This window comes from Micrasema longulum, unplaced genomic scaffold (assembly GCF_059751315.1).
Source record: "Micrasema longulum isolate JH-2025_06_02 unplaced genomic scaffold, ASM5975131v1 h1tg000371l, whole genome shotgun sequence".
In the NCBI taxonomy this organism is placed as follows: domain Eukaryota; kingdom Metazoa; phylum Arthropoda; class Insecta; order Trichoptera; family Brachycentridae; genus Micrasema; species Micrasema longulum.
This window is the reverse complement of record NW_028277572.1, coordinates 313,381-385,469: the sequence shown is the minus strand read 5'-3', so window position 1 is coordinate 385,469 and position 72,089 is coordinate 313,381. Positions and strand designations below refer to the sequence as shown.

The 72,089-nt window shown below is 30.8% G+C and overlaps 3 protein-coding genes across 4 annotated transcripts in view; 2 read left to right on the top strand and 1 right to left on the bottom strand.

Moving 5' to 3' along the window:
* The window catches only part of LOC148282164 (uncharacterized), a 33,418-nt gene extending 7,916 nt beyond the window's left edge, over window positions 1-25,502 (top strand). Inside the window, exons 3-13 of the mRNA XM_088225534.1 lie at window positions 400-652; window positions 2,893-3,003; window positions 4,235-4,371; window positions 6,399-6,509; window positions 11,519-11,581; window positions 12,404-12,519; window positions 13,311-13,470; window positions 14,914-15,166; window positions 18,709-18,819; window positions 22,523-22,659; window positions 24,303-25,502. Of these exons, the coding sequence (XP_088081660.1) occupies window positions 400-652; window positions 2,893-3,003; window positions 4,235-4,371; window positions 6,399-6,509; window positions 11,519-11,581; window positions 12,404-12,519; window positions 13,311-13,470; window positions 14,914-15,166; window positions 18,709-18,819; window positions 22,523-22,659; window positions 24,303-24,414 (1,564 nt within the window). The 3' untranslated portion in view covers window positions 24,415-25,502. The remainder of the gene's footprint in view (window positions 1-399; window positions 653-2,892; window positions 3,004-4,234; window positions 4,372-6,398; window positions 6,510-11,518; window positions 11,582-12,403; window positions 12,520-13,310; window positions 13,471-14,913; window positions 15,167-18,708; window positions 18,820-22,522; window positions 22,660-24,302) is intronic.
* Window positions 25,503-34,328: 8,826 nt separating this feature from the next.
* On the top strand, window positions 34,329-57,196 carry LOC148282163 (alpha-tocopherol transfer protein-like). Of its 2 annotated transcripts, none has more exons than XM_088225567.1 (6): window positions 34,329-34,522; window positions 39,853-40,012; window positions 42,640-42,892; window positions 46,381-46,491; window positions 49,173-49,309; window positions 56,354-57,196. In XM_088225567.1, exons 1-6 carry the CDS (start codon window positions 34,429-34,431, stop codon window positions 56,463-56,465), a joined length of 867 nt encoding a protein of 288 aa, XP_088081693.1. In that variant the 5' UTR covers window positions 34,329-34,428; the 3' UTR covers window positions 56,466-57,196. The 2 variants fall into 2 exon arrangements, with proteins under 2 accessions (XP_088081693.1, XP_088081694.1); XM_088225568.1 differs by lacking the exon at window positions 34,329-34,522 and adding an exon at window positions 35,066-35,080.
* A 5,275-nt stretch (window positions 57,197-62,471) lies between these two features.
* LOC148282162 (alpha-tocopherol transfer protein-like) lies at window positions 62,472-71,580 on the bottom strand. Its single transcript, XM_088225571.1, has 6 exons — window positions 71,467-71,580; window positions 69,255-69,414; window positions 67,626-67,878; window positions 65,767-65,877; window positions 63,328-63,464; window positions 62,472-62,609 (listed from the first exon to the last, which is right to left on the bottom strand). The coding sequence occupies exons 1-6, from the start codon at window positions 71,558-71,560 to the stop codon at window positions 62,495-62,497; spliced, it is 870 nt and encodes a 289-aa protein (XP_088081697.1). The 5' UTR covers window positions 71,561-71,580; the 3' UTR covers window positions 62,472-62,494.
* Window positions 71,581-72,089: the final 509 nt, after the last annotated feature.

Genomic DNA, 72,089 nt, shown 5'->3' with positions numbered 1-72,089 from the left:
CTAAGCTCAGTTTGACGAGAAGGATATTTTAGTCCCAGGTTGGTATGTGGGATCCCTAGCGCCGATGACCTCGTCAACTCAGGTCAAAAATATATTTTATTTTTTTTGCACAACAACAGGCCAGGAGGCCCAATTACAGTTGTGAATTACATCACAGAGTACCCAGGCTTGAGAAAAATCTTTTATTTTTTTGTGTTCTTACCGGGAATCTTCCGTGTGCGAGTCAAGCGTCTTGACCACTACACCACGGAGGCCGCCAAGCGTAAGTTAAAATTGTAAGATTTTCTCGGAACTGAAAGAACTGTTTTAGTAAAAGAAAGTAAAAGAGCTGAAGAAACCTTTACGGATCTGGGTGCGATTCATCGAGAATTAGAAATTTTTTATTGTTTCTATTTTTAGGGATGTTGTTTTACTTCCTGGGGTGACAAAGAACTGTTTCCGGGTTACCTTTATGCGGTACAGACCTCATAATCCGGACGATTTTGTTTTGATGGACGGATTGAAATACGCTTACATGCTTTACGATTTGGCAACGAACTTGGGCCCTAGAAGTATAGGAGACTATCTCATTATAGATGTGGACAAAATCGCGGTGAAAACCATTGGACAATTAAATCTATCATCAATGAAAATGCTTTCAATATATAACCAGGTAAGCACTCTATACAATATCAAAAGATGTCCGAAAAGAAAAAAGATGATGAAAAGTTTAGATTTAATTTGTATAATCTAATCATGAAGTTAAATTTCAAAATAATCCATTATGGTTAAGCTTGTTACGTTAATATTCAAGTCAAGTGTATTTTATGTTAAAATAATTTATGAATACATTTTTCATCTTCGTTTCATAAAATCAAATGTGTAATTTTAACTAAAAAATATTAAGATATTTTTTTAAACTTTAAATGTCTTTTGAACAAGGTTAAATATGAAAAAAACCCTGTCTTAACACGTATTTTAAAAGGGTAATTAATGTATAATTACAATAACTCAGAATACCTTTGGATTATAAAATGTTATAAATATGTAATCGTAAATTTGATAAAAAAATCATAATGATAGATGTTAAAAATGTTCGATAGGAAAAATTCTTGGTTCATTTAAAATAAAAGAAGAGTAATACTTTTAAAATACATACTATCAGATAGTTAAAATGACCAAATCAATATAGTTAAATATATGATAGAATTATATGAGGTCATTATTAAGATCATAAGGTCATTATACAGGCTTTTCTTTAAACCATGTCACATCCGAAACCACGATGAGCAGTATGAGCAAGAAGACATATTGGCACATTAAAATAAATTTATATAACGAATAAAATTTACTAAAAGAAAATATTTAAAAAACAAATAGTTGCTAACTTCTGCATGGAAGTAACGGGGGGGGGTTATTTCCGTCAACCACGCGGCCACGCCCCCCTCGCTTCTCCCCTGCAAGAGTAAGCAACCATTTGTTTTTTAAATATATATATATTTATAAATTTCTTCGCTCTAAATTTTTTTAAATATGTTAATATGTCTATTTGTGATCATTGTGGTTTCGGATGTGACATAAAAGAACAGCCTGTATAATAATACTGTCAGAAAGTTAAAACGACCACATCAATATTTTGTTATAAAAAGTTATGAAAAAATCATTGAGACCTGGTTATCTCATGACATTTTGTTTATTATTTTAATTATTAAAATGGTTACCCTTAAATATTAAGGGAGTTATAAACTTATTGTAAATTGATAAATGTGTTTTAAACAATTTTCCTATGATCAATAACGATAATGTCGCACCTTTAGAACGAAAACGACTTGACTCAAAAAAATATTAAAATGAGTAAAGATCATAAAACGACTTCCATGGACATTATCCATCATTCTGCATTTAATAAACGCAACATTTGGGTGGGAATAGGACAAAACCGTTACATTCGTCTCTTTTTTACTCAAGAGAGTTTAGATTCTGTGTCAGTACGGAAGCGACGCTATTAGTGTTGCGTTTACATTGCTGTGCGAAGGACGCAACGCAGACAAACATATAGTGACCGAAAGCCGGTTGGGTTGATTTTATTCCGATACAAATGTCAAGTTTATTGTATTTTTTAAAATATTAAAATTACCAATTAAGTTTTGCGATCATTTCGTTCCGACTTATTGAAAATCTTAGTGACTTATTTGCGTTTATGTCATTTTTTAAATAAATAAAAACATCTGTTAGGTGACCTGATCTGACCTATTAAAAATTATGTCATTATCTTATTTATCAAAGTGCTTTTGTTTCAATCTAAAAATGACTCATTATTTAAAAATTTCTTGTTTAAACCTTTTTTTTTCATTTCCTTCCCGCACCTAATAGTGCATAGAATACTGCATTGGCACACCAATCGCAGTGTATCTTGATCATTATTGTTACATAAATGTAAAATGATCAGTCTTACACTTCAGGTACCAGTTGAAGGACTATGAAATATTCTGGTGACAAAACACCTTTTTTAAATAAACATTTCGTGTCAACCATGTCGGAAATCTAACCCAAGACCTCTTGCATGGTAGGCAAACGCGCTGACCACTACACCACGAGGCCAATGTTTAAAAATAAGATAATTTATTTTTACTGTGCTTTTTTCATAGATTCATAACTGAATGCCTTCTGTATAATTTTTAACTCAAAATTTGGTGCTTACTTTGAAAATTACAAAACAATCGATGAAAGAATACGAAGGTGTCATAATTTACATTTTCCTTTTGCAATTTCCCAAAAAGTAGACTTTTTGAGTTGAGTCGTTTTCGTCCTAAAGATGCGATGTAACTTTTGAAAATCTCTTAAATTTTTTTAATTTTTATAGCAGCAAGGTTTAAAATATATTATTGAAATATTTGATAAACTATTTTTCAGGAAGGATTCCCACTCAAAGCAAAACAAATGCATTTTCTAAATGTATCGACGATATTTGAAAAAATGTTTCCACTTTTCGAACCAATTTTTCGGAAAACATCTCTTAAAAATGTAAGTAGAAATAATAAGCTATCAAATTTAATTGAATTTTTTTTCAACTCAGAGATTTTATTTGATTTTTAATTTTAACTAAAACTTCTCAGTCACTTGAACATTTTTTTGTAATTTTTGTGATAAATATTTTAAAATATTGTCCTGCATAGTTTCATATTATTTTTTAATCAAAATATATAATAATAAATATAAATACAGGGAATTCTTTAAACCCTGTCACATCCGAAACCACGATGATCAGTATGAGCCAGAAGACATATTGGCACATTAAAATATTTTTTTAGAACGAATAAATTTAAAAAAATATAAATTTAAAAAATAAAAGGTTGCTTACTTCTGCAGGTTCGCGCCCCTTTGCTTCTCTCCTGCAGAAGTAAGAAACCATTTGTTTTTTAAAATATTTTATTTTAAATAAATATTTTAGTTCTGAATATTTTTTTTAATATGCTAATATATTTTCTTGCCCATACTGATCATCGTGGTTTCAGATGTGATAGGGTTTGAAGAACATCTGTATTTTGCAAATTCATAAGAATCCATAAAAATGGTATTTGACCTTTTTAAAAAAAAAAAAAAATTATAATTTGTGTACAGTTTTGATTTCGTGATAAAACAAAATGTATTTTTCGGTACAAGACGATAAACAATGTAAAAATATTTTTTAAGTAAATAATCAAATTAAAAAAAAGTGTTTTAAAGCACTTAAAAAATGTGTACAATAATGGTATTATTCTATATCGGTAAATAAATTATATTTTAATTAAGTACAGGTAAGTAATAACATGTTACAACACAGATGAAGAATATTTTAGAGAAGGTAATATAGAAGTCTAGGCATCTACAGGGCTTATGACCTGTCATTGGCTGGTTTACCATTCTGCTCATATTTCAACATCAATATTCCTTTGAATCTGTTGGTGTTTGTGAAGTTTGTGTACACAATGTGTAAAGTGGCCACTTAAACCGGTCTTGGCCAGCGGCGGCCTCCGTGGTGTAGTGGTCAAGACGCTTGACTCACTCACGGATGGTTCCGGGTTCGATTACCGGGAGAGCACAAAATCTCAATGTGATTTTTCTCAAGCCTGGGTGTTTTGTGATGTAATTCACTACTGTAATTGGGTCGCCTGGCCTGTTATGGTGCAAAAATTTAATAAATAAATATAGTAAACAATTAAAGTTTTTGAAAAGCATCTTGACAAATGAATTTCGTGGTTAATTCGTTTTTCAGATACACCTGCATGCGCCAAAATCCGAAACGTTATTCGATTTTTTTCCGAGGGACATAATTCCTTGTGAATATGATGGTGGGGGAGAATCTATTTTGTCTCTTAAAACGAAGACAATAGAACTACTTAAAGAACACAGGTAAGAAATACGTATTTTACACATATCTTTATAAAACAATCCCAAAATCTATAAACAAATTATTTCAAAATAAAAATAGAAGAATCTGAAGTGGAAGATTCAATTCAATTAATTTATTTTCAATTCATTTATTTAAATATAACATGAACATTACAAACATACATTCAATGCGTACATATTATAAAAAAGAAAAAAATACATGAAAGAGACTTATGTCAAAGTAGTAGGAGAATCCTGCTCCGGAAAACCCCTTCGGATACATGGAGAAGATCAATATCCAGAGCGATGTTGTTCAGCATAGCGGTAGCCCTTCCAACAGGCATAGCCATCGGCAGGTTGGTCCTGTATATCGGAATATGAAACAATCTATGCTGACGCTATCTTAGGTAATTATCAGGAACATACAAACCAATGCGCATCATAAATCTCAGGATTATCGACAATACCACGCAACAATCGATAAAAATGTGTAGTTTAATACACATTCCTTCTAGTCTCTAAACTGTTGTAGCCGAGCATACCCTGGAGAAACTCAGTCGGGTAGAGCCAAGGATAATACCCGTACTCTCTCATGTAGAGATATCTCAGAAACTTCTTTTGGATTTTCTCTATCATAAGAGAGTACTTCAGTTTATGTGGCCCCCAAATCATCGAGCCACTCTCGAGTCTACTTTGCACCAAGGAGTTGTAAAGAGTTCTCAGTATGCAGGTATTTTCAATAACCATGGCAGTACGCCGAACGAATCCTATCATCTTCAATGCATTACCACTGATTGTCTCTATGTGTTAATGAAATGTTAGGGTGCTCACAAATCTAACGCCCAGATCCTTAACATTTGATGTTCGTATCAGATAAGGCTCGTTGAGTTTATATAATATATGTAACTGGATTATTATGTCTCTGTTGTAAAATAGTCTAAGTATAACAATTGTATCAATTGAAGTTTTGTTTTAATGTAATATAATAAAAACAGGTGTAAGTTTTATAATTTTATGAAGTTTTATAATGAAAATGTATTTGTATAAAGTTTATATTTAAAGCACTTACTTTTTGGTTATTCATTATAATAAAATAAATAAAACAACTTTGTTTTTAACAATTATTTTTTTTATTTCCACCGACCGGTTTCAAAGCAAACAAGCTTCTTCGTCAAGGTTTACGTAACTAATGAATGATTCCTTTTTTATTTTTATCATGTTCACTAAATACTACATACACGTGAACCCAATAAATCAAGTCGTTTTTTCCTTACACGGGTGGTAATTTGGTATCATTATTTTCGAAGTTAGACAGGAGAGGACTAAAAGAAATATTATTTATTTGGTTATTAATTATTGTTTTCCTATTATGAATATCTTTTTTAATTTCTATGATTTCTGAGTTGTCTAATTTTTATATTTTATTTTCAACATGAAGTACTTTTAATCCAGTGTCTTTATTGAAGTTATGACTATTTTCTATCAGATGATTTGCGAATTCAGAAAAAATATTATTATTTAAGCATCTTAAGTGTTCTTTTACTCTAATATTATAGTTTCTTTTAGTTTTTCCAATGCAGATTGAATCGCAACCGTTACAATTTAATTGGTATATCCCAGATTTATTATATTTATGGACTTTGTCATCGTGATTTTTTAACAATGTTCCTATATTATTAGTTGTGTAGAAAGCCGGTTTAATGTTTAATTGGGTCCACGTGTAGTATTTCGTAAATATGATAAAAATAAAAAAGGAATCAGTTCATTAGTTACGTAAACCTTAACGAAGAAGCTTGTTTGCTTTGAAACCGGTCGGTGGAAAATAAAAATTAGTGGTTAAAAACAAAGTTGTGATATTTATTTTATTAAAATGTATTTGAATTATATGTATTTAAATTTTTTCCTCAATATTTCTCTTATTATTTATTATCATTTCGCTTATTTCTCCTTAACATCTATTTTCGTAAGGTATAGGGTACTGCTTACCATGTATAGTAATAAAATAAAATAAAAACAACATTTCAGTGTAATTTTAATTTCAATTTCAGGGACTACTTCGTTAATGAAATACCCTGGATTGTGGATGAAGCTAAGCGACCAATACAAAGAACAGACGATCTTCTTAACGAAGGGAGCTTCAAGAATTTGAAATTTGACTAGTAAAATTTATTACATTTATTTTTTATTTAATTTATGTTTTATAGATCATAATTTTAAATGGGATTGTCAAATATTAAAACTTTGTGATCGATCGCGGACTCTTGTGAGTACTTTTTATAAGTTATCTTTTATTTTTCCTAAAAGCACTCTAAAAAATTATTTATTTTCTAAGAAAAATAAATTATAAGATATAGCATTAAGTTGTGGGGACATTCAACTAAAACTAATGCTGTATAAAATAACGCTGTATAAAACAAAATACGCAGCAGCGTTGGGAGGATCTAATGATTATCCCAACGCTCATTTCACTAAATTAGTTTTTTACGCCAAAAAATATATTTAACCACCATTAAAATGATAACGTTCCACTTTTTACAAAGTGCTAAAATTAAGTATTCATTTAAGAAAAACAACCTTCCCCAATATTTTAATTGAAATCTGGGATATTTTTTGTTTCCCCTGAACATTTTTCTGAAAAACACAGCCGAATTCCAAATCGCAACGACGCGCAGTTGGAAAAAAACCAAAGTAATAATATTTATGTAATTAATAAATAAAATCATATTTATGGAAAAAGAAGAAAACAGCGCCTACGTCAGTTATTTTTTTTTACCTTTAATTTAATGATTATTTTTTAAAAGGTTTGTAAGAACCGTTGCGTTTATTCGTGCCTACAGTACAAAACACCCTTTTATTTATTGCGTGATTAATTAAAACATACTAGAACTTGATTGGATGGATTGGTCGGATAAAAAGTTATTTGACTAATCGGTCACTTTGTGTAAAAGTAAAAGCTTTTTCCGATACACTCATATTTTTACAAGATGTAAATATTATACATTTGAATGATATACCTGAGCCTCGATAATGATGAGAAGAAAAAGACGTCATACCTTCACCTTCACCTTGACGGTATAGTTGAAGGTAAATTCCCTCTAGCGATTATAAAGATATACTACCGACCCCCCACCTTCAAGTTTTGGGTAGGTACATCGATATGAAACAAAGGGAAACGTACGTCACGGTAAACATATCTACGCTTTAAAATGACATAGCTTCAGTATGACGTCATAGTTAAGGATAAAGGTCCCCCGGTCGACTACAAAGGTACACTACCGATACCATAAAGTTTTGATGTAAGTTCATCGGTTTATTCCGACGGGTCTGGTACCCCTCGATACGTTTATCTACGCATTAAATTTGTCGAAAATTTTGTTCCACCGAGCAATTTTTCGTTTAATTTTTAATCGTTTTGTAGTTGGCACTTTTTTTCTTAAAAGCCTATTAAAAATATGAAAGAGAAATAAGTAAATATTGAAATAGAATTAAATTCCGACATAACTGTCACTTTAATAAACCGAACGCCTAGATGTAAAAATAATGTCGCTAGGTTATGTCCCATTAACAAATAAGAGTATCGAGGCATTAGACACATATTATATGCGTCAGAAAGTTACCACTCTAAATAAATAATTTAGTTATTTTATTTTTTCCATCTGTTTTACTATCTTTTCGAGTGTATGTATCGAGATGTTATAGGAGTTGGCTTTGTAGTCGGTAGATACATACAGACGATCGTTAAGCGTACCGACTAGGTGATTTCCAAAAGTCATACAAAATTCATGTTTAAGCGAGCATTTTTTGCTTGAATTGGGATTTATTGGAGATTATAATCGCTTTGAAGTGAGCATTTTTTATTACAGAAGCCCATTTAAAATATAAATGAGATTTATTTTAAATGTTAATGACGTAAGGAACGCGGACTAATTGTTTGCGGTCATTCCATTGGCTTGTTTCGATCATATGATGTCGATATGACAAGTAGGTGGAACATACCGAGGTAAGATACAGATAGTACAGAAGTTAAGTATACCGTCTCGATATATATAGATGAAAAAAGTGATCATAATCGAGGCACTGGTTGGCGTGTACTTTGCACAATGTATTATTTAAAATAATTTTAAAAAAACATTATAAGCATGACAAGTTTAAAAATACACCCATGTTTTTATTGCTTTGTACAATAAATTACCATATACATAGTATTACAATTAACGATAGGTATATTGAGGAAAAGGAGGCATATTTGGTAACATTTTTAAACAAATTTCGTTATTTTAAACCCGACTACGACATTTCTTAGGCATCCAGCGGTGCCGTAGAAAATGCTTTTATTTCGCGGATTTTGTATGCAAATACGCGAAATAAAAGCTTTTTCTACGGCCACGAGAGTGTTTGAAATATGACTCCAGATGCTGTCTAGACTTTACTCGTTTGTTCCCTCACTTCAGAATTTAGGACGCTGTGGCTCAAGATTTTACAAACAAAACATTGAAAAAAAAACTTTTTTATCTTACTAACTGAAATAGATATGTTCTCATCATCGGAGCTGCTAATTTGGTTGCATCGTCTGCGTAGCATGTAATGTTAACGACCTTATCTCCCTTACTTCTATGATGTACCACTTCCCTCATTCTTGAAAGCGCTTTATATATTTATTTTGTTTGTGTAAGAAAGTTCTTTATTTTTTCTTTACATTTAAGTCAAGATTGAAATGTCACTATCTAAATATTCAAATTGTTCCTTTATCCTTCTTCTTTCCTTCCCATCCCCTTTCCTCTATTCATTCATAGTATAGTGGTAATTTTTATGTATTTTTATTTTCTTAATCTTTGTTTTTAATTTTTGTATAAAATTGTAAGATCTAAATTGTCTATTTACTTACACAATTTACTTACTATTTACTCTCAAACTGAACGGTTTAGGTAGGTAGGAAGAAATTGTCTTAAATTAATATATAAAAGGTTTTTGGCTCATGTTGTGTTCAGTGGCGTAGTCGAGCCGAAGCGCGCCGGAGCGGCGCTCCGGCACTTTTTATCTGAGCGGAGCGGCGCTCCGGCTCTGGTCAGGAACAAATAATACGTTTCAAAAAAATATCTTCCCTCCTACTTCACCATAGTGGTGACGGAGCGCTCCGGTACTTTTTTATATAGGACTACACCACTGGTTGTGTTATATTTAGGTATGAAAGTGCTTCGGTATTTTTGACATGAGCTTTTTTATTTTAAAAAAAATGTATAATTTAAGACCCGAATTGAATTGTAGCAACTCCTGGTAATGTAATGAGGAAGCTCAGTGGCTTTATAATTTATTATTTTTTTGATAATAATACACTATTAAACTAAGCAAACATTTTTTTAAAACAATTATCGTATTATCAGCGATATGATTTTTTAAGCTTTGTATTTCTGAAATAAATCCTTAAGTTCTCTTTTCCCCGGCCAATTCTGTTGATTGGCCCGTTGACGGCAAGTAAACAGGAAATCCTTCACAACTCTCTTCTGATTGGTTGATTCATATAAATTAGTGAGGTCGTTCAAAGTAGTTAGTTTTTAATAGATTATTTTTTTGTAAATGTTCAAGAAACTTAACCGTACAATGCTCTGATTTTTACCGCGCGCAAGAAAACATTTGTAGTATCCATTTTCCCATAGGGCTGAAGTTCCTCATTCATATGTTTTATACTTTGTAAGATACTTTTTATTATATGATTTATAAATAAAAAATATATTTTATGTAGATCGTTATCAGCTATTAATTTTAATCTTCCTATAACTAATTATATAATTAAAGATTCAAATAACATAATCTGTAGTCTAGAACTAAAACACTGAACACATAAGGACGAATATTTTTTAGGCACCTATGTAAATACATACTTATAATTTGGTGTGTGCCTTGGTAGATTTAAAATATTGGTGTTTTGGTAAACATAGCAAAGTCAGTAGGTATGTGATTTTATACAAATATTTACCAAAATATGTTGAAATGTTTGGCGACAAAGTTTTTTGGTCAAAAAAAACATAAAAATACACGTAAGTTCCGATAAACCGTTTTCCTAGCAGTTTATCATCGTTTGCTAAACATAGTTTTTTTTTATTAATATGTGTTGCTTTCTTAATTTTTTTTCTCTTTTTTACAGGTTATAAAGTATTTTTATAACTAATAATATTATTTTAAGACCATGATTTTTCGTTATTTAAAATAAAATGCAATAAGCCAGTTCCAATTAAGCTATTTTATTTGTAAAATAACAATTTTACTATTTTTTATTTTAAGATTTACTATTATGTCTTATTTTTAAAATCATAAACATTTTTTACTTTGTGGTTATATTACGTTTTATGCTTATTTATAAATTCGTTTAAATCACTTAGATTTACAGTTATACTTAATTAAAATTGCAAGCGCCACTATTTAAATAAAAAGAGAAAGAAAATAAAAATAACAGGCCGATACATTTTACATATGAATAAAAGTGGTCTTCGATTTAAACAATAACAGGTAATAACCAAAAACTCCTCATCATAAATAGTAAATTCATTTACTTTAAGTTATCTTTTTAAAATATTCCGGATGTTTTTCAAATAATTTTGTTTCTCTATTTCATTCTCCTTTCTTCAAAATTTTATAGCATAAATAGTGACGCGAGTGATTCTTAGTTAGTATATATCCCGATGATGAGATGGTAATCTCGAAACTTGTCTACGTATAACTATAAATCAAAGTAATTTATACCATTTTATAATCCTATAAGTTTATTATGTTTAAATATATCTTTAACTAATTTTATATAAAGATATTTAATTTCATTTGAAATGTGATTTTTCTCAAGCCTAGGTGTTATGTATTGTAATTCTAATTCACCACTGTAATTAAGTCTTTAGGCCTGTTGTGGTGCAAAAAGATAAATAAAAAAGTTGGTTTTTATTTTTCATTTCCACGCTTTCCTTAACCCCTAAAACTGATTATTTTTTAATAGTGACCGAATGCTATTTAACTATCTATTCATGTTAGGTTAAGTGTACTTGTAAATTTAAAAATAAAGAAAAAGCATTGAGTTATATTAACATTTAAAAAAAAGTAAATCATGAAAATTAGGGTTCTCAAAGGTATATATTTTATTGTCGTTAATTTTGTACCTGGATACATCTTATATTATAACTAGCGGACCGACAGCCGTTGTCCTGCCCAAACGTTGGCTTGTCTGCTATGAGCTGGTCCACCAAACGTATATTTGATATTCGAATTTCTGATAAACTATTTAGGTATACATTTTTGACATTGAGTTCGACATTTCAATCTTTTCGTTTCGTCATTGGGTGGTTTGCTATTGACCAAAGCAAAATACAAAATTGCAATATCACCAGCAGTATACATAATTTTTCTGTACGTGTGATGAGTTATTAATATTTAAATGCTGAATTTAGGTAGGAACCTAGGTACTTGTTTTAATGATTGAAATCCAAAAAAAAAAAATTTTTTTAGATATGGAATTCTTTTTGCAATAATAATCTGTAAACGGCCCCTTTGATGACCATCAAGAATTGTCATCAAAGGAGCCGTTAACATGTGGACATTACAAAACGACGATCACAGATAATATGTACGTTAGTTTATTTTTAATCCTTGACAAAGGAAGAGTCTTGTTCTGATGTCGGTAGCATATTAAATTTATTTTATCGATTTTGTACAAACTGCGTAGTAAAATGATTTAATATGGAAAATCACATAGTTTGTTCTCTAAATAATATTTTTATTTAACCAATAGCAGGTCCCTGTAAATGCTCAAATGTTGATGTTTTCCTTTTCTAAAATGTAACAGAGCAAGTTAATGTTTTTCTCAGATTGCTGCTCTAAAATTGCCAGGTTCGCATTATTTCAATGTGCCCACCATTCCCCGTAAAAAGAGTTATGTAAAATAGCAAAAAATATTCCAATCGGTGAGCGTACGTTATTTTTAGAAGATTACAATAAACTTAAAAACGATTCAATGTATAACGAAGTTTTGCATCGAGCAAAGCAAGACATTAATTCATTTAACTAACTTATAATTGGTACCTAATTCCGCAGAAATGAGTGAAAAAGAAGAGAAAGTTGTATCAGTTGAAGAAGTGGAAATAATAAAGGAATGGCTTAAGTCGCAACCTCATTTACCAGATCACATGAGTATATCTATTTATTTATTTACTTTATGGTTTATTAGAGACAGTCCTATGTCTTGCAGGAATCCCGCGCGGTGATGTAACATCGTGTTACCGCTAGTAAAAGACGGAATATTCTAAAGTTCAAACATTTGAAAAAAAAACATGGAGACATACTGTTTAATAATTTATTTTCCCCAATTAATACAAATAAACATAATCTAGCCCTGTTATAGCAAAATAAATTGAATATCATAAATACGCCACGCCGCTCATATTACGCGCGTGCGTCAACCATCACTGGTCTCACCGGCTGAAGACTAAATCTGGTTTACACAACACCCGCCACAGAACAGCGTCTCTGTCTTCTTTGTTATGAGTTATATCTTCGTGCTTTATCTCATACAGATGTGTTGCTGAATTAGCGGACATTCATTCTTTGGGTAGCAAGGATAAATATATTTTTGCATTGATATCTAGCATAGTTATACAAATTTTTATTTCCAAATCCGGTGTGAAAATGTCAACTTAAAGATTGCAAAAAATAAGAATTGATCATTTTAAAAAATAAGAGATATATATCAAGTCTTGTATCCTATGTCGACTAGTGTGACATCACAGCCACACAAGAGTTAAAGCAGTTCAGTTTATTTTCTAAAACTTGGCATATTTAAACTTTTGTGATGTTTTTGAATCCTTTATCAGACAGCGGAATTCAAAAAATAATTGTACATACATTATAAAAACGTACGCGTATAGACTTGAATCGACGAACAATTTTATTGAGTGATTTTTTTATCAAGTTTTTTTTTTCAGGTGACAAAATCATAAAATTGTTCATTTATAGATGCAAGCATAGCCTTCAAAAAACCAAAAGCTTTATTGATAAGTTTTGTACTATTAAATCTAATATACGAAGTATTTTCTGGGACAGAGACCCATTTTCCGAAAAATTAAAAATTATTTCTGATATGGTGTAAGTTATAATGTACATTTTTTTACAACACTCAATGCCTTTTACATGTAACATATAAGAACAAAACTAAACAAATATGTATTAGTTGATAAAAATCATAGCATAATTCTTAGTGATATTACTAACATATATATAGGTTGCTGAGGGTTAGAACTCCTACCCCAGTTAGGGGTTGACAAAAGACACGAGGTTGCTGTTCAATGCGTAATGATTCTATGGCGAATAAATAACGAATTTAATTATATAGCGCGAGTGTCACGGCGATGAGGAGTCTAACCGGCTGCACTTGGACTACATGCTGGAACTGAGTGACTGCGTTGAGCTGACTTGTTGGGCTGACTATTCGGGCTGACTGGGCATTATTAGCTTGTATTTTTAAAAAATAAATAAGTAGGTACCTAGGTACTTGTTTGTGATTGAATTCCAAAAATAAAAATTATTAATATCTAAATATTGAATTTAAGTAGGTACTTAGGTACTTGTTTATTGTTGAATTCCAAAACGTAAAATAATTTATTTTCATATAAAGAATTCTTTTTGCAAACGTCAATCTCGGCTCTTCTCACCAACAGGGGTGCACTTTATTCATGAATGCCATTTTCAAAATTGTATTAAATGTCAATTAATAATATTTTAGTATTACAAAAATCCAGTAAAAAGAAATAAATGGGAAGAAATTATAAGGAATGTTGGGAAAGAATCTGATTGGAATCCATAAAAAGCGAATGTTGTTTGTAAACATTCAAAAACAAACTTTTTTAGACACAAAAAAACAACATCCTTCCATTTTTTTGTACATGCATTCTCGTCGAAAGCAACCCTGGTAGGTCGATGAAAAAATGATTTATGCTTCTAACTTTTTTTTTACAGATTTGATAGAATAATAATTTTAAAATCTACAAACACGTGCAAAGCAAAGATCTACATTTCGCTTAAAACTGCACGTAAATCAGTCAAGCCATTTAGGAGGAGTTCAGTGACATCACACGTACAGAAGAATTATATAACGGGTGTTCTTTAAACCCTGTCACATCCGAAACCACGATGATCATTATGAGCAAGAAGACATATTAGCACATTAAAATAAATTTTTAGAAAAAATAAAATTTACAAAAATAAAATATTTAAAAAAACAAATAGTTGCTTACTTCTGCAGAGGCGAAACGAGGGGGGGGGGATCTTATATACCGTCAACCACGCGGCGGGGCCCCTCCTCGCTTCTCCTCTGCAGAAGTACGCAACCATAAGTTTTTTGAATTATTTTATTTAAAAAAAATTTGTTCGTTCCAAATGTTTTTTAAAATGTGCTAATATGTATTCTTGCCCATACTGATCATCGTGGTTTCGGATGTGACAGGGTTTAAAGAACATCCTGTATATATATTAAGATTAGCGATTTTTCACAATGCTCCCTTTCCAACATGGATGTTTTTATATTTTTAGAGATCTGGTCAATCTCCCTGGAAAAACCAAAGATAATTATCGGGTTTTGTTTTTGAGATATAAACCACATAATCCAGATGACCTGGACATTCATGACGTGATTAAGTATGCGTACATGTTGATGGATTTGATGTTGGAATTGGAACCGAGGAGTTTAGGAGTTGTGGTAATCATCGATTGTCACCACTCGACATTGAAAATGCTTGGACAGCTGCCATTATCAACTTTGAAAATGATATCAGTGCTCAATCAGGTAATTCATATTTTATCTCAGTATTCGGACGGGTTAAAAATACAGTTCTGTCTGCGAAGTAGAACAAATATCCAGGACTAGGGAATTTGTCTCAACAGGAAAATACCTGAAAAAGGGAATCAAATGGAGATAAGTCCGCCTCGTAGCGTAGTGGTCTACGCGCTCGCCTACCATGTTTGAGGTCCCATCCCAATTTCGATTCCTTGTAGGGTCGACGTGAAATATTTGTTATATTTATTTATTTATTTTCGTTTCCATGAACCTTTTACATAATTACAATAAAACCAGTGAAAAAATACAACAAAAAATAGCATAGTATTAAAAAAAGAACAAAAACATCGAGAAAAGTATACAATGGTAAACAGTATTTTTTTATTTTTTTTACCTTTTATGAAATTTATTAATAAAAAATATATATAAAAAAACAGATATATTGTATAAACTCAGAACCAAAAACAGATTTCCACAAATTCTACACATTGGTAAAGAAAATATAATACAAATATATAGTTTATGCATGTAAAAATTATGCTGTAACTTATACGTTCAATTAATTAAAACTTAAGTACCTAAAATTATCTAACGACCTTCTGTCCATTTAATCTTCAAATAAGTTTGAAAATGCCCTAACAAGGCGAAACGATTGCCAATTTTTTTGTTTTTTGTTTAAAAATAAAGTAAATGATTTTAAGTAGACTCAAATCAGTGTTTGATTTTAATTTTATTTCAACAGAGAGGGAAAAAGTTTTCGAGAAGGGAATATGGAAGTCTAGGCATTTACAGGGCTTATGATCTGTCATTGGCTGGTTTAAGTGGCCACTTTACACACTGTGTAACATTCACCATTCTGCCCATGTTTGAACATCCACATTTCCTCAACTCTTCCATCTGTTGACTTTTGTGAAGTGAAAGAGCTGAAACCTTTATCACGTGGGTGAGATTCATCCGGCTGAACCCTGTAAATGCCTAGACTTCCATATTCCCTTCTCAAAAACTTTTTCCCTCTCTGTTGAAATAAATTTAAATATAAACAACTCCCTAGGGAGGAAATCCAGCCAGTCTGCAAGCATTTGGACATAATCAAACATTGTTTAATTTTAATATAAAAATTACCTCGAATATGTCCAAATACGTACAGCATACTTATTTTCTCAAACTGAATGGTTTGTGTAGGTAGGAATGAATTACTTTAAGGCAATTTCTCCGCTTTTATATATATATATATTTAAAGTGTCAAATAAATGAATAATTTAATGCAACTGGTACAAAGAAGTCGGCAATCGCATTACTAATAAAGAGTACTCATTGATATACAATTTGAATCTCATAAATAAACTAATTAATACGAAGCGTTTACACTAAATTTCAAGATTATTCGAGAAATTGTTTTGGGAAGGACAAAGAGATAAGAACAAAGCGTCCCTTAAATACCGGTACTGTATTCTGAGAAGCAATCTAAATACTGAGAACCGATCTTCTATTTATAAGACCATTGTCCCGTCTAATTTATTTATTTATTCTACCTACGCTCAGTGGGCTTTTAAATGACATAGAACAAACGTTAATATCTAAAAAACAACATGTAAGTTATTAATTTAAAAATACTTGGTACATTTCCACTTATTTATTTGACCAATTAGCGCTTCCACCCTTTAATGGGCATTTATATATAAAAAAGAAATATTACATCTGGAACAAATATAAATGTTTACCTTTATAAAAGAAAGGTATATTAAAGAAAATCGGGTTGTGGTCCTGTGGCCAGTGTCTCGGACTCACGGACCAAAGGTCCGTGGTTCGAATCCTACTCTACCCCAACTTGATTCTCATTTTCTAATAGTGAGTTATTTACAACTCGTTAAAAATGGCCCTCAAAATTAAATATTTGGGTAAATCCTGAGAACGCAAATATTTCTTTCGAATTAAAAAAAATAATAAATAAAATAGCAGTTTTAAAAAAGAGGAAGGGACGAAAAAGAAAAAAGAGAAGAAAAAGAAAGCGCTTTAAAAGGTAAATCAAAAAGTTTACTTCATGGTTTATATAAATATATAAATATAATTACTTAACAATAATAAATTTAAAAAATAATTATACACGCAAGAGTAAAAAGTTAAAACAAAAGTGAAGAACTAATCGTTATTTGAATTTTTAATTGTTAATTCTTTTTCCAAACACAGGGATTGATCATCAGCGGCGTGGTATAAAATATAAAAATATAAATCATCACTGTATTGATTGATTTGTAAGTCGCTGTATGCGAATAATTAGTACCATGATGATGACTGTAAAATCAAAAATTAAGTCTTGTTGGTCTATGTGGAATACGAAAGTTTATAAAAGTTTACAGTTCGGGGCAATCTATTTTATAATTTAATAATTTATAAATAAACAATTGTATTATATATTTTTATACAATATATATTTAATATATCACTGTCCCTGAACTGATTTCTTAATTTTTTTTTATTCATTCAGAAAAACCACAGCAATACAAAAAAATATATACAACATGATAAAAAAAACATAAAATAAAGCCAATTAAGTTTTCCACATAAATACAATTATAAAAGTCCAGTGCAAGTGTGCGAGTTTTTGTGTGTGGGAATGCGTGGGTTAGAAAGTGGAGCGTGGTTTTGATAGGTATGTGAATATGTGAGGGTGTGTTTATGGGCGTGAGAGTAGGTTCATGGACAGGGTGAGTGTGTGTTTGATACGAATGAATAGAAACATCTTAAATTTATAGTGTAAAAACAGATTTTTTATAAAGAAACAGATTTTTTTAAATAATAGTTTTTGAATTCTTATTTTAAATTCTTATTTGATCATCTTACCCTCATGTAACATTTTATATATCAATATTTTTTATTTACAAAGAATTTTAATTTTTAAAATGCCTAGATTTCAACATTCCCAAATAATTCCTCATATTAGTAATTAAAATTTCTAGTTTTTTTGTTTTATTTATCAAACATGCTAATGAAAATATTATAACATATTTCGTATAACATATTCTGTATGTATATGAATCAAAATGTGTATCCGAATAAGTTTATATTTTGTTTGTCTGTGCTCTATATTAATTTGTTAACTATTATAATATATAAAAATGTAATTGCCTAGCTTGGGACGGGGTATGTACCCTTGTTAGCTGGGCAAAGTGAATATGGAATTGTATTTCGATAAAGAGTGTGAATAAATAAATAATATTACTTGTTTACTTTTAAAAAATATGATGTCATTTGTTTTATTCAACCGTTTTTTTTCCATTGCATTTTCTACATCTGATAGTATTATTAGATTTCCCAAATTGACAAAAATGATAACTACTGTACAAAAATGCAAAATTGTGATGACTGTAATCTGCTAAATGTTACCGTTATACCTCGATTCCAATTATAATATTTTACGTTAATCGTTTTTAATTACAGATTCACGATGCTAATGCCAATGTTTTTATAACAAATGTAAACAACCTCTAAATTTTATGATTTTTAGCTAATAAGGATAACTTTTAAACTAAATTTCGTTCTATTCTTTTCAGCAAGGATATCCACTCAAACCAAAACAGATGCACTTTATTAACATTACACCTTTTTATGAAAAAATGTTTCTTCTCTTCAGGCCTGGGTTAATGGAAAAATCTCTTAAAAACGTAAGTAAACATGCATTTGAGAAGTTTAATAGCTGAGATGATTAAAGCAGAGTGGATGTGATATTTTGCGGTAAGAAATCGATGCATACATCGTCATAACAGAGATTTATTTATTTATTTGGTTTACAAACAATGAAAAATAATACTTAATACACATAAATATTGAAATAATAAAAAAATTAGACACTACTTATTTTTCATCAATTATATTTAAACACTAACTAAATACATATTTATATAAAATGAGCAAAATAAATTATTAAATTAAATATAAATTATTGTAAAAATTGAAAAAAAAAACAAAAATTGTATGAATTAATAATAAAATAAACATAAATAAAATACGTATTTAAATAAAATTAACCATAAAAATGATCAAAATTAAATTTTTAAAAAATAATAATTTATCAATATAAAACTAATAAAAAAAATATAAAATACTAATAAAAACAATAAACAAAATGTGCATCGAAACAAAATCAGCAATGTAATAGATCAAAATTAAATGTATAAAATTAATACGCATTTTGTACACACTTCTTAAACCTAAACAATACAGCGTCAAAATGACGAACTCTACGTTTTCAGTGGTGTTGTATAATCTGTACATTCTTAACACTGGATTGAAGAAGGACACATTATTCTTAAATTAATCTATGTGGAATGTTTTTGGGTTCCTTTTTTTTATTATATTTTTTTTTTTAGTTCTATGATTAACATAGTATAATATATATTTACAACACAATATTTACATCTATACTTATTCTAACATTATTTATCACTATTATACACCTAATATTCTAATTTATAATATTCACTGTTTTATATGTACATTTTCATTCATTATATTCAATATTTACACTATATAGTCAAAGATTGCTTAGTAAGCTAGACATACCTTCACTTAATCCTCTTATTGTCAATGGTACCAATATTCCGTACAGGAAATCCGTAAAAAAATCTAGGAGTACTAATGGATGAACATCTCTGCTGGCGAGCTCATACTAATGAATTAAGCCGCAAAATATTTTTCAGTCTACACTCACTTAGAAGGTTGCAAAAATTCTTACCCATTAGTACTAAATGCACTCTTGTACAAGCATTACTACTACCCATTCTAGATTACGCTGATGTTTCCATGACTGATTTAAGCTGTGAGCAACTCGATAAACTTGAACGACTTCAGAATACATGCATAAGGTACATTTTTGGTCTTAGGAAATATGACCACATTTCTGATTATCGTAGGCAACTGAAATGGCTCAAAATTAGACAGCGGAGAGACTATCACTCCCTCTCACTTCTGTTCAATGTACTTCATAGTCCTAACGCTCCTATATACCTGTGTGAAAAATTTCAACGCATATCAGTTCATGGTTTACCTCTTCGTTCTCATTCTCAAGGCACTCTTTTAATACCCATACACAATTCCTCTTTCTTCTCTAACTCATATAGTGTCCATGCGGCTCGACTGTGGAATCATCTCCCATCCACCATCAAAGATGTTACTACATTATCTCTGTTTAAATCACGTCTGAAGAAACATCTCCTTTCTCTTCCTTAATCTCCCCTCCTTTCCTTTTTCCTCTTTCCTCTTTTTTCCTTTTTCCCATTGAGTAATAGTTTCGATTTAAGGTAATTTGTAAACAAATACGTTTATTTCTATTTTTATATATCTTTAAATTTTTATTCTTTTTTTTTCCCTATTGAATATGTTCTGTAACTTGAATAATAAAAATAAAACTTTTATTTTATTGGTTGGTTGGAAGAAATTGCCATTTGGCAATAAGCCCGCCAATGTACAAATAACATTATGTACAAAAAGTTAAATAAATAAATAAATAAAAATATATTACCTTATATTTTTCACATATATACTTTTAACATTTAATTTTAAATATATTTACATTTATTTAATTTTTTATGCTTTCTGGCATTTCCTCAAATAATTGTATTCCCTTGTACATAAGGCAGTTCTGGGACATAGCATTTGATTTCTTTTCCAGTCTTATATTTTTAGATCCTCTTGTTGCATAGTTATGAAAGAACTCATTATTTTTTAGTTTATTTTGAAAATATCTCGGAACTATTCCTTTAATAATTTTGTTTATTTCATTAGCAACATTGAATTTGATTCTTTGATCAATTGTCATGATATCTAGAAGTTGAATCATTTTCTTAACTTTTGTTCGTCTCCCACATCTTAATATTATCCTCATCGCTTTGTTTTGTATTATTTGGAGTCTCTTTAGATCTCCTTCATTACTTAAATATAAAATACTGGAGCAATAATCAATGTGGGGAACGATAATACTTTTTAATATCAGCAGAGAGGTTTTAATGTCTAATTTATTCCTTATCCTTCCTAACATCCCTGTTAGGTACCTTCTTTGCGATTTTCATATTAGTATAGTCTGCATTTTTTGAAAAAGATAATTTAGAGTTAATCCAAACTCCTAGATATTTTATGTTTTCAACATTCTCAAGAACTTCTCCATCTAATTCAATACTGTGATCACTGTGAAATCAGCGTTTCTTACCTATTATTATACATTTTGTATTTCCTACATTTAGTTTTAGCTTATTTGCTTTAAGCCATTTGGAGACGGTTTTTAATTCTGCATTTATTTTCCTTATTGCTGAATCATATTCGTTATCAGCTGCATAAATCAAAGTATTATCTGCAAAAAGTCGAACTTGGCAATCAGACAATGTTAAAGTCATATCATTTATGTACAAAATAAATAATAGTTGTCCCAGAAAAGATCCTTGTGGAACTCTCAAATCATTTTTTTGTTGATCCGACGTGTAATTATTAACCTTTGTCATTTGCATGCGATTGTTGAGGTGATTTTCAAACCATTTTATTTCCGTGTTTTGAATACTAATATTTTTAATTTTTTTACTGATTATATTTCTGTCAATGGTTTCGAACACTCTTTTAAAACCTAAAAACACTGCAATTACATATTTATTTTTATCGATGTTCTCTTTCCAGTCATCTATAACTTAAGGTATGACCATAAAAAAAAACTTTTATAGTACTTAAACAGCTTGAACTTTCCAATTTACCATTTACAATCTTATATAAACATAAGAAGTCGTTTACCTTTCTTCTAGTTTCTAAAGTTTTGAAGTCTCTTTTCGTAACTATTTAGTTTAGAACTCAATTGACATTTCTGTGATAAAAGTCTAAGAATTTTTTTTATACAGATTCAACAACACATATATATTTTTTGTAATGTGGATTCCAAATGGTTGATCCGTATTCTATTTTACTTTTTACTAGAGAGTTGTATAATTTTATAGAAGATTAATGGTTTTAAAATGGTATCGTGGTCCTATGGATGAATCCCAACATTTTTAATGATTAGTTTTTTATATCAGTTATGTGACTCAAACACAAATTTTGAATCTAAGGTAATTTCCAAATCACGTATTGCCTCCGATGACATGCGAGTGATGATACTCAATAAAGAAGTTTAGGACAGGAGAATGTTATCTAAAATAATAATGTATTAAAAAAGGGTCATACTCGTATATTATAATATGGTGTAGTCATGTAGAACGGTTTGATAATGGAAGGATGAAAAAAAAGATACCGGCATTTAAAAACATAAATATCTTCTCGCTGAAAGATGCCTCTAGACTCTAGATGTATTTTAATTTTTTTATCTCAATTTTTATTCTAAATTATTTTCAGATCCATTTGCACACGGAGGGTTCTGAAACAGTTTTTGATTATGTTCCAAAGGAGATGATACCGTGTGAGTATGGGGGCACAGGAGAATCTATTGTATCTCTAGGGATGAAAAGCACGCAATTACTTCAAGATAACAGGTAATTTATGCTTCTTCTAGTACATAACTTTTTTCTCTTCTCTGTATTAATTTAATCTCTTTCTCGTCATCACCATTCCCTTTCTGCACATAATGGTGCATATCAATCGCAGTGTATCTTGATCATTTTTATTACATGAAGATGATTAGTCTTACGCTTCAGGTACTAGTCCAGGAACTTTGAAATATTCTAGTGTGAAAACGCCCTTTTGAATAAATATTTTATATCAATCATACCGGGAATCGAACCCATGCATAACAACCACCGACTGTATACATTAAAAAACATTAATCTATTATCCCTAATAGTAGAGTAAAATGTACTATGTATGTTTTCCAATATTAGTTTAATGTAGCATCTATCTACGAGTATATGGTATATAGGTGAACCCGTTCCAAGGTAGATGCAAGTTGTATATGTATGGTGTGGTATTGGTAGAGTAATAGATCCGCTTATAAATTCGCACTATTCAAAAAAATAGTAATATACTAGGCAACGCCTGAAAACAATTTTCCAATTTTTAAACTTCTTCTTGGACCAGTTGGTTTCGTTGGCATCTTCTTGGACCAGTCAGGCGTTGCCTAGTATGTGAAATAATTCAGTCGGATGAATCTCTTCACAACAATAAAGGTTTCAGCTATTTAAATTCACTAAAATTTATTTATTTATTTTTATTCTTCCTTTTTTATTTTTTCTTTTTTCTCTGCTGCCATTGGCATGTTTTTATACTTTTAAACTACTTTTAATTACTTATATTATATATGTTAATAAAATCAATATATTGCTGCTCTTACTATAATGTGTCATTAATTTTGAAGATGTTTTTTAAATTGACCTAAATTTATTTTCTTATATTTCACTTAAAGATTCTTCTCATCGTTTCTTTGAATCCCTTAAAATAAATATGTGTTTATGTTTTTCCTTTTTTAAAAAAAATGTTATTACTATTTTATTTTATTTTTACACCTGAGAATGTTTTTCATTCTTTATTTCCATTCTTAATTTTTAATTACTCTTACAAATTTTCTTCATTTTTAATATAATTTCCATTTGTAAATACTCACTACAAACTACAAACCTTAAAATATCTTTTTTTCACTTAAATTTTAATTTTTAAACAACTTTCATTTATGTTTTCTTTTTCCTTCTCTTTTTTATGCTTTCATAATTAACCTTACATATAATTGCTTTTTAATATGGAAACTTCACTGGTCCACTAGAATTAAGTCTAATTGTGTAAAATATTAAACTTTGTAACTGTACTGTATGTTTCCTGACTAAAAAGAAAATTAAAAAAAAATAAAAATAAAATCAACAAATGGAAGAATTGAAGAAATATGGATGGTCAAACATGGGCAAAACAGTGAATGTTACACAGTGTGTAAAGTGGCCACTTAAACCAGCCAATGACAGGTCATAAACCCTGTAAATGCCCAGACTTCCATATTCCCTTATTTAAGGTATTCTCCATCCCTGTTGTAATCTTAATGACTCCCTAGGGGGTGAAATCTAGTCGTTTGTCGACAAACATTTTGACAAACTCAAATATTGTAACAGGCAAAAGGCATTAATCTATTCATGTATAGGTCTTTGATTACTTATGTAGGTATATTTTTTAATGTGTATGTATCGTTTTATTCCAGAGAGTTCTTCGTTAATGAGAAACCTTGGATTGTGGATGAAACTATGCGTCCAATACAAAATGCCGACGATATCCTTAACCAAGGGTCATTTAAGACGTTGATGATTGATTAAAGATTTTTTTTTTAAATGCGTGCAGAAATTATAATTTTTCGTTATTTAAAATAAAGGTTCTAATTAATCCATTATATTTGTAAAATAACAATTATACTTTTTTAATTTTAAGATTTACTATTATGTTTTATATTTAAAATCATAAACATTTTTCACTTTGTGGTTATATTACGTTTTATGCTTATTTATAAATTCGTTTAAATCACTTTGATTTACTAACAGTTATACTTAATTAAAATTGTAAGCGTCACTATTTAATGAAAAAGGGAGAGAAAATAAAAATAACAGGTCGATACGTTTTACATATTAATAAAAGTGGTCTTCGATTTGAACAATAACAGGTAATAACCAAACACTTCCCATCATAAATAATAAGTTCATTTACTTTAAGTTATCTTTTTAAAATATTCCCGATATTATTCAAATAATCTTGTTTCTCTATTTAATTCTCCTTTTTTCAAAATTTTATACCATAAATAGTGACGCGAGTGATTCTTAGTTGGTATACTGGGTGTTCTTTAAACTCTGTCACATCCGAAACCACAATGATCAGTATGGGCAAGAAGACATATTGGCATATTAAAAAAAAATTTAGAACGAAGAAAATTTGTAAAAATAAAATATTAAAAAGAACAAATGGTTGCTAACTTCTGCAGGGGAAAAGCGAGGAAGGCGCGGTCGCGGGGTAAACGGTGTGTCAGACTCTCCCCTCCCCCCTACCCTCTCCTAGTTTCTCTCATGCAGAAGTTAGCAATCATTTGTTTATTTAAATATTTTATTTTATCAAACTTTATTCCTTCTAAAAAATTATTTTAATGTGCCAATATGTCTTCTTGCTCATACTGATCATCGTGATTTCGGATGTGACAGGATTTAAATAACACCCTGTATATCCTGATGATGAGATAGTAATCTCGAAACTTGTCTACGTATAACTATATTAATAGTATTATCAAAGTAATTTATGCCATTTTATAATCCAATAAGTTTATTATGTTTAAATATATATTTAACTAATGTTATATAAAGTTATATCATTTCATTTGAAATGTGATTTTTCTCAAGCCTAGGTGTTATGTATTGTAATTCTAATTCACCATTGTAATTGGGTCTTTAGGCCTGTTGTGGTGCAAAAAGATAAATAAAAAAGTTGGTTTTTATTTTGCATTTGCTCCACGCTTTCCTTAATTTCTTCAGGTACAGGTACAGGTTAGTTGCTAAAAACTGGACAAAACACTAAACTGCCATCTGATTTACATGACCTATTCATAATGGAGAGTAAATTTAATCAATTTAGACATGGCCTAACCTAATACGTCATAGAGTATTGAAATAAACACAAGTTTACCTATGGACTTGATATTATTATATTTGCCGATGAAATAAAAAGTTGAAAAAAAAAACAGTGACGCGTACAATGTTATTAAGATGGCAGGTGAAAAAAATGCATATGTTGTTTTATTATATCGCTAGCCTAAAGAAACAGTGAGATCAGAATATGTTCTTCTGAGATAATCGGACTTTGAGATGTGCAAAGGGTCTGATTGAATTAAATTATTAGAAATTAATTATGCATACTATATTTTCACATAGATCAACTATCTAAATGAATTTTTTTTACTATTTGAAAATATTTATTTATTCAATATATTAACATTTCTGTACGTGTATCTCAAAATTTTAAATCTATCTCACTGTTGGTTTAGGCTAGTGATATATGTAATGTGATTCAATCTATATGTTAGCGATTCTAACTATTTTCATTAAAAATATTGAATGTGTTCTTATATGGAACACTTCATAAAATGTGGTAAGCTAGCTTGTTCAAAACATGGGTACTGGGTTTATGACTAATTATATTCATTTTCTGGAAGATGGAGGTCAGTGCTTTATAAGCTGTAGTCCTTAAAATATTGCTTGATTAGAATGACAGCTGTCAAACTAATTTCATTAGTGATAGGAAATTACTGATCACTGACCAAATCGATTTTATCAGTTATTTCATGCAATCATGAAACTCTGTTTCCGAAAATTGATATAAAAACCCAAAAACATGCCTAATTTAGAGTGTTTATTATTATTATTATGGATAACTTATATAGCGCCATTTTCGTAATAAAATACCCCAAGGGCGCTTTACATAGTGATTCTTTTAAATTTGTAATTTAATTCAAATAATTCATTTTGTTGTCACATGCTACGGATTTATTCAAATGATTTAGAGAACAAGTAGGTTTTAAGTTTTTTCCGAAAAATTGCTTCACTTTCACAGCCTCGTACCTCTGCTGGGAGAGCATTCCATGCCATAGGGCCTGCGACCGCAAATGCGCGTTCACTAAATTTAGTGGGCTGTTTGCGTAGAGGTATAATAACTTTTCTTCTCGCCGTAGACGTAGCTGATCTAAGCGTGAGACGCCTGTCAGCTAGTTCATCTGGAATGCATAGTTCCCTTAGATATTCCGGAGCAGAGTTGTGCAGTGACTTATACATAAGCCAACAGAGTTTGTATTCGACCCTCTGTGATAAACGTAGCCAGTGTAGTTCCCGAAGTAGTGGACTGATATGACTGAACTTAGATTCCGAAAATAAGTCTCGCTGCGGCATTCAATACAGATTGTAGGCGAGTCATTTTGTTCATTGGTAGACCTGCATAGATACCATTACAATAATCGACTCTAGACACTACAAACGCATTTATTAATTGTCGGGCGGCATCAATCGGCAAATTTTTGCGTATGCATTTAATTTGTCTCAGCTGGTAGAAGCATGAACTAATCGTTCTGCTGATTAGAGCGTCAAGAGAAAGCTCAGAATTAAGTAAAACTCCCAGTAGTTTAACGGTGGGTAAAGCGGTACTCCCTACATTGGGTAGGGCCGTATCCTGGATCAAATTCTGCGTATTACAATTATTCACCAAAAAATAAGACATGTATACTTTTTTCATGAACAACATCAAATGAATTATTTTTTTATACGATCAATTTACATTGATCAATTTGTCCATCTCTAACGTTTTTGCAAAATGAGGTAACCTTGTAAGAACGTCGTTAATAATTAGGTTTATTTTAGTTTTCTTTTAGTTTTAAAGCTGATTTTATAAGTTAATGTTGATTTATGTTTCAAGCATTGCATTCGAAAAAATAATTAACACGCCAGATACAAATGATTTTTCATGTGTTAATATAAATAACTCCTTTGACGTTACTACAAAGTTATGTCGTCACTTTTTCTGACAACTGTCATTCTAATCATGTAATATTTTAAGGACTATTCAATGAGGCCAAGAGCCCTGTGTTGAGTTGGGATATAACATAATGGAAAGTGGAAGCATGCATATGGAAAGTCGTAATCGACGGTTTTTTCTTTGTTTTATTTATTTAGGTACACGGTGAGATAATAGTATTAATTATTCTAGTCTGCCTACTACCATAAAGGAAATTTGAACCGTTACTTGGTTCATCGACAGGCACTACGTACGTACATTTTTAGTTGAGATTTGTAATAACATATTTAAATTTAAAATCATTTATATATTGTATACATAAAAAAATCTATTACAAAACTAAAATTTGTGTAAAAAAAAAATCAACCAAACTAAAAGAATTTATTATATAAATAAAAGACGAGTGATACTTTGATACTTTAATCCACAGACTTGAAATATCCAGTGACCGGTTTCTTCGCTTTCGCGACATCTTCGAGACTGGTATCTTTATTAAAGCGAATGAAAGCGATGAAATCGGTCACTGGATATTCCAAATTTGTGGATCAAAGTTTCACTCGTCTTTTATTTATATATGAACTTCCATCAAGAATTTTCACTTACTAACTTAAACTAAAAGAACATTCGAACGCACTGCACATTTTCGAAAAAACATCACGCTAAAAAAAATAACCAAAGTACCTATCATCATCTTTCCCTTTTCCGCACCCCATGGTGCATAGGGTACTGGATTGGTAAACAAAATGTAGCGTATTTTAATCATCTTTTACAGTCATGAAGGTAAGGTACGCTTTAGGTCCCAGTCTAGAAACAATAAAAGTTTTGAGTGTACACAGCCTTTAAGTTCAATATTTCAGGAGCGGGGGGGATAGAAAGGGGAGAGGCTAAGTGGTTGAACGTTACACGATTAGTTAATTTTCAAATAAAAAATTGAGCTACATTGAAATATAAATTTGATTATTTATCAGAGAAATATTATTTTATAAACCTTTTTTAATGTGAAACACTTCCATGTTGTTTAATTTGTCATCTTTTTATTTTTTTATGTAAAATTTCAACTACTTTATCCAGATTAAAATCGTGATTCGAATTTAGGAGATGATTGGGAAACTCTAAAAAAATATTATTATTTTAACATATTGTGTTCTTTAATGCCAATATTAAAGCTATGTAAATATATTACAATAAGAATGAAGAACATTTAAGAGAAGTTAATATAAAAGTTTAGGCATCTACAGGGCTTATGACCTGTCAATGGCTGGTATATGTGGCTACTTTACACACTGTGTAACATTTACCATTCTACCCATATTTTAACATGCATGTTTCTTCAATTCTTTCATCTGTTGATGTTTGTGAAGTTAGCCATTGACAGGTCATAAGCCCTGTAGATGCCTAGACTTTTATATTACCTTCTCTTAAATGTTCTTTATGTCTGTTGTAATATGTTAATGTTAACAGCTCCCCAGGAAGTTGAATCCAGTCCTTGTCTACAAAATTTGGACAAACTCAAAATATTGTTGTTAAAGCTATGTGACGTTCTCCCAATATACCTTGATAGACACGTATTGCAGTGTACATGGTACACCCCTGAGTTGTTCAATATATCATTTTTATCTTTGCAATTTATTACTCATTTTACAATATTATTTTTTGTATAAAGGCTGGTTCAATATTTTTTATTTGATACCCTTTAAAATAAAAAACATAAACAAAAATCGGTCAGTAAATTTTAAAAACTCCTGTAAATACCAACAAAAAAAAAACGATAATATTTGTAAATGGAGACGAATTATATATGTAAATAATATTTTAATTCAAATTTCATAATTTTTGTTTAAAAAATTACTAATGTTTATGTTTTGTAAATTTATTCATTTTATTTTAACTTGCTAGAATTCCACACGTCCATGCACTTTGTAGCTGCATGACGATTGGAAATCTAGCTTCCATATGTAAATGTTCTATGAAATACCTAAATTTTGTAAATGGGGACGTGTTGGAATCTAACTCATTTTTTTTATTTTTTATTTCATTAATACACTAAATTTCTTTTTCAAATTAAAAACTGGATGAATAGGGTCTAGATTTCTTACCGTCTATGCGCTATGTAGCTGCAAGACGCGCTGTAATCAAGCTTTTATCTGTTACAATTAAAATTGACCTTAGTTGGTAACGAGGAACTTGAATCCCAACCTTCCATGCGCTTTGTAGCTGCAAGACGTGCTGGGATATTCATCTATTGTACAGCGCCTTTGAGGTGATTTTCACAAATAGGGCGCTATATAAATTATCCCACTATATATATATTTATGTATTAATCATATAATATCATTAATGCTATACGTGATGTCCTCTCTGTTGCTTGTTCATGTTCCCAACCGTGTCACCAGAAGTCAAAATCTGCTATTCATCAAATATTCTAAAAACAACTTTTATTTTATGCCCCAATGTCCAGAATGTGCAGATTAGTCTATTTGTCACACAACTTGGAATTCTTTAGGATAGATCTTCCGGCTTTTCGTAGATCTCTTCGCCATTAACACAGCGTGGGAGGAAAATGGGTTGCCATGGGTTAGCTCAAAGTCTTAAATTTTGATCGTGTTCTTAAATCTATTATTTCCCATTATTATATTGCTCTTGTTTGTCTTTGCTACATAGTTTTATGTTTTTTTGTTGTTCAGTTTCTTCATGTAACTGTTGCAATTAGCTTAGGCTGTATACAAAATAAAAAAATAAAACATAATTTTATGTCTTACCACCTCATCAGCTTAACTTCATATTTAAACACCTTAGAAGAACAAGTAAAGTCATATTTTTTAACCTAAAATTTGTATGAAACTACGACACACGTTATTATGTTTGGTTTAATAATAAACGAAATGTCAAGCTTAGCATTTTTGAAAATATCACTTGTTTGATGTCAATAAATATCTCAAAACACGCACAAATCACTATAATCAACAAATCTTATCATATTTATAATATTACTAACGCATCACTCACAGCAGAAAAAACATTTTAAATAAACTACTCCACTTGTAATTAAATATGGATCTTTTTTTGTCATGATACTCTACTGTTAGATCAAAAGTTCCCACATTTATTAAATAATAAATAAATTTAACTTTACTGAAACGTAATATTTTAGGTGATATCATTTGACAGATATGATTCGGGAAATAACTGACATGACAGCTGTAATGAACGATACAATGAAGAACTTTAGCCTTATGGGAAATTAGATGCAAACAATGATTTCTTGCGCGGGGAAAAAATGGAGCATTTAATTATAAAGCAAAGTTTCTTGAAAATGTACGAAAATAATAATAAACAATATTTTTATAAAAATGCACTACTTTGAATGACGTCACTGATTCATACAAATCAACCTATGATATGAGAGCTTTGGAAGATTTCCAGTCTACTTGCCGTTTCTGGTCTGGACCAATGGGAAGAACTGAATGAGAATAAGCAGAAATAAACCTCTGACGTCACACGCGGAGTTATTTCAGAAATACAAAAGTCAAGAAAATCGTAGCACTGATAATACGATATAAGTATAAAAATTGAACAAAAAAAAATTGTTTGGCTTAGTTTAATAGTCTATTAACAAAATAAAAAAACACTGAACTTTCCCATTAAGCGAAAATTACAGATAAAAAGGTGCTCGAAAATTATTTACACTTAGCACCGTTGCAAAGTCAAAAGGACAATAAACAATGTTTAGTGGGTAGGATAAAATTTGAAAACATGGAGTCAAATGACGTACTGTTTAATGTTCCTTAATGATTGCGCAATCCAGTTCATTAACATCGTGTTGGTGTTGTTAGTTTATCTTAATTACTAAATATTGTTCCTCTGTAATTGATAATTTGATATTGTTCCTTTACTGAAACAAAACGAAACATTTGTATGAAAATTTGTAATAAAATCTAGCAATAAAACAGTGAAACTATTAGTAAAACTAAAATGTGTGTTTCGGTGAGTTAATTTCATGGTATTTATTTTTTCAGTATTTAATTTGTTAGTGATACGAGTAACAATATAAATGACAAATAATCATGCAAATGAAAAAAAAAATCCCTTTGACTTGATTGTTTTTAACACTTTGAGTACCGGCCGAATACACATAGAATTTACCCTGTGCCCGGCCCATTTTTTTGAAATTTCATGCTTTATGAAGGGTTTCTTAAACGTGTCATAATTATGAAAAAACTAGGTGAATTCAATTGTAACTTCTCACATTTATTTGAATGAATTTAATAAGTCATTTTTGTATGATAGTTAAGCCAAAATTGGCCTTTATGGAGAGACACATTGCAATGTTCGCACATGTACCTACAGGGTCTCACTCCTTTTTTTATGCTTTGAACCCCGGAGCCGTGTAAATACGTGATAATAATAACCACGCGTTGTGTCCCAGTCCCGTGTTTTCACGTAGTTTACCGGGATACAAAGTGTTAATACTATAAATGAACATTCTGAAAATTTTGGTATATTAAGCTCCAGTGTTTTTGTCGTTTATTTTTACCATGTGTGGCTGTGATGTCACACTAGTCGACTTAATATATATCTCCCTTTTTTAAATGATGAACTCGAATTGGCGTAAGTATAGCCTGTGAGCTCGCCAATACATGACAGATGACATTAAACATAACCATAGAAAAACATAGCAGTTGAGCTCTCAGAAGTAAAGCAACGTGAATGCAGCAATGCTTGAACTACATGTCAATAATATTCTAATAATAAATAATATTATTTGGCCATACGGAACTTTAAAGCACACCTTGGTTTAATTACTAATAGTATTTTATCGGTTAGGTAGGTGTATTAAAAAAAAATGTTGCGTACCTGAAAAAAGCACAACTAATTATGTTTTTGTAAATGATGTCAGTAGCGACACTCAGAGAGTGGCTTTGTGACGTTTTGACATTTTTTATAAGAAATTCATGGCGTAGCCGAAATACTATTATAAAAACGAGGATGTTTTGTTGATTGACGTTAGCAGGCGCTACCCAGGGGCGACTTTGTGACGTGAGAAATTATTTAAAAAAGGAGATTCATGGCGTAGCCGAAATATTGTAATTAAAACGAGGATGTTTTTGTTGATTGACGTTAGCAGGCGCTACCCAGGGGCGACTTTGTGACGTGAGAAATTATTTTTAAAAAAGAGATTCATGGCGTAGCCGAAATATTGTAATTAAAACGAGGATGTTTTTGTTGATTGACGTTAGCAGGCGCTACCCAGGGGCGACTTCATGACGTGATGAAATTATTAATTTAAATATTTTTTTTCATTTTACATAGCGTAGCCGAGATAAGAAATTGCGTGGTGTTTCGAAATTCAACCGTGTAGGTAGCCGCCTAGTTACAATATTATTTTTGTATTTGTATAATTCCTGTTTTATAATGTTTATGTATTTATCGCTATAAGAATTAAACTAAAGATAGTTTTTACTTTTAATCGCTATTCGTTTTTTAAATTATGTTTGTAACACTCAATAATATTTATTTTTCAAGTATTCAATGTTATTTTTGCATTTTAATTAATATTGTTAATATAAAGCGTATTTTTATTTTTCGAATTTACTAGACTGTTTTTATGACAAAAAATAAAAATGCATATTTCTCTGTGTATTCTTCTGTTATAAACAATCTATTAAAATAATACACATCAAATTTCCATTGTCTGTTGATTTGATTTGCAATCTTTTTTTGTTTTCGATGGTTAAAACTCTAGGAAATTCAAAGACAATAATTTTTTTACTGTCATATATTGGCGAGCTCACACGCTATACATAGCCCCTCGAATTTTTTACAATCTTCTAATGGACATTTTCACACCGAATTTGGAAAGTAAATTTGTATAACTATGCTGCATGTTAATACAAAAAATATTTATCCTTGCCACGCGAAGAACGAATGTCCGCTAGTTCAGCAACACATATGAATAAGAGAGAGCACGAATATAGAACTCATAACAAGGAAGACAGAAACGCTGTTCTGTGGTGGGTGTTGTGTAACACAGATTTAGTCTTCAGTCGGTTGAGACAGTGATGATTGACGTACGCGCGTAATATGAGCGGCGTATTTATGATTTTTAATTAATTTTGTTATAACAGGTCTAGATTATATGTTTATTTGCATAAATTATGGAAAAGAAATGATTAAACCGAAGGTTTCCTTGTTTTTTTTTGCGAAAGCCTGAAATTTAGAATATTCCGTCTTTTACTAGTGGTAACACGATGTTACATCACCGCGCGCAAAGGGATTATTTACCACAGTATTTTAAGAGTTAAATACATGAACCAAAAGTCCCGCAAATTAGATTTTTATTCTTCTTTTTACTCTCTTGTTAACTTCGTTATTTGTTATTGAGTCGGTTTTCGCCATGTATCTTTCAAATGTAAAAATTTTTAAAAAATGTTGAGCGTATAAAGTGAACACCCTTTGCACGTCCTCATTATTATAAAATTTCAACTCGCAACTTGCAACAACTGATGATCTTGATATTATTTGTATCTGCTTTAAAATTTTAATACGGACGACGTCAAATCACAGGTTTTGGATAGAAAAATATCAAACGTCATAAAAATCCTATAAGAATATTTTGCATATTCAAATTTTATTTCTAGATTCGTTTTAAATGAATTCTTTTCAGTTTAGTAACACCATCGGACGACGAAGGTCCTGCATTTAAAAATCTGTTTGTGCGCTTCGTCACGTAATCATTTATCTTAAAATACTCTTTGATTTTAACGTAATTTGATTTCCGATGATTGATAATCATGAGTGGAATTATAACACGAGAACCATCAGAAGAGGATGTGAGATTGATACAAAGATGGATTAAGTCACAACCGCACTTGCCTGATCATATAGGTAACATTAAATTATTTATTTATTTGAAGGCATCATATTTTTTCTTATTTCATAAGATACTGAACGAACTACTTGAATAGGTATATAATATTTAGAATACCGTCCCGGGTTTCTCGCAACAATATTTAGTTAGGAGACAAAAACTATTTTAGGGTCAGACAAGATATAATAACAACTTGTTCGCAATAACTTGTATGTTAAGCTCGTATTACAAAGGTGAGAAAATGGTACACGATATTATGCAAGATTTGACCCAATTAATGTATTGTATCGTGTGATACACAAATCAAATGAAATCTGAGATCAAATTTAGGAAAATTGGAACACGCTTTATTTTTCAATAAATATCTGAACTAAGATCTGCGCGCGTATAAAAAATATGCGCGCGCATCCCACGCCTGTGATACTGTTAACTATAAATTTTAACTGTCAACGCGTATTTATTTGTTATTGCTTGTGTCACATTATTTTTTTATCCCCGGTCTTATTTGTTTCACTGCTATTTTCTCTTCACGCTCTTCTTTTTTCTGGTGATCGTGATCAGTGATTTTCAATGAGGTTCACATTTCATGTTATTTTGGAGACCTAATGTTGGTTACTGATTGCAGAATAATATATTGTTCACAAGATATCTGCCAAGGCGCCAAAAACAATGCGTAATTTTCGGCTGCCCCGTGTAAAACAGCAAAGAAAATGGCCCAAGATTTGGCACAAAAACAATATTTTACAAGAAACTGCACAAATATCTTGTACCATATCATTTTCTGACCCATGTTATCAAAGTTTGAAAGGTTTATTGGACTAAAATTGGGATTAAACAATATTTATTAGTTAAAAGGTGAGAAACAAAAAGTGGCGGCCTCCGTGGTGTAGTGGTCAAGACACTTTACTCACACATGGAAGGTTTCGGGTTCGATTCTCGGTGAGAACACAAAAATTCAATGTGATTTTTCTCAAGCCTGGGTGTTCTGTGATGTAATTCACCACTGTAATTGGGCCTCCTGGCCTGTTGTGGTGCAAAAAATTATAATAATAATATAAACACGCAGAGAATATAACAATGTGTACAATATAGCTTGTAGCTGATGAGGGATTAGGTCAGCAATAGCTTAGCATGCATATCTTCCATTTTATGACAGAGATGTTTACTTATAAATCCGAGATAACATATTTTAAGATACATTAAATATACATATGGATACTATGATTAACAAGTCACTAAAACTCTTGGGTTTTGTTAGCAGGACATCTAGTGACTTATATGTTCACGGTTAAAACATTATATTGCTCGCTTGTTCGTCCTCTTTTAGAATATGCATCCGTGATCTAGTCTCCATTCTATGTAGGCCGGATAAATCATATCGAATCGGTGCAACATCGTTTGCTAAGAAAAGTAGCATGGATGATTAGTCTCGAGAGGGGAGGCTACACTTACGGGGAAATGGAGTCAATGTTGAAAATCTCAAGTCTACAAAAATGTAGAAATAACATTGACTACATATTTATGTTTAATTTGTTGAATGGCTTAATTAATGTACCATCGTTACTGGAACAGGTGGCATTCAATGTTCCGATCCGCCGGTTGCGAATTAATAATGTGCTGTTCCTCGATCAACACAGCACAAACTATGGCTTGCATGCACCAATGTACCGATTGTGTCGTGTTGTAAATTCGAGACAAGATCTGGACTTTTTTGGTGTAAGTCTTTATAGTTTTAAATTTCACTAGGAAAGACCTGATCTTGTCTTGAGGTGGTAATTTTTATTTCTTTTTGTCCTAGCTTTAATTTTATTTAGTTGTAGTTAATTTTATTAGTGCCTGTATTTATTATAAAAAATTAAAAAGTCAACAGATGGAAGAATTGAGGAAATATAGATGTTCAAATATTGGCAGAATGGTGAATGTTACACAGTGTGTAAAGTGGCCACGAAACCAGCCAATGACAGGTCATAAGCCCTGTAAATGCTCAGACTCCCATATTCCCTTCTGAAAAATGTTTTCCCTCTCTGTTGCAACAAAAAAAAACTCAACTTAGGAACTTTGTTTACATCAAAATAATTACGTCTTAAGTTTTACCAAGAAATCTCAATAAAAACATCGATAATATTTTGTTAGTCGCCCACAAAAAAAACTTCACTATTTAGGCAATTTGGGGAATAAATAGACGATGTATTTGGATATTTTTAATTTGTTACAATGTTTTGAGTTTGTCCAAACATTTGGACAACACAAAATATTGTTATAAAACGAACTATTCCAAGAAGTTTATAAATTGGAAAACTGTTTTTTTAGGCGTTGCTTAGTGAGTGAAATAATTCTATTAGATGAATCTCTTCGCACCAATAAAGGTTTCAGCTCTTTAACTTCACTAAAATCAACAGATGGAAAAATTGAAGTGCAAACATAAGCAAAACGGTGAATGTTACACAGTGTGTAAAGTGGTCACCTAAACCAGACAAAGACAGGTCATAAGCCATGTCAATGCCTAGACGTCCATATCTCTTCTCTGAAATTTTCTCCGTCTTTGTTGTAGTTTTTTTTTCATTTGTGTTTGCATCAAAATGAAATGCCAGACAACACAATCACGTTATAAAAACAAGGACAAATGGATACACAGTTAACTCTTAAAAGACTGTGTAAATAATTCCTTTGCGCGCGGTGATGCAACAGCGTGTTACCACAAGCAAAATACGGAATGTTATAAAGTTCCGAGATTAAAAAAAAACATGGAGGCATAGGTACTGTTTAATTCCTTTTCCATAATTTATAAATATATAATTTAGTCCTTTTTTAGTTAAATAAATTAAAAATCGCAAACACACATCTTACATTCGCGCGCCCACGATCACTGCCAATAACCGACTGAATCTGTTTCACGCAAACAGCGGCCACAAAACAGCGTCTGCGTCTTCCTTGTTATGAGTTCTATCTTCGTGCTCTCTAATACAGATTTATTGTTGTATTAGCGGATATAAAAAACATAAATATTTTTTGTATTAAAATCCAGCATAGTTATACAAATTTTACTTTTCACAACCGATGTGAAAATGTCCATTTGAAGATTATAAAAACTTTCGTCATTTAAAAATACAAGAGAGATATATCAAGTCTTGTGTCGCAAGTAGACTAATGTTACATCACAGCCACACAAGGGCTGAAAATAGCACACAACGGATTATACATTACAATGCCATTCCTGACTTCTTAAAAAAGTTGAATCAGAAACACATTTAAAATAGAAATTAAAAACCGCACGATATAATAATATCGTATAACTTCCTTATAATGTTTACTTATAACTGAAACTAATAAATTTTTGAAGTGAAAGTTGGACGAAGTTTTTTATCTTGGGATACCAAACAAAAGTAAACTCAAAATAAGACAACAAATAGGCGATTTATTTTATTTTAATAGTAAACCACAAAATTAGTGTTTCAAAAGTCGAAATTAGAGCAGAATGCAAGGCTGAGTTAAGCATTATCGACAAAATTAAGAAAGGTCTTTTGCGATGGTTCGGTCATGTGGAGCGAATGAATGATGAAAGAACGGCTAAAAAGATTTATGATGCGAATGTGTCTGGTTGTAGAAGTCGAGGAAGGCCGAGAAAGACATGGCATGATCAAGTACAACAAATTCTTGAAAGTGGTCATGTGAAAAGTCGGAATAATCGACGTGCGTGCATGAGAAGATGTATGAATGTGAAGGAAGCAAAGGAAGTGTGCCAGGACAGAGTGGTGTGGCGTTCTATCCTCTCTGCCTACCCCCCTGGGGAAATGGCGTGATGGTTAGTTAGTTAGTTAAAAATATTCAAATCATAAGCCAGTTATTTCTCAAATTAAAATCTGTTGACCTTGCCATAATGACATAGCGGATAGTATTTTGATTAGTGAAGTAAATAAATACAATATTTGACATTGATTTAGGTTATAACCAAAACATTTGACATTGATTTAGATTATAACCAAATCGTCATAATTCCCTACCTAAAGCTCACGGTCAACAACTTAGGAATTACTCTAGCAATGTGCTTGTAATGCAGATGTGACATTTTATATCTACTACTGTTTACGAGTTGTTTACTGTTTATGATCTATCATTGACTGATTTATTTAGTGATGTTTCCTGCATGTACATACTTTTATATCAGCATCATTCCCTTTTCGCACCTAATGGTGCATAAAGCACTGCATTGGTACACATATCGAAGCGTATCTTAATAATTTTTGTAACATGAAGGTAAGATAATCAGTCTTACTCGTCGCCAGTCTAGGGACTATGAAATTATTATAGTGTAAAATTGCTTTTTTAAATCAATATTTCATGTCAACTACGTCGGGAATCAAACTCGAGACCACTTAAATGCTACGCAAACGCTACTATTTTACCAATAGGCAGAAAAATACTTTTATATACAAATGCAAAAATAAAACTGATAATTTAACGCATTCTGATTTCATTTTTGAACTGCTACATTTTTCAATTTTTCCGTTTGTTAAAATACAAATCGGAATAACTAAAAAAGAAGACTATTAAGATTGTTTCATTTAGTTGTCGGAAAATTAATTACCGTATTTTTCGGTATAAGACGCACTTTTTTACTCTGAAAATTCAACAAAAAAATGGGGTGCGTCTTATGATCCGATGCGTCTTATCGTTTGCAAATACGGTAATTATAATTTGAAGTGATTTTAGTAAAATAGTAAAAACAAAAAAATAAGTTTCGCCACAGCTACATGTCATATCTTTAAATTCTTTAGAACTGAGACGGGTTTCGGTCCCGTGGTAGAGTCGAGGACTAACGGATCAGAGGTCCAAGATTCGAACCCCGTTCTACCACAACCTGTTTGCCATTTTCTGTCACAGTTATTTACAACCAAAACAACATGGTTACAAAATGACGTAATTATGCAAACCATAAACACGGAAATGCGTTTTACATTTTATAAAATCTTAATTTTAAAAATTGTGTTAAAAAATGAAAAAAAAAGTGTATCGAAACTTTTTTCTTATAATTACCTTAAAATGAATTGATCTGCTAAGGCTCTATTTTAGAGGATTGTTAACAGTTAGGAAATAAAGGATATGGAAGGAAGTTATGAAAAATACAGCACAAGACCAATTTAAAAAAAAATCGTTCTTGGATATTTTCTTTCAACTTGCGGGTATTTACCAGTTTCACAGTTGGCTGTCTAACCAACTGCGCTACAGTTGAATAATGTTAAATTATTATTGACTTGTAAAAATCTTAATTGACTCACACTCGACGCGTACATTATTATTTTATGTACTTCTCCATATCCGATTACTAATTTGATTGGCTTTTTTTCAGATGAATACCTAGTCAAAAGATTTATACATAGAGCCAAGTATAGTTTTCAAGCTACCAAAAACTATATTGATAATTATTATACTTTAAGATCCAAACTACCGGAAATATTTTCTAATAGAGACCCACTCTCTAAGGAATACAAAAGGGCTAATAATGTAGTGTAAGTATGATTTCTTTGATTGGCGGACATAAGTATAACTGCAAAAGTATAACTTTCAGGAGGAGAAGAAAACGTTATTACGAACCCAATTATTTAGCTGCAGGACTCATATTTTGCGAAACGATTTATTATTTACAGATATTTTAATCTGTGTAACTATATTGCAGTAAATTGTACGAAAAACAGCAGAAATATTTACTTCTTGAACCGTTAAAGATGGGACAGAAATGAGTCTACTTATTTTTATTTATTGATTTTTGAAACCAACATAGTCATACTAATAAACAATACACAAAGAATAACAACAAATAACAAGACTAATTGAGGACCGTTTTAACAAAGCGAAATATCTACAAAATGTAAATTTTTCAGGAGAAGATTTTTTCATGTTAAAAATAAAACTATTACGATTTTAAATAAAATAAAAATTACATTTTATAGATATATAATTTTTTTACACATGTACTAAAAATCAACAATGTAGAATCAGTAAAATTATTTATAAAAATGTTCTAAATTCACGAATTTTCACAAACAATAAATATCTACATATTTTGGTGATAGGAATGTATTGAAAATTGATTGATGTTGGGCATTAAATAAGTTTACTTTTGCATAAAATCATTTTAAACTGATTTTTTAAAAATTATATGTCTACTGACATATCTAAGTACCCATGTCAATGTACACATTTAGGTATTTACCTCCTTTATATTTTTTACATACATAATAGCACAAATAAAGTGATAACAAAATGTATTTCAAATAATATCATTTTATTATTATTTTTATACTTCTTTTTTTTTGGCCGAAATTATGTTTCGTTTGTGATTTTTTTCGATTTTAAAAAACTTTTTTAAAAAGATTTTTAAAAACACCTCAAAAAATATGTAGATATTTTGCTTTGTGAAAACTCTATGTAGTGTAGTTATTTCGTTTTGTAAAAATTCACGATATTTGAACCGCTACAACTTCGCATATATATCGTTTTGTCAAAGTTTTATTTCACCAGTTGATAAAGTTTACATGGAAGAACCCATTTAAATAAAAATACGCATTTGGTTTTTTTTTGTAGAAATTTCACATTGTGAAAACGGTCCTCAATTAAGGGTTTCATATAGGAAGGAAAATAGGGAAGGAAGAGAAGAAGACGAAATAGTAAGTAAATATAAAACAATATACTACTAGAACTGACTTTTACTATTTGAACCTCTCAATTAATGATAGAAATGAGTCTACTTATATTACTGTGATCGGTACTATGTGTGCCACTGAAAATACGACACAAATTATTTATTTTATTTTATTTATTTATTATCATATCATGTACATAAAATTATACATTTATACAAAGTTGCTTTGACTGTCTTACGATGGTTTTTTACCTCGTTTTAAGGCGGTCAAAACAGTAATCAATTCATAGAATATTTTTCATTCATTGAGTAGGAAACTCCTTGATGATTTTTCCAAATGCTTGAGTTTACTGTTTACCATATTGATGTGCCATATATATGGTTTATAAAAATTATATTTGTGCTGATATACTCATGTGTCTGTATCATATAATGCTCGTCGCATCTCAACACAGGACTTTTAGTCCCATGGAGTTAGGACTTATTGTCTCAAATAATGTACAGTAAACTTATGTATGTAAATAAATAAATAAATTCAACTTTTATTAGCACTTGTGAATGGTTTCATTAAAGTTGAATTTCATTAAAAATATTTTTTATACTTTCATCATCAAAGGGGCACCGCATTGATGTACCAAGTATAGCGTATTTTAATCATCGATTACATGAAGGCAAGGTGATCAATCTTACGGTTCAGGTCAATCTTACGCTTCAGGTTCATCGACCAAAATCTAGTCCCATGTTTACAAATTCCAATCTACGTTGTACATTACGACGCGGACTCATATCTTCATTCGATTTCCCTTTTCAGGATTTTTTACCTAAGGGTAACCAGGTCAGTGCGTTTGCCTACCATGCAAGAGGTCTCGGGTTTGATTCCCGACATGGTTGACATGAAATATTTATTTAAAAAGGTGTTTTCACACCAGAATATTTCATAGTCCCTGGACTGGTACCTGAAGCGTAAGACTGATCATCATACCTTCATGTAACAAAAATCATCAAGATACACTGCAATTGGTGTACCAATGCAGTGCTCTATGCACCATTCGGTGCGGAAAGGGAATGATGATGATGATGATGATGATTATGATGTAGCCATTTATTCAAAAACGCTCGTTAAGGATTCTGGTTCTTTTTCACACATAGAACTGTTTTATTTATTCGCCTGGACATAGACAAATTTACAAATTTTAAAACAGTTGTAATTTTTCATTTTGAATCAAAACGGAAAACCTTTTATTATTACTGATTGTTAGTAGGTATATGTTTTAAATACCTATATGTTTTAAATTAATTTAAGTGTCTTGTTTCCAATAAAAAAAAATACTTATATTCAAAAATACTTCCTTAAAACTTTTATTATTAGGTTATTTTTTGTTAAGATAAAATGTTTTCATATGTATCCTTTTTAAACTTTTCACAGTTTAATATTTAAATTATTTACATTTGAATAATTAATTACACAGAATATTAATTTTACTACTTTTACAGGCAAATCATGTTTCTTCCGGGACAGACAAAGGATTTTCACAAGGTTTTGCTTTTAAGACTCGTCGATTATAATCCTGAAAACTTTGTGATGATCGAAGGACATAAAAACGAATACATGTTGCTTGACTTGAAAATGAAATTGGATCCGAATCAAGCGAGGGTAATAACCCTCATTGATTCCACCGGATTTTCTCTAAGACATTTTGGACGTTTAACAATAAACTATTTTAAGAAACTTACGACATATAATCAGGTATAAAAAATATATTTTATTTCTTTACATCCATTTGATATAATTTTTCCATATCGGGCAAATAATAGTAAGTACCTAGTGAGCGTTAGAATATTTAATTTCATTATGTGAATGTTTTAGCGCATGTCGGTGATCTAAGCAAACATACAAATTCGTTAATGTTATTAGGTACGATATAATGTTTTTTTTTTTTAACTTGAAATAAGGCACATATAAACATATTCTAGTGGTGCTTTAATAATAACATTGTGTATAATACAGGTTGTTCTTTAAACCCCGTCACATCTGAATCTACGATGATCAGTATAGGCAAAAAGACATATTAGCATATTTAAAAAATATTTAGAACAAAAATTTTTTTTTTATAAAATATTTAGAAGAACAAATGGTTGCTTACTTCTGCATGGGAAAAAAGAGGGGAGCGCGGCGCAGAATCAGACTCCCCTCTCCCCATTCCTCGTTTCAACACTGCAGAAGTAAGCAACCATTTGCTTTTTAAAAATTTTATTCGTTCTAAAAAAATATTTTAATGTGCCAATATGTTTTCTTGCTCATACTGAACATCTTGTTTTCAGATGTGACGCGGTTTAATGAATATCCTGTATATACCTCGTGGGTATTCTGCGGAAAGGCATTAAGACAAACTTTTGGTGTTTTGACTTAATGATGGGGTAATATTGTTCAGGAAATACCCTACAATCTACAAAAAAGCACTAAGTCCTATCTACACTAGGGTCGGATTATTTCCCCGATAAGTCAATTAGAATATAAATCTGTTTATGGAATAAGGAAAAAAATATTCCACATGAGTTTCAAAGTTGGTAAACTAGCATCTCTCATACGAAGGATATTCCTTAAAAAAAATAATAAATCAAGTCACACAAAGGGATTTCACTATCTGACTTGCATGTAAAATTGTGCCTTATAACAATACTTTTTTATTTGGTAAAAAATAATTTATTATTTGGTAAAAAAAGATAAATAAAGAAACGTCATTTTTTGTGAATACTTTTTTTAATGTAGTTTAAAGATCAATGTAGCATTTCATATAATTAACTTTATAATGTTTCGTTTAAAAAATATTTGTCAATGCCTAACAAACATTTAAACTTAAGTACCTATCTTTAAACTAGTAATTTTAGCTTTATGCTTTTTTGCAGAATGCCTACGATATATCTGATAACCTTAGGGTTTAAATTTTGATTTTTATTTCTTCAGAAATGTTTTTTCTTATATCAAAATATTTTTTTGCTCCGTAATATAAAATAGAATTTTTCACTTCGCCTTTTTTTTAATGGGTGTCTGATTTTTCCTTATCTCAGATATTACAATCATGTTCTAGTTGGCTTTGATTAATTTTTTCCAAAACTATGTTTTTTTCAAGTTAGTAGAGGTAACACCCCCGTTGATCGCGGGGGATACGTTCTGGACTTGGCCGCGATGAGCGAAATTTCGCGATCAACGAGGGAGTTTTCGCGGAACAATTTAGAATATTTTGCTTGTTTTAAAAACTTCTCCATTTTTGATTTTAAATGATCGCAAAGATTTTTAATTTTATTTATTCATTTATTCTATACGTACAGATGACTTTTATAAAACAGGTAAAAAATAATGTAAGACAATATGTAAGTCTAATAAATATGTATCTAATAAACAGAATTTTTTGCATATCTTTTTATTAATCAATATATTTCATAAATGGTACATTTTATTTTTACTCTACAAAAATCTACTTTTATGCATCTAGTAAATTTTATAACTGTAACTCTCCAAAAAAAGAGACGAACTCTTGTTCTTGGAGAATGACTTGCACTGTTATTGTTATTTTATTATTAGAATTTATATAATTTTGAATAAATCAGTACATGAGAAAAAAAAACTTATAGGATATAAAAGTAAAAACAGAAAATAATAATACATTCATACTAATTAAAATTGAATGCTGTTTTTACACTTGTTCAAAAAAATTCTTTAAATTTACTTCGAATTTATTTATTAATAGATTAGTTTTAATAGTTTTTAGTTCATTGAAAAGATTATTGTAATGTTTGAATGAACACCTTTGAAGACAAAACTATTTTAACCATGACTTGGGTGGAATTTAGGGATTTTAATATTATTTTGGTATCTGAGTGACTTATTCATCTCAAATTCTTTTATTTTGTCTTCTTCATAAATTAAAGTATAGAATAACATAATGCTTTATAGATATGTGTTTGTATATAAAACAAATAAAGAAATACAACATAAAAGCATATAACTACATAGTGAAATGTTTTTGAAAAATTATTACAATTTTCGACAAAAAATTAAAGTTTACCGTAGGTATTATTTAAGTGTGCGTAAGTATAATACAAAAAGTCAAGAGTTATTGTTTTTATTGCCTAAAGAATTTTAAATCTAAAAACTTATAATGCATTACGAAACACGTCGATTTCTCCATACTCGTTTCCGAGCCGGCGTAGTCTGACGATTGGAGAATTTACAGAATGATTATGTCCACCAGACGCCACTACAAAGATAGACTGCAATCTTGTTAAAATATTTGGTACTTTGATACTCATCAGTCTCATTAAATCAGTGACGTGCAGTGTTCTATTCGCCATTTTTAAAAAAAATGTGTTATTAAGAATTCTTCACTTAGAAAGGGATGACAATTTATGTTTATTATCAGTCTGTCCATCTGGAAAATTAATTTCGTACTTTTGTTGCGCTGTTGATTGCATTGTAGACTCGGGCAATTCGAAATCTCTACCTATAACTATTATCACCATTTATCGCAATTTTCTAGCATTTCGATTGCTTTTAGATTATTTTTTAGAGTCACTATAAAAATGTCGCATTATAACGAATTTGCACTCGCCGGGGTCGCCATTAAGGGAGGTTACCTTTGATTTATATTAAAATTATTGATCATCATTCCCGTAACGCACCTTATGGTAATGGTACCACTACATGTACACCAAATGCAGGGTATCTTTTTTTTAGGGTAAAATGATCAGTCTTACGCTTTAGATACCCCAGTCCAGGGACTATAAAATATTCACGTGCAAAAACACATTTTCAAAAAATAATTTATGTCAAACATGTCGACAATCAAACCCGGGACCTCTTGTATGGTAGACAAACGCGCTAACCACTACACAATCAGGCGAACAATATTGTTTGTTGAAAATTTATTGCTGTGCACTCATTAATCGATTAATATTAAATATTTTAATGCGCAGTATGTACATATTATGTATATAGTGTTAATATTAATGATAGTAAATATATTTATACAACCGCTAACGGACATTTCTATGTCTACTGGTTTCTAGACGTACCCGTCCTTCGTCGGGACACTAATTACTCTAACACGCAAATCCCGCTTTCCTCGCCACAATTTATGACTTAATTAATGACTTAAAAGTCAATAATATGGAAACATTTTACATTAGGAAGGCTTTGAAAAACAAGTCATTTTTAAAAATTTATGTTGTTTTTAGAAATGTCAACCGTTAGAAGTAAAGGAAATACATGTGATAAATGTATCGCCGATTATTGAAAGCATCTTCCAAATGTTCAAACCGTTTTATAGTGAAAAGATTCTCAAAAAAGTAAGTGTTTTTTTATTTAAATAATTGTAAACTATGCTATATTAACAAAAGAAATACTTTTTCAATATGTTGTCGAGTGATTTAAATAATGTGGAAAATCCCTCATTTTCTGCACTCGATAATAATTGATATAATTATGTTAGAAAATAACTTAATTTCAAAGTGAATATGTAAATTAAAACTAATAACAATAACATTATTAACAAAATTTGACCGTATTCGAGGTAAACCTTTGATAAGGTCAAATGTTGTTGATAACCAAATGTCGCCATGGCGAAATAAAATCAGAATTGTCCGCATCATGGTGTAATAACACTGGACTGCATGAAAATTGATCCTGACAACATTTTTGCTGAATTTTATGTAAAATGATCTCCTGAATCTGAATATTTATTTATTTATTTTTATATAAACGGCATAAATTGCCTTTTACATATATTGAACATAAATATGTAAAAAAATACATATATAAATACATAACAAAAAATTATAAAATTGTATAACTATAACAATAGTAACAAGTAGGTAAATACACATAAGCAACCAAAAATATTAACCAAATAATTACATAAATATGAAAAAACAAAAAAGGAAAATCACTTTTAATTATAAAGAAAAGTTTAAGAATAATATTGCGATAGAAAAAAAAGAAATCAAACTCGTTTTATAACTATCAAGTCCAGAATCAAATATATCAGCCTTGTTCTCATACTGATTACCATATCTATGGAGCCTAGGGATAGGCGAGTGCATGTGATAGTTGGTCCTAGAACTTGCAGAGCAAAAAGGAGATCTGTGACCAGGTACACGGAAACACACCAACTCCAGCAAATCAGGACAGTCAATTAATGAATTGATCACTGTATAAAGTAATATTAAGTCAGTTAGGATTCTTCTATCAGAAAGTCTTAAAACATTCGCTGAAGATAACAATTGAATATGACCCCCGTTTTCGGTGAAGGCCCTCTCCACTTATTTCGACCCCCTATCCTCGACTTTGAACCACAGCCTGGACCATCAAATTATACGTCCACCGATGATGTAGAATGTTCAGCTGATTCAGCTCATCGACAACCTCACCTCTAATATTCATTACTGCTAAAATAATCGATCAATAAATTTTCAGCCATCCAAGTAAAATTTGGGGAAAACATGGGTTTTTTCGGATTCAAGAAGTCATTTTACAGAAGAATCAGCAGGAATGGTGTCAGGGCTCTTTTTTTGTAGACTTGTGCGGTCAGAGCATTCGATTACCATGCAATAGGTTTTAGGTTCGATTCCAGACACGGTTAAAATGAAATATTTATGAAAATACGTTTTTAGGTGAGAACATATCATTTTCCATGGACTGGCGCCTAAAACTTAAAAATGATTATCTTACCTTCAGGGGAAAAAATATCAAGGTACTCTGCAGTTGGTGTACCAAAGCAGTGCTCTATGCACTGTTAGGTGTGGAAGGTGGCCTCTTTGGTGTAGTGGTTAAGACATTTGACTCACACACGGAAGGTTCAGGGTTCGATTCCCGGTGAGAACAGAAAAATTATATGTGATTTTTCTCAAGCCAAGGATTGGGCCTAGCAGCCTGTTGTGGTGCAAAAAAAAGAAAAATGATGATGAAAGTAAGAATTAATCGCTAGACATTCTTAAGGAATGGTCCGCCATCATTAAGTTATTTTCATGTTATGATACAAACGCACGGTCAAGCGTTGAGAAATAGCACACAATATTTTTTTATTAAATAGTTTAAGTTCATATCTAATGAGTTAGGCATGTACTTAAATTATTTAAAAAAAACAATAATTACACATCGAAATACCAATATGTTGTGCTAATTAAATTATTTTTTACTATGAATACATGTAGGTATGTATGCATTTATGTTTGTGTATCATGCGCGGTCCGCCCATGGATTGAATGGAATCAATGCTTCCCTAAAAATTTTACTTCTAAACAATCAGTACCTAATTATTTTGGTATGTTAAAATCAGCTATAAGGTAACTTACATTTATAATAACTACAACAAACATTTTTTAATCAGTTTGTTGTTAATCGTAGCGATCTTAAATGTGCTCGTTGTTTATTAATCAATAACTTCTAAAAAACTGCGACAAACCACCAAACTTTTCGCCTGTGCAGTTATGCGTGGGCTTAAGTAAAATTCCATGCGCTCGGTCTAATTCTGAAATGAGGATCTGCGAAAGTCTGTTGGTTCGCCCAGTACTGAATTCACAAGTCCGCGCATGCTCAAATTGAAATCTTTAGTAACTCTGTGGAAGCCATTTAAAAAAATCAATCCAAACTTATTTTTCGTATATTGTGACAGTTTTATAACAAATTTAACTCTTAAATCGGTTGAAACGATGATATTATAATATTAAACTATAAAATATACCTCTATTATGCTGAAATTACACAAAAAACATTTTTAGTTCATTTAAAAGCACTTACTTTAAATTACTGCGTTAGTAGTAAGCACATATTTTACATTATATGTACCTAGTGCCAAGTGACTGCCTCCCTAGTAAAAAACCTCACCGCACGCCCCTGGTGTGTATATACGTATATATAATTTAGATACCAACGATATGAATTATTGATACTTCGACACGGGTTGTACGCAGTGCGGTTCATACATACAAATAAATGAATATTTAATTACAGTTAATCAATTATTTTACAGGTACATATACATTCCGCAAATTCCACAACCGTATTAGATTATATTCCCAAAGAAATAGTCCCTTTCGAGTATGGCGGAATGGGCGAATCTGCTGATACTATCAATCAAAAAAATTGCCAATTACTTGAAGAAAATAGGTAAGTATCTATACTATTTCAGAAAAAATATTCCAAAGTTATCAATTATTTGATTACAGTTAGATTTCAGGGCCCCGATGGAGATGTTTGTCAATGTATAATAATTGTCGGTACGTGTAAATAGTACTTCGATTTATCATTCTTTCAAGCGGTGCGTTGAGTTTTTAATTGTACTTAATAAAAAATAAGTAATATAATGTTAATTACTACTGTTAGCGAAGCAATGCATATTTATGTATTTATTGACGGACTTATGCATTCCATTCTAACAATGCTAAATACAATTTCTTATAATAAATACAACTTAATAAAATTAAAGCTAGGACAAAAAAAAAATCTTCCTCAAGACAATATCCGGTCTGTCTTAGTGATTTTTGAAATCTATAAAGACTTACACCAAAAAATCCCAGATCTTGTCTCGAGTTTACAATACAACACAGTCGGGACATTGGTGCATGCAAGCCTTAGTTTGTGCTGAGTTGATCAAGGAACATCACATTATTATTTTGCAACCGGCGGATTGGAACATTGAATGCCACTTGTTCCAGTAATGATGGTACATCAATTAAGCCATTCAGTAAATTAAACATAAATATGGAGTCGTATTTATTATATTCAATAGAAAATTCAGTATAATATTTATTACCAGCAGTTCAACACACGCGACAAATTATCCCCCGTCAAAAAGGGATAAAGAAAATTGACCTTTGAATATACAGTAGCGTCAGTTTCGATCCTTTTTGTGTTGAGCACGTAAAGGAGGCTATAATTTGTATAGTTTTATACGTTGTTATCTTGTGGCAATGCGGTCAGCACAATTCTGCGGTGGAGATCTTGAAGAATAAGTCAGAGTAGTTAATCAAAATTGTCACAAGTCCGTGTTTCCATTTACATGTGGGTTTTTCTTTAAGCGCGGTAATACCGACCGAGCAATTGAAGAACTCAATTAAATGTGTTGACAGAAATCGATTTAATAGATCCCTTTCTGTCAGTACAATGGTCGCGTCAAATTGAGCTCCTGGCCATAACATTCAATATAATCTACATGAATTGTATAAATTAAAAATGTACCTTAAACATTTATATGAAAAAAGTACTTGAGTGCCTCAGTTACATGTGTAAGTATGTAGTTTTGATCATGTTATCGACGTAATGTTAGGAAAATATTGTTTTTTTTCCTTCCTTTCCATCACAATACGACAATGTCGTTTTAAAAGTTTAGTATTTTTTTATTATTTTTATTTTCTTTCTGTTGACGCCCATGGGGCTTTTACATTATACATACTATATCATAAGAAAAAGTTACACATTAAACATAATTAACATTTTTCAAATATAAAAATTAAAAAAAAAATATATATATATATATTATTAAAATTTAAAAATAAAGTTACATAGTTAACATAATACACTATTAAGACATAATACATACATTATATTATGTTTATAATATAAGGCATAACAGGATTTAAATAAAACATAATTATTTTTTTTTACACCGGTAAACTAAACTTTAAAGTGAAGTTATTTAAAATGTTGAAAACTGAAAAGGGTTTTATAGACTAAAAATATAAAACATAACACGGGCTAACTTTTAAGCATACATAAATACGATCGAGGATTTATTGACTAGACTCAGTCGCGTCGGTCGCCTGTAGTACTTTGGTCTTGAATATGCTCAATGAGTAACGAAATATATCAACATCGCCATATTCATTACCAAGGCGATGAAGTCTAGCTATAGGTGAATTTACATAGTAGTTGTGCCCGCTGGACACCTCGACAAACACCGACTTATTTCGTGTGCGACGGGAAGGTATTTTAATATTGACCAGTCGCGTTAAATCAGGGCTGTCCAGCGCGCCATTTACAATTTTATATAGGTTTACTAAATCGGTTAAGATTCTCCTATTCGAGAGAGTAGACAATTTTAAATTATTTGATAGGAAGTTGTAGTCGATTTGGTCAACGGGAATATTAAGTTTAAAATTTATGAAGCGAAGGAATTTATGTTGGACTTTTTCTAATTTTATGTTATGTATTTTATAGCAAGGTGACCAAATTATTGAATTATACTCTAAGTTACTCCGAACTAAGGCAACATATAAAGATTTAAGCGAATCGATGGAATTAAAATCCTTCACCGTTCTCAGCAAATATCCGAGACACTTCATTGCCTTGTTAGTAACTGCATCAATGTGTGGAGCAAATGACAACTTGTCATCGAACACTATACCTAAATCTTTTATTTCTGTAACTCTTACGAGATCTGTGTTATTTATATTATAAGAGAAGTTGATTGAAGTTCTATTACGGGTAAACGTAATAACACTGCACTTGTCAATATTAAGAAAGAGCTCATTTCTCTGACACCAAGTATATAGACTCGCCAGGTTTAATTGAAGAGATTCGCAGTCACTAACAGAAGCAATAGTCTTAGATAATTTCAGGTCATCAGCAAATAAAAGAATGTCCACTCCCTCGAATATCGATACAATATCATTAACGAAAAGCAAAAACAAAACAGGACCTAAGTGAGATCCCTGAGGAACTCCACTAGATGCCTCAAACTGATACGACCCATAACCGAATACTTTGACTAAAATTTTCCTAGATGATAAGTAGCTTTTGAACCATTTTAAAATGTTTCCCGAGATTCCTAATAGTTTTAATTTGTGTACTAAAATCGCATGTGACACCTTATCAAAAGCTTTACTAAAGTCAGTATAGATCGTATCAGTTTGCCGGCGTTTCTCCATAGCTTCCATAAGCCGATGCTGATACAACATTAAATTTGTCGTTGTAGATCTTCCTGTAATAAATCCATGTTGTAATGGAGAGATAACTTTTTTTATTTCTGGAGTAAACTTTATCAAAAAAATAGATTCTAATAGTTTAGGTATAGTTGACTGCATGCAGATGGGTCTATAATTAGCAATATCTGATTTATCACCCTTTTTAAAAATAGGTGTCAAGTAGCTGGCTTTCCATCTTTCAGGAAATATACCAGTTTTTATGGATAAATTAAAAATTTTAGTAAGTGGATCAGTCAAGGAAGAACCACACTGGGTGAGGAAGAGGGGAGGAATATTATCTGGTCCAGAACCTTTGCTTGGATCCAATTTGCTTACCCCAATTTTTATATCGGCATTAGTAAACAAACAGGTATTAAAATCAATCAAATTAGTACAAACAAAATCGTGCAGTTCTGGATCAGTCTCTGAACTATATACACTGCTAAAGTAGTCGGCAAACAAGTTAACAACATCTTGTGGTGCGTCGGCCATTCTACTGCCATAATACATTGTGGATGGAATTCCAGACTCTTTACAATTGAGAGTATTAGAAAATTTAAAAATATGTTTAGGGTTGCTTAGGGCCTCTTGTTCAAATTTTGAAATACAATTACGATAACATGTTTTGGAGAGATTTTTAGCCTGAGCTCGCAGTTTAGTAAACTCATTATAATCGTTAATATCTCGAGATTTTTTGTAAGTAGCATGAGCAATTTTTTTGTTACGTATGACTTTGATAAGTTGGCTATTAAACCATTTAGGATACTCATTAAAAATAAACTTGGTTTTAGGAACATATGTTTCAATGGCTGTGTTAAGGATGGTATAAAATTGGTCAGTTATAGTATCGATATTTGATTCCCGGTTTATAAAACTCCAGTCAGTAGTCGAAAGAAATGAATTAATTGCTGGATAATCTGCTTTAAAAAAATTGGACTTAATATTAGAAGTTTTGTACTTTTGAGTTATCGAGGTATTGAATCTAATAAATAAAGGTGGATGGTAAACATCAATAGGTAGAATATGGTCATTTGCAACTTCCACAGATATGTTGTCCGAGTTGGAAAACACGAGATCCAAGAGACGATTGAGGCTATTGTAAACATAATTGACTTGCCGAAGGTTCAAAAAATTTGACATTTCGATGATTTCGTTGGAGCCATGGTTGATGACATCGCCGGATTTGGTCTTGCTGTTCAAAGGATCCCACTGCACATTTGGCAAATTATAATCACCTGTGAGGACGATGGTTGCATTGGGGTATTTTCTACGAAGGTTTTCAACTTCTAAGTAATGATCCCTGTAGATATTTGCATCTGACATAGGGGGAATGTATACACTTCCTATAATTATTTTCTCTTTTTTGGATGATATCATAACAAATAATTGTTCGATGTTTGTTTTAGTGCATTTTAATATGCGTGACGAAAACTTTGTAATAACTGCAATCAATACACCCCCTCCACGAGACCTGTCGCTAGTATTTTTGTTCCGATCGTTTCTATATATCGAGTGGTTACAAAACCCTAATTCCGAATTGTTCAGTTCTTTAGTAAGCCATGTTTCTGTAAGTGAGAAAACAGGGAAATCTGTCGTTGGTAGTGACACCTTAAGTTGAAGTAATTTAGTCTTTAATCCTCTTACATTCTGGTAGTAGATCTTGATGGGTTGTCCTTTTTTGAAAACCCTTTAACTATTTTGGGATTATTGTTAATATATTTGATTGTAATATCGGACTCCCCGTTTGCCCTCCTACTTTCCAACTCATTACGTAATTTGTTGAGGTTTGATCTTTGTAGCGGCGATTGGTCCTGGTAAATCCGTATGTTGTTCTTTATGTTGAGTTTTTTGCTCAACATAAAACGTGCCCATTTGGACTCTTGGAATTCCACTTTCAGTGCTCTAGGTTTCTCTCCTGAGTATCTACCCACTCGGTATACTTTTATGATTTGATCATTTACCGAGTTATCGACCTCGGATATAATTTTGTTTACCGCAGTATTATCGTCCTGTATAGCGTCTGCCCTGTTAGGACTTTGGCTCTCAGGTACGTTGCAGATTATTATATTCTTCTCTCGGTAGCTTCTGTCCTGCACCTCCGATACCAGCTCACAAATATTCACCATATCGTTAACAGATGACGATTGATTCTTGGCCTCCACCTCCAATGCACTCATTTTCACTGCCATTTGTCCGATGGTTCCCAAGATTTCGTTCGTTTTAGGGACAAGTTTACTTATTTGTAACTTAGTGAAGCTATTACTCGGGTCCATTATTACTGACGTGAGTGCGTTGATTGCACTTTTTGCATATTCAACAAATGCTAGGGCGTCCATTTTAGCTGTTAATAATTGAAAAAGATTTGCGAAATATAAGAAAGTATGTAATAAACAGTTATTTCTAAATTCACATAGATTCCCACTTACCACCGTTCTCTACTTGCCTAATGTGTTTTCTCGTCTTGAGAACAGTTACTTCTTCTTTTTACTATTTACTGGATTATTACTATACCTCCCGACGTTCACACAAATATATCACTCGCTATCAAGATCTTCAAATCTTTTTGTACTCGTATTATTATCATGTTTTCTATAAATAAAATTCTCAGAATATAGAACACTGTTTTCAAACAATCTGAAAGTTCAGTGGTCCATTTTTATTTTTATATTTTGTTCATAGACTATTAAACTAAGCCAAAAAAAAGATTTTTTTTTAATTTTTAGGTGTCGTATTATCAGCGCGATGATTTTTTAGAGCATTGCATTTTTGAAATTACTGCGCGTGTGACGTCTCAAGTTCTCTTCCGCTTCTTCTCGGTCGGCTATTCCGATTGGTCCGTTGGATTAACGTAAACCGGAAGTCTTCCACAACTCTCTTATCATTGATTAATTCATACGAACTTGTGACGCCGTTCAAAGTAGTTCATTTTTATACATTTATTTTTTTATATTATTTTTTGCAATTTCAAGAAACTTTGCCTTCCAATTTGAGGCTCTAATTTTTACCGCGCACTTTTAAAACTCTTTTGTATCCAATTTTCCGCAGGGCTGAAGTTCCTCATTGAAATGGTTAAATTTCAGCGTATTTAAAATAATATAACGACATGATTTTATATTGTTTTCAAATTAAAAAAATACGTCTCGTGTATGATAAACTTTTCATTCTTTTTTTTAATAATTTTAGTTGATTTACGGAAAGTCCATTTTAAAAGCATATTATATCGAAAAAGAGAATTATTTAAAAAGCAAAGACAAATAAATATTTTACTAAATATTATTAAATATTTGTATATAACCACTTACCGACTTTTCTATGTCTACCGGTTAAGAGACGTACCTGTCTCTTCGTCAGGAAACCACATAAACCAGCATGCAAAACCCACTATACACCTTCACCATAGTTGGTGCACAAAAATATAAAACCAACACGACATGCATTTTAATAAGCAACGGATACGATTCGAAACCGGTAAACATAGAAAAGTCGGTAAGTGGTTATTTATAAATATTTAAAACATTTAGTAAAATGTTTTACCACAAAGTAAATGCTTTAAATATTTATAATTCAAATAAATAAAACCGATAAACATTATCGGATTGATTATAGGCGTTAGGAATTTATTGAGTATTATGTTTTATTTATTTATTATACGGCACAAGTGCATTTTACAATATAAAATATAATGATTAAGTTAGATATACAAAAAATAAAAAAACAATATTAAAACATGGGTATAAAAATAAAAATAAAAACAAGAAAAACATTCATATATACATGTATGTATGTCAGCATACAAAATATATAAAAAAAGTCGGTATATATGAATATAAAATGAGAACATCAGATAGTTAGCATAAGTAGCTTTGCAAATAATTCGTTAATCGTTACTATTGAACACCATACAATATTTATAAAGAGATGATTTGAATTCACAGAGACTCGAGTTAAAAATGTCGATATGAGAGGTACATTCATTTCCTAGTCTGTGTATACGCGGTATAGGTGACAAAGATAATTAGTTTGAGAAGGGTGACAATAATTTATTAGTAGCCAGAAGAAATCAGATCCTGATTTTTACTAACAAGTCTGATCATTATGTATGATGACATGGGAACAGAGTTTAATTTTTTCTATATTAGTTGAGGAGTAATTTGGACATCAAATGCACAAGAAATCTGCATTAATCGTTATAATATTTAGATTTTTGTTTGCTAAAATTAACATGACTATTTTCTTGTGTTGTTTTCAGGGACTTCTATTTGAATGAGAAGCTTTGGGTAGTTGACGAGGCCAAAAGACCAGGAAAAAAAATCTCCCGTGATCTTAACACGGGCTCCTTTAAAAGTTTGGTCATTGATTAAAAAAGAAATTCATAAATCAAAACATATTTATATTCTTGGAGAGAGTGGGATGAAAAAGCTTTATGTAATGGACGGCGCAGTTCAAGAAGTACCTTTTTTTATTGGTAAAAATAAATATCACCAAACTTTATTTTTTAAACCTGTTTTCTTTTTTGTGTCAACACTTATTTAATGTAGGTAGCTGAAAACTTATAAGAATATATCATGGGATTAATATTGATGTTGGAAAAAAGTAAAACAGTTCGTCATAAAGAGTCATTTTCAATTCATTTATTTATTTAATTATAACATATACATTACAAACATACATTTAATACGTACATATATAAAAAAGAAAAAAATACATGAAAGAGATTCATGTCAAAGTAGTAGGAGAATCCTGCTCTGGAAAACCCCTTCGGATACATGGAACAGATCAATATCCAGAGCGATGTCGTTCAGCATAGCGGTAGCTCTTCCAACAGGCATAACCATCGGCAGGTTGATCCTGTATATCGGAATATGAAACAATCTATGCTGACGCTGTCTTGGGTAATTAGCAGGAACATACAAACCAATGCTCATCATAATTTCAGGATTATCGACAATACCGCGCAACAATCGATAAATATAAAGGAATGAGGTAACCTTTTCAACGCTAGAATACATATATAGTAAAATAATGATTTTTAATTATAAATGTTTCATACAAATGTTACATGCATATAATAATACCGACCAAAATAAAATATTGTTAAAAGAACGTTTTTTAATTACATTCATTACGGTTAATACAAGAACTCCATTGTAAACTGCTGAGTTTTCCTCTTGCGACAATCTGATAACACGTAGAGCTTGTTTATTGGTAAAATTAAATATTTTATTTGTTTGTTATTTTCACTTTTACCTACTTTTAAGAGTTAAAGCGTATTAAATTTCACTTCCTTAATATTTCAGTTTTAATTTTTTCTCCCCCTTTACTCCCTTTACCCCTTTCTCTTCTTATAGAATAGTGCAGATATTTAGTAAATTCTTATTTCTTAAAAAATATAATATAAATATGTCTTAGTTCGAGTCTGGATTTACAATAAGGGATATCAAGTAAACTATTCAATGTTTGGCTAGATCTAAATTAAATTCACATCTTCCTCAGATTGTTTCCTTTTCTGAGATGCACACATCATTTCAATTTATGAGTCACTATTTATACCTAAAAATAGGAAAATAGTTTAGGACATAAAAATACTGTTTATAAAATACGCATGCATTTATTAATTTATGTTAATTCACTTTAAATCCGATTACAAGAAAGAAAAACAGAGTTATCATTGAATTTCAAAGATGTTTTCCTTATTGGGAAAAAAATGTCGCGTTTATTTCTGCAGACGCTGGGGTTTGGCGAAAAATATAACGTATTTAAATTAAAATTATTTTAACATTTTACAACAGAGATGAAGAACATTTAAGAAAAGGTAATATAGAAGTCTAGGCATCTACAGGGCTTATGACCTGTCAATGGCTGGTTTAAGTAGCCACTTTACACACTGTGTAACATTCACCATTCTGCCTATATTTGAACATCTATATTCCTTCAATTCTTTCATCTGTTGATGTTTGTGAAGTTAAAGAGCTAAAACCTTTATTTATGCGCCAATGACAGGTCATAAGCCCTGTAAATGCCTTGACTTCCATATTCCCTTATTTAAGGTACTCTCCATCCCTGTTGTAATTTGGTTATCTTAATGACCCCCGAGGGGGTAAAATCCAGTATTTTGTCTACGAACATTTGGACAAACTCAAATATTGTAATGAAACCAACTGGTCCAAAAAGAAGTTTGAAAATTGAAAAATTGTTTTCAGGCGTTGCCTAGTATGTGAAATAATTCAGTAAAATGAATCTCTTTACAACAATAAAGGTGTCAGCTCTTTAACTTCACTAAAATCAACAAAATGGAAGAATTTAAGAAATATGGATGTTCAAACATATGCTAATTGGTGAATGTTACACAGTGTGTAAAGTGGCCACTTAAACCATCTATTGACAGGTCATAAGCCCTGTAAATGCTCAGACTTCCATATTCCCTTATTTAAGGTATTCTCCATCCCTGTTGTAATTTGTTATAAATATTTGTATATTACCATTTACTGACATTGGTTATATAATTACAAATATTTTCTAAAATTTATTGAAATGTTCGACCACATAGTAAATGCTTTAAATGTTAAAATGATATGTCTAGAAAATGGTTTATATTCAAATTTTAAAAAAAATATTACCAAAAATACGATAATAATGGTATTACTGTAGAACTCCGTTTATCCGAACTCCAGTCATCCGCATTGCCAAATAGTCGAATCGATATCACGAAATAAAAAATAAAGTAAATGTTCTCAATTTTCATTTAATTAAACAATTAACTTTACTGGACATGTTTAAGTAAGTTTTAGTGTGATTCGGTGTATTATTTCAATAGCATTTAAATCTGGCACTCGTTAATCCGGATAGTTGGAGTTTTACTGTATTATTTTTCTGTGCGTGCGATGCTAAATAAACTTTCTACAAAGGTTTAAAATACGCATAGCTAAATACTTTTAATTTGGTTTGAACAAGATACATTTCGCGCCCTTTAGTACAAACGGCACGTTTGACGTTACCCACGCCAAAAGAAATTACGTATAAACGTGTTTTCTTACACGCGGTAAAAAATAGAGAGCTTTACTCATATACTTGGTATAAAGTTAAGCCTAGGCATAGTTGTAAAATACGGAAGGGAATTTCATCCTTATTGCAGTGTTAGAATAAGGATAAGAATACCATGCCTGGGCGTAACTTTTTATTAGGTACATAAGAAAGGCCCAGAGTATTGAATTGAATCGATCCATGTTGAAAGGGCACAAGTCACCTTTTTGGTGATTTCGACAATTTTATGTAAGATTATTTAAAAAATACATATCTTTTAGTCCTCATCCAATATCTAACAAAAAGGGATCTAACAAATATCTTATAGAAAATTGTTAGAGCGATTTTAGTTCCATGTTCAAAAAGACTAGTCCATTTTATTATTTTAAAACATTCTATTTAATGGCAATACTTTATGAGTGTCCTGGCAATACGAGAGCTGTTAGTTTAGTAGTTTTACGTTAAAAATTCAACATGTCACGCTGCATGATACATAAGTAATTTCAACATTGATAAAGAGGATAATTTGACGAGAAATAGGAATCAAAATTCTGCTAACCTAGACCATCGAATGTGATCACGATAATGACGAGATGGTAGAAAATAAATGAAAACTATAAATCATTCTTACTGTAGAAAGTAAACTTAATATTGTAATACTTTGAGAGACCACCAAATTGCAATACTTGTTTACTGAAAAAATAAGAAAAGGTGATTTAAATTTTTTGTTTTATCGGGAAAATATTAAGATGCTAAAAGGGAACAGGTCCGTGGATTAAAAAAAATTGCAATAAAAAACTTACCAACAAAATAATATTTTTATTAAACTTTTATATCAGTATTACTTATTTATACCAAATTATCAATTAAAAATATGACAAGTTCCTTAAAAAAATTAAGAGACAGTTTTTATCGATTTTCTCAATTTTTTAATCTATGGACTTGTGCCCCTTTAACATGGATCGATTCAATTTTAGGATGAAGTTTAGGGCGGAAAATGAATAGAATTACGATTCGGTAAAAATGATCTACTTTAAAACGTCATAGGTTTGGGTCAACACTCAGAGTAATAATGCGTAACCTAGAGAGAAGCCCTAACACTGTATTTCATAGAACGCAAGCGATGTTGGTTTATTGGCTAGCAACCAATTGGTGGCCATTTTGTTTATTTGACATGATCGGATGCTTTTGTAGCTGTGTTTGCTTTGTTTGTATATAACTTGGATATTTACGTTATAATGAATAAAAATTGACTATGGTGAATTGCAGTATGTTTGGTTGTGGCAGTAGGAGCGTCAAAGGTGTTAAAGGAGTCAGTTTTAACAGGTAATTGATTACGATTATTTTCCCATGATTTACACTGATTTTTGGCATTTATTGTCCCGACACGTGTATTATGTTGCTTAAAAACTTTCCTTATATCAACATATTTACTTCAAATACTATTTTTCTTCAATTTAGGGGATAAATTTTCGAATTAAAGTATGTTAACTGTTGATAATGAGAGTTGATTATGGGCAATATCTCAGGGCCGCACTAGGCATCCATATATGGTTTGAGTTTGTAGAATCAAGTAGAGGTCGATTAAAATTTTACTCGAAAATAGCATCGTTAACCTTGAAATCGCATCTAAAATAACGTGTCCAAATTTCAGGCCGCTACGACTCCCCATTTTGGAGATGTGACGGACAAACAAATAAACTCAACATACGAATTTAGTTCAATGGAGTTGGGATCTATATCTCAATAAATATAACATAAATGTATTGTGAATAAAATGAATAAATAAATAAAATAATAAACACAAACAACGTGTATTTTCAGTTTTATAAAATAAATATAGGTAAATTATAGAAAAATAGATTGGAATAATCCTGCAATGATAAATACACAGGTACCTATTTAAAAGTATTTACAATGCTAATAAATATCCATTTGGCAATTCTCAACCTGAGGACGGCCCATTTTTTTGCTGCGAACTGTAGCTAACTTAATACCCAATAGTCATAGAATGGTTTTCCTACGTTTGGGCTCCTCTCTAGGTTACGCATTATTACTCTTAGGGTCATCAAATGTTTTGAATAGCCGATCAATTATGTGTTGAGATAGATTCACGGTTTCTGGGAAGCCATGTTTTCAATATTTTAGCGTTCCTATTAGGGTTCCCTTTTTAAATGTCAGTACAACTCGCCGACGACCCCTCGTGTCACGGGCGGTGTAATTTTAAAATTACAAAAAATTATGGCGATGATAATACGTTACACAATTATTTTTTTCCCATAAGTTGTTAGTCTAAAAAAATACTTAACTTCCTCATGGCACGCAATGCTAGAGCCCAACAGGCGCAAATGACGTTAACGTGACTTGACATTGATGCACGGACGTTCCGATATTTAATCTGATTTCCCAAAAGGTATCATAATTGAACGTAGTTATGCAGAAAACAGCCAGTCCACAATTTTGAAAAAAATATATATTGATGTTATAGGGTACAGTAAGGTAAATTTATGTTCTGCTAAAAACAGCCAGACCGCTTTCATACAAAAAACGGTTATAATCACCTACTGGAAGTTATGTCGATCACAAAATGGCATATTTCAATTCGCAGAAAACACTCATAGCACTAGAAATATCTTACGGTACTTTAAAAATCATTACAACTGGCCAAATACATAATTAGATTCTTGTTTTTAATGTAAAAAAAACTGGTGTATTCGTTGTTTATTATGTGTCAAAGTCAAAAACATACCAACTGTTGTGTAGATTCGATTATTCACCCTTTTCACAAAAGTGCTATTATTTCAGTTTCACTTTTCTATGGCTGGCGGCTTTCTGCATAACTACGTTCAATTTCTAGTTCTTCTTAGTAACAAATCAACTCTCGTTTAGCCATGGTAATGACTTCTGATCTTCTACATATTCTGTTTTCGTAAATATGCTACAAAATTTGCGATACAGAGGCAGGAAGAAATACTTTCAACATATACTCCTAAATGAATAATAAAAAACTGTATCACGGGAGTTACATTAAACAAAATGTTCAGGAAATAAGGTTTTGTGATTGAGCAATTTCCAAAACATCAAAACATGAACCAAATGAGATAATTTCAATCTGCATCTTAAATGAAATCTAAAAAAGTACAAATCTTAATATAGCGCATCTGGGACTATTGACGTTTTTTGCATTTAACAAAGTTTACTTCAGTTTATTTCAACTTGAAAAATCATTTTGATGACGAATGTGGACAATGTTGAGGTGATTTGATTTCATGGGATTATGGTATGTAATATATTTTAAAGATAAATTTGGAAAAAACGGTTAATTTCAATTTTTTTATATAAACAAATCGAGATGATACAATTAAATTTACTAATCTATTTCCAATGCTTTAAAAGAACCCTGATTTAAAAGGTTTTCATCTCTCGCTCCTCCCGGCCGCTTTGACTCGTCCACTTTCCAATTTGATTCGTTCAAAAAGAAGTCCCTGTAATCAGAAAAAGAATAATTGCACTACGCCATTTTACATTTCCGTTGTTAAATATTCCCGCCAGTTGCAGAATGTATTTTATGCATAGCACACTTTTTACTATCAAACGCATGCATAAATAACGAGGTATTTTAAAGTTGCATGCTATCTTTTCTAACTGCGGAATTAAGACTAATGAACCAGGGACTGAAATTATACAATAAACTACCAGACAAAACTAAACAAAAGACTCAAAGACGACAAAAAATGTAAAAAATATTATTTTGAACAACAGAGTATAAATGAAAAATGTATATATTATTTTATGTAAAATGAATGTAATAATCCGTCAGGGTTTATAAATAAATTTTCAAATAAAAAAATAAATAAAAAAAAAACTCTCATCCACTATCAAAGATGTTTCCATAGCATCTCTGTTTAAATCTCGCCTGAAGAAAAACCTCCTTTGTCGTCATTAATCTCTCGTTTTTTCCTGTCTTTTTGTCCCCTTAGTGTCAATATTAATGTTTTTTTTGTATACACATTTAACGAGTTCTGTTTTTATATATATTTTATTTAATTATTGTATGTTCTCGCATATTTTTTTAACCTTCAATTATGCAAATAGCACATTTTATTTTTTTAGTTAGTTGTAAGAAATTGCCATTTGACAAAAACCCGGCAATGTACAAATATGTATAAATAAAAAATTAAGTTAATTTAGATAATAAATTACCTTTTATCGACAACTCTCATGACACATTCTTTTTTTAGGTCCTCCATAGATCCTGCTATTCCTCCATATTCATAAGGTAAACATTCCTTTGGGATAAATTCAAACAATGTTTTCGAGTTTGGCAAGTGAAAATGTATCTGAAAACAGGAATGAAATTATGATTGTAATTTTTTTATTCAATAGGAGTGGTACAGTGATAACATTAACTAGATGTACAAAAGTAGATCTGTATAGAATTTTTAAAAAACATGTACCCTTTATAAAATCTATTAAAAAAAATGGTAATTAATAAAAGTAGCACATTCATCCACTTAAAGTTTTTCATGAGTATAATAAATATTTTTTATTTTTTTATTTATTTATTTAATATAATAAAAAATTTACATGTTACCAAAAAGAAATACATAATAAAGCAAAAGTACAGAAACAAAAAACGAAACGAAATACCACACCAAAAAAGAAGCAACCTCTTGTCCTTGCTGTGGGATTACAATATTCATAATTTAAGTACAAAACACACAAATATTTCAAAAAATAAATGATGGTGTATGAAACATTTCTATATAAATAAAAGCACATACATACACATGCAAATGCGCAAGCGTGTGCACGCATGTATAATTACACACTAAAAGTATGTTCATTATTACAAGAATTTCCAAATAAACAAACCAGCCGCGTGATATCCGGCGGAGAATAGCATATTTCACATATATCATCTTGATCTAAACGGCACGGAAAAATTATAGTGGATTGACATTTATTAGATTCGTGTGTACCAATTTAAATTTGATAATATTTATATTTTTGTTTTTATAAAACTCCATAATTAATGATTTCAATAAAAAAACACCAATAAAAACGCAAGTTTTATACATTTTTTCAATTGAAAGAAGGGAATATTAGCGTTTTTATAATTAACTAAAATATTTAAATTTTGGTTAACATTTTCAATGAGTTGTAAATAACTCACTATTAGAAAATGGAAATCAAGTTGGGGTAGAGTGGGCTCGAACCTCGGACCTCTGATCCGTGAGTCCGCAACACTAGCCATGGGACCACAACCCAATTAAAATAATATACCAAAACTTGACAAAAAAGATTTTAATCGTAATTTTATCAAAATCATTATTTAAATTTAGCGAGTAGGTACTAACTCCCAGGTAAAAATTCTGCGAAAGGAAATCAAATGGAAATTAGAGTCGGTCTTATGGTGTACTGGTTATTTCATTTGCTAGGCATCAAATAAATAAATAATTGTAAAACAATAAATATCAATCCACCGTATTGTATTTTATCATTCCGTGTAGATTTTCGCCGTGGTGTAAAATGGGCCAATAATGCGATATTTTTTTACTTTTCATGATGGATTTATTTTTTTACACATTTTTTATTGATAACAACAATGATAAAATTTCAATTTCATGAATACAAAATCATCATGTCAATTAAAACCACATGCCTTTAGTAGCTAACACTAACATGAACTAATTGTAGTTTATGAAAATGTTTGATGTTGTGGGAGAAATACTTGAAAAATGGAGAGGGGTGGAAGGGAGGAGCATGAGTTTACTAGGTGTAGGGTGACCATTGCAAAACATTGTATAAAGGGCTATATTGAAAGGTTATTTGATTGTTTATTGATTAAAGGGACATTATTTTTCAAAGCCTTCTTAGTGTGAAATATATCCATGTTATTTCCTTATACTCCCTTATTATTTGTATGTATGATTTAAGCTCTTCTTTCTATGAGACATGGAAATTTCGGTAAATGGCTATATGCAACTGCAGTAACCGGCTTAAAATAAAGAACATCGGGCTTAAGAAAGAGACTGCCGGCCTAATCGGATTTGTAGAGCGTCATCCTTGTCATTCAAACAGATATCGTGCGACGGGGAGGACGCTCTACAAAGCCGGCCATCTTCTTAAGCCCGATATACTTTATTTACTGCCGGGTACTGTATTTAGTTACATTAAATAAAATGTTTGACTACCAAGTTAATACATTAAATATTGGAAAGTAATTGAATTAAAATGGGTTTTAATGTAAGTTGCGTCTTGCGTCCATTTTTTTCCAAATGAAGAAAACAAGAGGAGACAAAAAATGCAATAAATTAGTAAATAATGTATTCTCCTCCATCTTCTTATTTGTTTTCTTCTTTATTGGCTTGATTGAATGCGAACAGGCGGGGTGTCAAAAATGCTCACTTTCGTCTAATTAATATTTCATTTTAAAGGATTGTAATCAACTAAAATAATAAATATAACGTTTAAAACAAACACAATTTCTTGAAGAGCAGAAAATTATTTTTCGAATGGGGTATAACTTTTACCGTTTTGTTTTATTTTTGGTACTCATTACATATTTGACAAACAGACACAACTTATGTTAACACCTGATATATGTAGATATATTTTATATTAAAATAATTTACTTACACGTTTTTTATAGTCGTCCATTATTAAATGTTTAAACATATTAAACAATATTTCAGAAATTGGTTGGGAATTTAGAATGTGAATTTGGCGGAGTTTCATAGGTACACCAGCCTTAAAAGAAATAAAATACAAATACATTTTCTTTATCAAACGGAAATTAAGTTTTTTTTTATTTATTTATCAATAGACTATAAAACTAAGCCAATAAAAAACCATAATTATTTTTATATACCTTGCTGTCATCGATCTGATTTTTTAAAGTTTTTTAATTTTGACATTTAAAAAGTAAACCCCGTACGTATGTTAATAGACGATTAAACTAAGCTAAGATTTTTTTTCAATTTTCATATATCGTATTATCAGCGCCATGGTTTTTAAAAGTTTTGTATTTCTGAAATAACTCCGTGTGTGACGTTACAGGTTCTCTTCCGTTTATTCTCGATCAGTTCAAAACCATAAAATTAAAAATTTATTAAAATATGTTTTTTGTCGATAGTATTTCATAGACCCTTAATAATTTAAGATTGTAAAAAAACCTTATATTTCCCAACAATATTTTTAGTTTGTCCAAATTTTTGTAGACGAGGACTGGATTTAACTCCCTAGAAATGTATGTGAAATAATGTGTACTATGTAAATAATGTGCCTAGTATGTAAAATAATTCAGTCAAATGAATCTCTTTACAACAATAAAGGTGTCAGCTCTTTAACTTCACTAAAATCAACAAAATGGAAGAATTGAAGAAATATGGATGTTCAAACATATGCAAATTGGTGAATGTTACACAGTGTGTTAAGTGGCCACTTAAACCATCTATTGACAGGTCATAAGCCCTGTAAATGCTTAGACTTCCGTATTCCCTTCTTTAAGGTATTCTCCATCCCTGTTGCAATTTGTTAATCCCTAGGAAGCTGTTAATATTAACATATTACAACAGAGATAAAGAACGTTTTAGAGAAGGAAATATAGAAGTCTAGGCATCTACAGGGCTTATGACCTGCCATTGGCTGGTTTAAGTGGCCACTTTACACACTGTGTAACATTCACTATTCTGCCCATATTTGAACATCTATATCCCTTCAATGCTTTCATATGTTGATGTTTGTGATCTTAAAGAGCTGAAGCCTTTATTTATGCGGGTGAGATTAATCTGATTGAATTATATTTTTTTTATTTATTTTTTTATTATTTATTGGGGATAAATATAACAAATAAAACATACAGAGAATAAAACCAATAACAGATATCTACAAAAATACATTAAAAACACGTACAATACATACTAGTGTGTTTGTGTGAGTGTAAGTGCTTGAGAGGGAGGGTGAGTGGGTGTTATATTGGAATAAGGATGTGTATCACCTACATACTATAAATAACAAAAGAAATATAGGTTTCCCACCTAAATAAAGGTTTCAGTTCTTTAACTTCAGAAACATCAACAGATGAAATAATTGAAGGGATATAGATGTTCAAATATGGGCAGAACGGTGAATGTTACACAGTGTTTAAAGTGGCCACTTAAACCAGCCAATGACAGGTCATAAGCCATGTACATGCCTAGACTTCTATATTACCTTCTCTAAAATGTTCTTCATCTCTGTTACAACAGAATATTAACAGCTAATATTTTAATATTAACAGTTTCCTAGGGAGTTGAATCCAGTCCTTGTCTACAAAAAATTGTACGAACTCAAAATATTGAAGATTTATTCTATATTAAAGTAAAAACTTTTTTTTTTGACCCCTGTATTTCATAGACCCTAATCAATTTAAAATTGTAAAAAAACGTTATATTTCCCTATTGTATTAATTTAGTTAAAGTTATCGTTTTTTAAAATAAAAATATTAAATTAGTTACCTGAAAATACGTTGCTAGAGGTTTCAAGGCCGATAAAACTAACTGGGCAGTGTGTCTCATAGAAACTCCTTGAGAATCCACGATAATTATATCTCCTTCATACAAAGGGTCGAATTTGAGGGACAAATCGGCTAGCATGTTCACATACTTGACAATTGAAAACATAATGTATTTTTCCGGTCTACTTTCCACCATACGAAAAAAACATAGCCGGTAATTTTCTTTTGTTAAAAAGCTAGTTCTTACAACATCGCTGAAAAGAAAGATCTTTAAAATGAAATATGTTTTTTCATTCACCATTTAAGTTTTGCGTATTTACATAATAATAGGTTATGACGTAATAACTTATACAGGTTGTTTATTAAACCCTGTCACACCTGAAACCACGATGATCAGTATGAGCAAGAAGACATATTGGCACATTAAAATATTTTTTTAGATCGAATAAAATTTTAAAAATAAAATATCAAAAAAAGGAAATGGTTGCTTACTTCTGCAGGGGAGAAACTAGGAGGGGAGGGGGAATCTGATACTGCGCCGCGCTCCCCTCACTTCTCCCCTGCAGATGTAAGCAACCATTTGTTTTTTTTTATATTTTTTTTTTTTTTAATTTTTCTAAATATATTTATAAATATGCTAATATGCCTCCTTGCCCATACTGATCATTGTGGTGTTGGATGTGACAGGGTTTAAAGAACACCTGTATTGATAAATAAGTTAGTAATTAAAAATACTTGGTACACTTGCACTTGTTTATTCGACCAATTAGCGCTTTCACCTTACCAAGTATTTTTAATTACGAGTAGTAACATATATATAAGTTTACGTTATTTATTTTAAAATTTTATTTTATTTTATTGCACCACAACCGGCCAGGAAGCCCAATTACAGTGGTGAATTACATCACAGAACACCCAGACTTGAGAAAAATCATATTTATTTTTTGTGTTCTCACCGGGAATCGAACCCGGAACCTTCTGTCTGTGAGCCAAGTGTCTTGACCACTACATTATTACAATGGGATTCCATCAAGAATTGTGAATAACTTAAATCAATAAATATGTTATTTAAAAATATTATAATATTTATTTATTTGGGAAATAACAACAGTTTTAATATATGATGGATATAAAACTGTTATAAAATTAAAAAATAAATAAAATTAAGTCTATTCGCACACGCACACATCCTTTCACACTCGTACATACGCAATCACATGTGGGTATAGACGGGGTCTACGTTCAAGGCGCACGGAACGAATGCGGTGAGGTGTTTTAAAGCTACCAGGTTTAGTTTCGATAAAAATTGGCGGGCCCATTTAAAAAAGAGGATAACAGGGTTATTTCGTAAAAAAAGAATATTTATTTTTTAAAAAGATAATTGTAGTATATATAGATTTTAAAAAAAGATAATAGTAGTATATGCCTTACAATCAGTAACTTTTTTACAACATCGTTGGTGAAAAATATGCCCCGATTTTCGATCAGCAATAGGGACAGAGAAAAATATTTTTATATTTTAGTTTATTTAATACCTAAGTGCTCTAGTGTTTTTATTAAGAAATTTTAAGCATTACACAAATAATGTGTTATCATATTTAAATTTATCATTATAATTGTTAAAACTTACAGAATATTTGTTGTATCTTGAAATTCATCAGAAAGCGGATCTCTGTTTGCAAAAATTTCGTCAAATTGAGCCCTGATTGAAAAAAACGTGTCGATAAAATTTTTGGTTACTTGAAGACTATTCTTACTTCTGTATAAAAACTTTTGGATATATATATCATCTAGAACATACAATTACATATATAAATTATTTTGCTACTCGTGTTATCCGTATTATTTTAACGATATACAAAAAAAATATTTATTTGTTTATTAGAAAGTAGCGCAGGACAGAAAATCTTTTGCTGCAGTGATCGCCAACGTCGCGTCGCGTCGGGGGGACCCGACAAGGCACCGGAAGAAGAAGAAGATCATTAGTTTATCTGTTTGCTTGCAACCTTAACACGATTACGACATACATATTATTCAATGTAGGGGAGAGTGAGGTAATGGCAAACTGCGGGTAACTCCGAACGACGGTGTTCTAGAAGGTTCCGATACCGCCTGTCCCACACAAAATACGCCATATGAAAGCCGCTTTTCTCTTCAGTACTGAGCTGCATTTCGTAGGGGGAAGTCATGCACGCCATTCAAGGTAAAAACCGTTGCATATTTTCTTTTAAAATGATATCATATTTATCCCCTTCTTAGATGGTGGTATTTATGTTACAAATATAGTAAAGTGTTATATACTTACCTATATATTCGAATAGATTTAAACGAAATCAAAGTTTACCGTGTTGATTAAGAAATATTTTTTTTCTGGAATATTCGATTGTATGGGGTAGTGCCATTTTTTTTCCTATTTTATTCTAGTATAAATAAGTAACTGACAAATATTTTTTTTTCAGATAGCATGTAAATACATTAAGAAGACTTAAATAAAATATTCTCTGGAGGATCTTAAAACTGCTGTAGAACAAGTATTATGTAAAAAAAATGAGGATTGGAAAAGCGTCATTGAAATACTGCATTTATAAAACAGATTTAAAAATGGTTTATATTTCTTTGATAGAAATAACAAATATCTCAGTTACCAAGGATAACCTGCAAAAACGAAAACAACAGAAAAAGATATTTAGACAAGGTCACCAATAAAAATCAAACTAGAATTAAAAAAGCGCAAACAAATAGGGGGAAAAAAAATCAGATAGGAGTCAAGGCCATCCTTTTAAAATAGAAACTAGTGGCTATTATGAAGAGTAAAAAATAGAATACCATTAAAAATGTAATGTTTGCTGACAAAAATACCGTTAAAGCATATGAAGAGTTTTTTTGTTTTTTCTGTTCCGAAAATTTGAATTTTTAAGATTGGATCATGTGCTTGGTATGCCCTTAGAGTATATACGGTATGCCAATCACAGGCCCATGAAATATGTAGCAGTGAAAAAAGCTGGTTAAAAGGGTTTGAATGTGATTTTTGCCTAAAACGTCAATATTCGCCATTACCCCGTGTGCTTCGGATAATTCCAAACGGCAAGCCTAATGTTTTTCATTCAATTTCGTATGTTTTTCATTTCTTTTTAAAACATGTTTTTTTAATCTCATTTGGAAAATACCAAAGTTCTATTTAAAATAATTACGTTTTAGGTACTTGCCATTACCCTACTCTCCCCTATATAGTTCAATAATTGTACCTACACATTTTTACATATTATAATAGTAACACGTTTTTTTACAATGAAACAAAAAAAAGAAGCAAGTTCTTACAAAATAAGGACAAATTAAGAGTAATGTGCACAGTGCACAACTACAATATTCGGAAGAATGAAAATACAGATGTATATACTCTAAAGAAAATACACATTTATTATTTATTAAACTGATATCAGACAAATTAATATCCTTCGCGAGTAGCTACGTAGCGGACTCTGTCAACCAAAATTTTTGGATACTTTTTCCAAAGTATATGGCGTTATTTTTTAAACGGTGCGTGTTATATTTGCTTCCAATGTTCAATGAATTGTTGGACTGTTTCCAGAGACCAGGACTTAACGTAGCTCTGTAGGAAATAATCCAATGGTGTCAAATAATGTCGCCAAACTTATCACGCTGCAAATTTAAGGTTTAGCGAACTGAACACTGATTTTTTCAAGTAAATTTTTACAGTTTTCAAGCATTGTTCGAGTCTCAAGCATTCCATTATTAATTTAAGAGCACAAATGTAAAAAAAAGGTCATTAATTTGACAAGAGACATTACCTATTTTCAATCGACACAAAAAAAAATAATTACCTAAATAATCTGGGAGGTGGGGCTGGTTCTTGAGCCATTCCTGAATTAATCTCACATCTTCATTCGATGATTCCCTTATTTGTGATGAACTCATTGTATGACGTGACAGTAGAATTGAACACAGTAATGATAAATGAATTTGAGAATCAGATTTTAATGAGATAATTGTGCAAAAGACTTTATGCTAAATTATTTGTAATCCGATTATTTAAAATAAATAAAAAGTAATTGTATTTTGAACCTCTTTTTGCTTTAAATGTAATAAAAAAACTTTTATGAGTTTGTTTGATGTGGGGATAAAGGGGCACATAGATACATACGCATTTTATTTGAGAAATAATACTTTTCTTTAAAAATTAAGACACGATAAAAAAAATATTTGCCTCATAGTCAAATCTTCAGCGCGTTTGCCTACCACGCAAGATGTTTCTGGTTCGATTACGCACGTGGTCGAAATGAAATATTTATTTAAAAATCCGGTATTTTTTCAATTTAATTGCAATGCTCTGATACAATAAGTTAACTTCATCCGCCGAGTAGGATATAATTCTATCCTTAATTTTTCTTCATTCTCGAACTAAAAGCTTAAATATTTATTTATTTATTATTTTATTTATTTAACA

Excerpts from the sequence above, each read along its gene's own strand:
- LOC148282163 (XM_088225567.1), top strand. The coding sequence starts at position 34,429 with ATGAGTGGAATTATAACACGAGAACCATCAGAAGAGGATGTGAGATTG. Across the intron at positions 42,893-46,380 it reads AACTTACGACATATAATCAG|AAATGTCAACCGTTAGAAGT; the intron begins GTATAAAAAATA and ends TGTTGTTTTTAG. Across the intron at positions 49,310-56,353 it reads CAATTACTTGAAGAAAATAG|GGACTTCTATTTGAATGAGA; the intron begins GTAAGTATCTAT and ends TGTTGTTTTCAG.
- LOC148282162 (XM_088225571.1), bottom strand. The coding sequence starts at position 71,560 with ATGAGTTCATCACAAATAAGGGAATCATCGAATGAAGATGTGAGATTA. Across the intron at positions 65,878-67,625 it reads CTCTAGCAACGTATTTTCAG|GCTGGTGTACCTATGAAACT; the intron begins GTAACTAATTTA and ends ATTTCTTTTAAG. Across the intron at positions 62,610-63,327 it reads ATGAGAGTTGTCGATAAAAG|GGACTTCTTTTTGAACGAAT; the intron begins GTAATTTATTAT and ends TTCTGATTACAG.